Source organism: Eutrema salsugineum, unplaced genomic scaffold (genome assembly GCF_000478725.1).
Source record: "Eutrema salsugineum unplaced genomic scaffold, Eutsalg1_0 scaffold_8, whole genome shotgun sequence".
Lineage (NCBI taxonomy): Eukaryota > Viridiplantae > Streptophyta > Magnoliopsida > Brassicales > Brassicaceae > Eutrema > Eutrema salsugineum.
Window position 1 is genome coordinate 10515383 of NW_006256414.1, and position 72089 is coordinate 10587471.

General features: G+C 40.5%; 2 protein-coding genes and 3 non-coding genes across 5 annotated transcripts; 4 read left to right on the forward strand and 1 right to left on the reverse strand.

Annotated features, from left to right (window-relative positions):
* Positions 1–4847: 4847 nt before the first annotated feature.
* On the forward strand, positions 4848–9028 carry LOC112088827. The gene is made up of 3 exons (XM_024159088.1): positions 4848–6506; positions 6674–8486; positions 8754–9028. Exons 1-3 carry the CDS (start codon positions 4848–4850, stop codon positions 9026–9028), a joined length of 3747 nt encoding a protein of 1248 aa, XP_024014856.1.
* A 4517-nt stretch (positions 9029–13545) lies between these two features.
* On the forward strand, positions 13546–13652 carry LOC112082707. Its single transcript, XR_002897326.1, has one exon. It is a non-coding gene; the product is annotated as a small nucleolar RNA R71 (small nucleolar RNA).
* Positions 13653–23792: 10140 nt separating this feature from the next.
* LOC112082304 lies at positions 23793–23903 on the forward strand. Its single transcript, XR_002896964.1, has one exon. It is a non-coding gene; the product is annotated as a small nucleolar RNA R71 (small nucleolar RNA).
* A 2765-nt stretch (positions 23904–26668) lies between these two features.
* On the forward strand, positions 26669–27187 carry LOC112088828 (uncharacterized mitochondrial protein AtMg00310-like). The gene has a single exon (XM_024159091.1). The coding sequence runs from the start codon at positions 26669–26671 to the stop codon at positions 27185–27187; it is 519 nt and encodes a 172-aa protein (XP_024014859.1).
* A 36521-nt stretch (positions 27188–63708) lies between these two features.
* On the reverse strand, positions 63709–63813 carry LOC112082373. The gene has a single exon (XR_002897040.1). It is a non-coding gene; the product is annotated as a small nucleolar RNA R71 (small nucleolar RNA).
* Positions 63814–72089: the final 8276 nt, after the last annotated feature.

Sequence of the window (72089 nt, forward strand, 5' to 3'; positions counted from 1 at the left end):
TCTTGATGGCCTTCAAGACCGCATAGCTAGAAAAGTAGAGAGACAGCCGTATCATGACATCTCCGAGCTCTTACATCTCGCTATTCAAGCAGAACAGCACATAAAACGTAAGAAAACAGCCACAAACAGAGCAAAAGCCAGCCAAAACTGGAGTCAGCCCGCCCCTAGGGTCTTAGACAAAGGCAAAGCCGTCGAGAACAGTCCCAAATACCAAAAACCAGCGGCCGAGACTTTCAAAAGTAATCGCCAAGACACAGGTAAGAATCCAAGTACCTCTAGAACTCGAGATATCATTTGTTTTAAGTGTCAGGGTCGAGGACATATGGCGAGAGACTGTCCCAATCAGCACACCATGATTCTAACATCAGCCGGAGACTATGAGTCTCAAGACGAACAAGAAGATGAGGAGGACGCCGAGGGTGATACCGAGGTGGCCTATCCGGACACCGGTGAGCTGTTGGTAATTAGGAGAGCTCTGAGTGCTCTCGTGGACCCCGAGACAGTTCAGAGGGAAAATATCTTCCACACAAGGTGCACCGTGCACAACAAGGTATGTAGCTTAATAATTGATGGTGGATCATGCACTAACGTAGCCAGCAAGCTTATGGTTGACAAGCTTGGGCTCGAGACGACTCCACACCCAAAACCATACCGCTTGAGGTGGCTTAATGATGACACTGAGTTAAGGATAACTCAGCAAGTAACCGTACCGTTCAGTGTGGGCAAATATAGCGATCATGTGCTATGTGATGTGGTGCCCATGCAAGTTGGTCACTTGTTACTAGGGAGGCCGTGGCAATTCGACAAGGAGAAAATACACAATGGCCGAACAAACCACTCCTCGTTCATGCATGAAAAGAAAAAGTTCCAACTAGCGCCACTTACGCCCGTGGAAGTCCATGAAATGCAGCTAAAATTTGCAAAAGATTCTAAGGTAAGTAAGACTAATCTCTTTGTCACTTCCCCTACTGTCTATAAAGCTATACAGCATCATGCACCTGTGCTACTAATGGTCTTTCGAGAGAGTTTACTTTCAGGAGCCAGTGAACTAGAGCTGTGATCAGTGCCTTGTTAGACAGGTTTAAAGATGTATTCCCGGAGGAAATTCCAGCTGGCTTGCCACCTTTAAGAGGAATAGAGCATCAGATCGATCTTATTCCCGGTGCAGCCTTACCAAACCGACCAGCTTATCGGATGAACCCCACTGAGACTAAAGAACTAGAGAAACAGATCCAAGACTTGATGTCCAAAAGGATATATCCGAGAGAGTCTTAGCCCTTGTGCCGTACCAGTCCATTTGGGTGCCCAAGAAGGATGGAACATGGGCGTATGTTGCGTGGACTGTCGAGCTGTGAACAATATCACCATCAAATATCGCCACCCAATACCAAGGTTAGACGATATGTTAGATGAATTGTATGGTGCCACTGTGTTTTCTAAAGTAGATCTTCGAAGTGGATACCATCAAGTGAGAATGAAGGAAGGAGACGAATGGAAGACAGCTTTCAAGACCAAACAAGGTCTATATGAATGGCTAGTCATGCCATTTGGCCTCCCCAATGCCCCAAGTACCTTCATGCGACTCATGAACCATGTCTTGAGGGTATATATCAGTAAGTTCGTTGTTGTTTACTTTGATGATATACTGATTTATAGCAAGTGTTTTGCGGATCACTTAATGCACCTTGAGCAAGTATTAGAGACTCTTCGACAAGAGGGTCTTTACGCGAACCTCAAGAAGTGCACCTTTTGCACTGATCATGTTGTATTTCTAGGCTTTGTTGTGAGCTCACAGGGTCTACAGGTGGATCAAGACAAGATTAAGGCGATTCAAGAATGGCCAACACCCACCACCATTGGACATGTTAGAAGCTTCCACGGTCTAGCAAGCTTCTATCGGCGATTTGTAAAAGACTTTAGCACCATAGCCGCACCTCTTACTGCTGTGATCAAGAAAGATGTGGCGTTTAAAAGCTTAAGAACCGTTTAACTCATGCACCTGTTTTAGTCTTACCCGATTTTGATAAAACGTTCGAAGTTGAATGTGATGCCTCAGGTCTAGGTATTGGAGCTGTTCTAACTCAAGGAGGAAGGCCCGTCGCATTCTTTAGTGAGAAGTTACATGGAGCTGCACTCAACTATTCCACCTACGATAAGGAGCTCTACGCCCTAGTGAGATCTTTGGAGACATGGCAGCATTACTTGCTGGCCAAAGAATTCATTATACACACGGATCACGAGACCCTGAAGCACCTCCGAGGCCAGACCGCTCTCAAAAGGAGAAATGCGAGGTGGCTAGAGTTTGTGGAGACCTTTCCGTATATCATCAAGTACAAGAAGGGTCAAGAAAATATCGTTGCTGACGCTTTATCTAGGCGCTATACGCTTATAACCACTATGGAGGCCAAGATCATGGGATTTGAACACTTAAAGGAGAGATATGAGGACGATCCCGACTTTAGTTCCATTTACCAAGAATGTCAAAAGGGAGTTCATGGTCTGTTTTATTTGCATGATGGTTTCTTATTCCGAGAAAAACGACTGTGTATTCCGCAGGGTTCTATGAGAGAGCTTTTGATCAGGGAGTCTCATGGAGGAGGCTTGATGGGGCACTTTGGGATAGACAAAACTCTAAGTGTTCTAGTGGAGCATTTCTTCTGGCCTCATCTTAAACGAGACGTGGAGTGGTTCTGCTCAAAATGCATCGTCTGCCTTAAGGCAAAATCCAGGTCACATCCGTATGGACTTTATATGCCTTTACCTATACCTAATAGACCTTGGGTGGATATTTCTATGGACTTCGTGCTAGGGTTACCAAAGATCAGAAATAAAGATTCAATCTTTGTGGTGGTGGACCGATTCTCCAAGATGGCGCACTTCATCCCCTGTGCTAAAACCAATGATGCCACATAAACGGCTGACTTGTTCTTCAAGGAAGTGGTAAGGTTACATGGGTTACCATGCACCATTGTCAGCGATAGAGACACCAAATTCCTCAGTCATTTTTGGAAGACTCTATGGAGAAAGCTTGGCACCAAGCTCCTCTTCTCCACCACATGCCACCCACAAACCGATGGGCAGACAGAAGTTGTAAACCGCACTCTCTCCACCCTCTTAAGGGCCACAGTTGGTAAAAATTTGAGAAATTGGTTAGATTGTATTCCTTACATTGAGTTCGCTTATAATAATGCTAACCACTCGGCTACTAAGCTTTCACCGTTTGAGATTGTGTATGGATTTAAGCCAGAGACGCCGTTGGACCTCAAACCTTTACCACCACCCGAATATGCTAGTCAAGATGGAGTAGACAAAGCTGAAAAAATCCGCAAACTCCACCAGAAGACCATTGAGAACTTGGAGAAGAAGACCGCGCAATACAAGCTTCAGGCCGACAAGAACCGAAAGGAGATCATTCTTGAACCAGGATAGTGGGTTTGGGTGCACATGAGACCCGAGCGGTTCCCCAACCAAAGGAAATCCAAGCTTGCACCAAGAGGAGATGGTCCATTCAAAGTCGTGGAGCGCATTGGCGACAATGCTTACCGACTTGACCTACCAGGTGAGTTGCAAATTTCATCAAGTTTCAACATTTCTGACTTGTCCCCTTTTCATGCAGATGAACCAGTTCTGAGGACAGAACCTTTTCAAGGGGGAGGGAATGATGAGGACATGGGCCCGGAGCCACTTGAGATCGCCAAGATTCCCACCATGTATGAGCCGCCAAGGACAAGATCCGGTGCAAGAACTCTTAGAGAAAAGTTTGGTGAAGCTGTGGAAGGACTATTGGCACAACAAGAGCTTGAAGACCTCAACAAGAAGATAGACACACTCAGCCACACAAGTCAAGAAAGACAAGAAAGCCTCACAGATCAAGCACTCGAGGATCCAGTAGAGACTAAGGCCTGGCCCCTTTTGAAGATCACTCTCGGCCCAACCTTATTATCCATCAGTCAGCTTCCAAACGACATCACTTAGGCTCAAGACGCGGAGGAGCCTCAAACTTTCCATTTCCTGGTAAGTTTTCCATTTGAATTCAAATAACGAGTTTTACTTTTTGTTGTTTTGCAGGAATTAAACATTAGTCCTTTAAGTTATTTTTCCCTTTTGCATTTGTCTTTAAGTTTTTAGAGAAACTCTCGATTGTAATAGGTTTCCTTTTCTGTCTTTTATTTTTGGTTTGCCCTAGAAGGCTCCAGCCGACGAACCATTCTTATAAGGTTCCACATGCGGCTTTGTAGAACACACTTTTGCTTTTGATATCAATAAAACGAGAGGTTTTTTATACTTGTGAGTTCTTTGAATCTTGTGCGGCTTCCCCTTGATTCTGAGAGTTCTCGACTGTCACAACTTCTTCATCAGTTGTGTGTGTGTCACTTCAATCCACCGTTTGTCCTTCACGACGTCTCCCCTACTAGGTTAAGCAAAGAGAGCCGTTAGGCCAGTTGTTTAATCCCCACCGACCTATTCCCCCATCGATTCAGCTCTTGTCTAAGTAGAGAGAGCCGTTACGCCAGCTACAAGGACCCCCTCCATATCGGTTTATAAGTTCATACCCTTGATCTTATATCAACTGGTATCAGAGCTTAAACGCTCCTACGCCAGGTTTTATCTATTCTGAATCACTCTCCATTGTTTAGTTCTTATTACTTTGTTATTTGCATTCTCTTATTCAAAAAAAAAAAAAAGAATCCATATAGTTCTAGATTGCTAGCTAGTCTTCGTAATCACTTCAAAAAAAAAAAGGAACATATACTTTATTTTAGATCGGATTTTGTTATTTAATTTGAATTGTTTTTGCGAACACAAGTTGCTTTGATTTAGTGTTGTTTTTGTTGAGTCCTAGTATCATGGAAGATCAGACCATCCCGGCTCAAGACACTATCTTACAAGCCATAGCCGCCATGAGGCAAGACATGGCCGCACAACTAGGGCGCATGGAGGAAAGGGTTGGCCGGCTAGAAGTACCAAGAAGAGAAGCTGTCCGACCTATTCAAGTTCCACCCCAACAGCAACAACAAGCAGGAGACGAGAATATGGCCGAAGTGGAGGATAACTTGACTAACAATCAACCGAGGCAAGATCCACCCGACATACGGATACACCAAAGACTCCGAGACCCTGTCAACCGAGGCCGTATCAGAGACGATGAGGGTAATAGGCTAGGTAATATGGATGTTAAACTAACAGCTCCCACTTTTGCAGGGAAAGTAGATCCTGACGCTTACCTTGAATGGGAAAGAAGAATGGAGTACATCTTTGAGTATTACGGGTATAACGATCAAAGGAAGGTGGCATTGGTCGCGGCTCAACTCACCGATCACGCATTATCTTGGTGGGACAGAGATGTAGCTGAGCGAAGAAGGCACCGATATGAGCAAATCTGCACCTGGGCCGCAATGAGATACAACTTGAGGAAGAGGTATGTGCCTCCATATTTCCATAGGGATTTGCAAAAACGGTTTCGCAAATTGGTGCAGGGTAACAAGTCGGTAGAAGAATATTTTGAAGAGTTTGAGACACTCCGAAACAAGTTGGAACAAGAAGACACCGAGGAGAATCTCATGGCTCAGTTTCTTGATGGCCTTCAAGACCGCATAGCTAGAAAAGTAGAGAGACAGCCGTATCATGACATCTCCGAGCTCTTACATCTCGCTATTCAAGCAGAACAGCACATAAAACGTAAGAAAACAGCCACAAACAGAGCAAAAGCCAGCCAAAACTGGAGTCAGCCCGCCCCTAGGGTCTTAGACAAAGGCAAAGCCGTCGAGAACAGTCCCAAATACCAAAAACCAGCGGCCGAGACTTTCAAAAGTAATCGCCAAGACACAGGTAAGAATCCAAGTACCTCTAGAACTCGAGATATCATTTGTTTTAAGTGTCAGGGTCGAGGACATATGGCGAGAGACTGTCCCAATCAGCACACCATGATTCTAACATCAGCCGGAGACTATGAGTCTCAAGACGAACAAGAAGATGAGGAGGACGCCGAGGGTGATACCGAGGTGGCCTATCCGGACACCGGTGAGCTGTTGGTAATTAGGAGAGCTCTGAGTGCTCTCGTGGACCCCGAGACAGTTCAGAGGGAAAATATCTTCCACACAAGGTGCACCGTGCACAACAAGGTATGTAGCTTAATAATTGATGGTGGATCATGCACTAACGTAGCCAGCAAGCTTATGGTTGACAAGCTTGGGCTCGAGACGACTCCACACCCAAAACCATACCGCTTGAGGTGGCTTAATGATGACACTGAGTTAAGGATAACTCAGCAAGTAACCGTACCGTTCAGTGTGGGCAAATATAGCGATCATGTGCTATGTGATGTGGTGCCCATGCAAGTTGGTCACTTGTTACTAGGGAGGCCGTGGCAATTCGACAAGGAGAAAATACACAATGGCCGAACAAACCACTCCTCGTTCATGCATGAAAAGAAAAAGTTCCAACTAGCGCCACTTACGCCCGTGGAAGTCCATGAAATGCAGCTAAAATTTGCAAAAGATTCTAAGGTAAGTAAGACTAATCTCTTTGTCACTTCCCCTACTGTCTATAAAGCTATACAGCATCATGCACCTGTGCTACTAATGGTCTTTCGAGAGAGTTTACTTTCAGGAGCCAGTGAACTAGAGCTGTGATCAGTGCCTTGTTAGACAGGTTTAAAGATGTATTCCCGGAGGAAATTCCAGCTGGCTTGCCACCTTTAAGAGGAATAGAGCATCAGATCGATCTTATTCCCGGTGCAGCCTTACCAAACCGACCAGCTTATCGGATGAACCCCACTGAGACTAAAGAACTAGAGAAACAGATCCAAGACTTGATGTCCAAAGGATATATCCGAGAGAGTCTTAGCCCTTGTGCCGTACCAGTCCATTTGGTGCCCAAGAAGGATGGAACATGGCGTATGTGCGTGGACTGTCGAGCTGTGAACAATATCACCATCAAATATCGCCACCCAATACCAAGGTTAGACGATATGTTAGATGAATTGTATGGTGCCACTGTGTTTTCTAAAGTAGATCTTCGAAGTGGATACCATCAAGTGAGAATGAAGGAAGGAGATGAATGGAAGACAGCTTTCAAGACCAAACAAGGTCTATATGAATGGCTAGTCATGCCATTTGGCCTCCCCAATGCCCCAAGTACCTTCATGCGACTCATGAACCATGTCTTGAGGGTATATATCAGTAAGTTCGTTGTTGTTTACTTTGATGATATACTGATTTATAGCAAGTGTTTTGCGGATCACTTAATGCACCTTGAGCAAGTATTAGAGACTCTTCGACAAGAGGGTCTTTACGCGAACCTCAAGAAGTGCACCTTTTGCACTGATCATGTTGTATTTCTAGGCTTTGTTGTGAGCTCACAGGGTCTACAGGTGGATCAAGACAAGATTAAGGCGATTCAAGAATGGCCAACACCCACCACCATTGGACATGTTAGAAGCTTCCACGGTCTAGCAAGCTTCTATCGGCGATTTGTAAAAGACTTTAGCACCATAGCCGCACCTCTTACTGCTGTGATCAAGAAAGATGTGGCGTTTAAGTGGGGAAAGCTCCAAGAAGAAGCTTTCCAAAAGCTTAAGAACCGTTTAACTCATGCACCTGTTTTAGTCTTACCCGATTTTGATAAAACGTTCGAAGTTGAATGTGATGCCTCAGGTCTAGGTATTGGAGCTGTTCTAACTCAAGGAGGAAGGCCCGTCGCATTCTTTAGTGAGAAGTTACATGGAGCTGCACTCAACTATTCCACCTACGATAAGGAGCTCTACGCCCTAGTGAGATCTTTGGAGACATGGCAGCATTACTTGCTGGCCAAAGAATTCATTATACACACGGATCACGAGACCCTGAAGCACCTCCGAGGCCAGACCGCTCTCAAAAGGAGAAATGCGAGGTGGCTAGAGTTTGTGGAGACCTTTCCGTATATCATCAAGTACAAGAAGGGTCAAGAAAATATCGTTGCTGACGCTTTATCTAGGCGCTATACGCTTATAACCACTATGGAGGCCAAGATCATGGGATTTGAACACTTAAAGGAGAGATATGAGGACGATCCCGACTTTAGTTCCATTTACCAAGAATGTCAAAAGGGAGTTCATGGTCTGTTTTATTTGCATGATGGTTTCTTATTCCGAGAAAAACGACTGTGTATTCCGCAGGGTTCTATGAGAGAGCTTTTGATCAGGGAGTCTCATGGAGGAGGCTTGATGGGGCACTTTGGGATAGACAAAACTCTAAGTGTTCTAGTGGAGCATTTCTTCTGGCCTCATCTTAAACGAGACGTGGAGTGGTTCTGCTCAAAATGCATCGTCTGCCTTAAGGCAAAATCCAGGTCACATCCGTATGGACTTTATATGCCTTTACCTATACCTAATAGACCTTGGGTGGATATTTCTATGGACTTCGTGCTAGGGTTACCAAAGATCAGAAATAAAGATTCAATCTTTGTGGTGGTGGACCGATTCTCCAAGATGGCGCACTTCATCCCCTGTGCTAAAACCAATGATGCCACATAAACGGCTGACTTGTTCTTCAAGGAAGTGGTAAGGTTACATGGGTTACCATGCACCATTGTCAGCGATAGAGACACCAAATTCCTCAGTCATTTTTGGAAGACTCTATGGAGAAAGCTTGGCACCAAGCTCCTCTTCTCCACCACATGCCACCCACAAACCGATGGGCAGACAGAAGTTGTAAACCGCACTCTCTCCACCCTCTTAAGGGCCACAGTTGGTAAAAATTTGAGAAATTGGTTAGATTGTATTCCTTACATTGAGTTCGCTTATAATAATGCTAACCACTCGGCTACTAAGCTTTCACCGTTTGAGATTTTGTATGGATTTAAGCCAGAGACGCCGTTGGACCTCAAACCTTTACCACCACCCGAATATGCTAGTCAAGATGGAGTAGACAAAGCTGAAAAAATCCGCAAACTCCACCAGAAGACCATTGAGAACTTGGAGAAGAAGACCGCGCAATACAAGCTTCAGGCCGACAAGAACCGAAAGGAGATCATTCTTGAACCAGGATAGTGGGTTTGGGTGCACATGAGACCCGAGCGGTTCCCCAACCAAAGGAAATCCAAGCTTGCACCAAGAGGAGATGGTCCATTCAAAGTCGTGGAGCGCATTGGCGACAATGCTTACCGACTTGACCTACCAGGTGAGTTGCAAATTTCATCAAGTTTCAACATTTCTGACTTGTCCCCTTTTCATGCAGATGAACCAGTTCTGAGGACAGAACCTTTTCAAGGGGGAGGGAATGATGAGGACATGGGCCCGGAGCCACTTGAGATCGCCAAGATTCCCACCATGTATGAGCCGCCAAGGACAAGATCCGGTGCAAGAACTCTTAGAGAAAAGTTTGGTGAAGCTGTGGAAGGACTATTGGCACAACAAGAGCTTGAAGACCTCAACAAGAAGATGGACACACTCAGCCACACAAGTCAAGAAAGACAAGAAAGCCTCACAGATCAAGCACTCGAGGATCCAGTAGAGACTAAGGCCTGGCCCCTTTTGAAGATCACTCTCGGCCCAACCTTATTATCCATCAGTCAGCTTCCAAACGACATCACTTAGGCTCAAGACGCGGAGGAGCCTCAAACTTTCCATTTCCTGGTAAGTTTTCCATTTGAATTCAAATAACGAGTTTTACTTTTTGTTGTTTTGCAGGAATTAAACATTAGTCCTTTAAGTTATTTTTCCTTTTTGCATTTGTCTTTAAGTTTTTAGAGAAACTCTCAATTGTAATAGGTTTCCTTTTCTGTCTTTTATTTTTGGTTTGCCCTAGAAGGCTCCAGCCGACGAACCATTCTTATAAGGTTCCACATGCGGCTTTGTAGAACACACTTTTGCTTTTGATATCAATAAAACGAGAGGTTTTTCTTATACTTGTGAGTTCTTTGAATCTTGTGCGGCTTCCCCTTTATTCTGAGAGTTCTCGACTGTCACAACTTCTTCATCAGTTGTGTGTGTGTCACTTCGATCCACCGTTTGTCCTTCACGACGTCTCCCCTACTAGGTTAAGCAAAGAGAGCCGTTAGGACAGTTGTTTAATCCCCACCGACCTATTCCCCCATCGATTCAGCTCTTGTCTAAGTAGAGAGAGCCGTTAGGCCAGCTACAAGGACCCCCTCCATATCGGTTTATAAGTTCATACCCTTGATCTTATATCACCTAGTTCTCACCATTCTCCTTTTATTTCCACTCATATCTCCTTTTTCCACTCACCAACAAGTATTCCCCAACACTTTGTTCTCGCCAAATCTCTTAGCTCCATGATGATGGAACTTAACACTCAATGAGATTTGCCCTTGTCACCCTAAACCTAACACTTTCTGCTAAGTTTGGTCCAAGGTGGCCTTTCAATTACACACAAACAATTGGCTTGAAAGAAGGATGGGTTCAGGGTGAGGAAAACTGATCTATTATGCAAATTCAGCTATTTGAGCTAAGGAAGAGGATGGTAAAAACAGGATTCTAGCTCAAATATGTATATTGGTATCCACAAGCTTATTCAAACAATGCACCAAATGATAGTTTCAAGTCAAGTTTAAGGTTTTCACTTATTAGAGTTGAGTTCAATTCGAACTTGCTTCTCAGATTCAGATCATTTCAAGCCTTGCAAGCATAGAAGTCATTTCACAAGCATATTTAATCCAAATTCTCAAAGTGATTTACTCTCAAGGAAAACCTATCATTACTCCCAGCAAGATGCAACCTATATGATGCAAGCTAAACTCAATCCAAAAAATGTGAATGCAACTACATGAGCATTTTTTGTTGGAAAATTTTCAAATTTTTCAATTTTTTTTGGTTTTTATATGCACATACATGAATGCAAGATGAGACTCAAGAGTGAAAAAGAAAATAAGATCAAAGCAAACATGATTAGTAGCACTAAACCCCTCCCCCACACTTAAATAACAGAGTCCCATGTGTTATAAAAGTATAAGAAAGAGGATAAACAGAAAAGAAGATGCAGAAATCAAAAGAAAGATGCATAATGCTATGTACAAGGTTTGGAGTGATACCTATATAGATTAAGTGTTGGAGAGGGAGGTGGGTGGGTTTCTGATTTTGCCTGAACCATCCCATTGAGCATTGGAAACCAAGGAGCTGCTGCAATCATATCGACCTACTTAATGTCGATATTCTGGTCGATATTCCTTCGGTGTTATGGGTTCAAATTATCAACCAGAATATCGAGCATTAAGCACCTCGATATCTCAAGAAGTTCAGACACTTTATACCATATCGAGGTGACATAAGTCGATAGCTTGGTTGATATTATTTCGGCGCAAGAGACACATTTGTATCGACCAAGCTATCGAGAAGGAGCATGTCGATATGAATGCAAACTTGTCCGACCTTTACAGATTTTCTTTGCTCCATTTTCCTCTAGACTGCACTTAAGCCATACTTAACCCTGTCCACACTTAAACAAAACATCATTACGTCCTAAAAACAACAAAAGAAAGCATTAAAAAGAGTATTTAGAAAGGATAAGCTTGGGGTGTCTCCCAAGAGCACTTTGTTTAAAGTCACTGAATTTGACTTTTTAGAGCCTTTTCTTAATGAGGGAGAGGAGGAGCATTGATGCTCCTTGTCTTGTCCATGAACTCAAGTGTGATAGTCTTGTTCATCAGCTTTTGAACACCAGCTGACGCTTTGTCTATGAGCTCTTGTGTGAGGATTGCCCTGACCTTAGCAAAAGGTTTCGCTCTTCCATTGCCTTTAACCTTGTATTCAACAGCTCCACCATCAAACTTCCAAGGAGTGAGAGTTAAGACTTGAGAAGATGACTCAAGAGTGAATGGTCTGGTTCTTGGTGGGTTCTTGTCTTGAGACCCTGAGCCATTGCCTTTGTTGCTGCTGATCTCCTTCTCACTTGGTGTAGGAGATAGAGATTCCAAGCAAGCTTCATCATCACTAAAGAAATCCCCTTCAAACTCAAGATCAGGTCTTATTAGGGATTCTTTCTTTTTCTCAACAGATGCAAGGGGTTGAGCTTCTTCTATAGTTCCAATATTCCCCACATACATCATCCCATAGCGTTTCAACTCATCAGAATCATCAGATATAACTTCACAAACCCCAGCAAGAGGAGGCTTAAGAGGATAAGATACTTCATCATCTACCTTAGCAAGCACCACTCTTTGAGTATCAAAGTTCATCCTTGCTCCTCTAGTGTTCAGAAATGGAGTTCCAAGAAAAAGAGGTAGCTCTTTTGTCTTCTTCATCTTCATGACTACAAAATCTGTTGGAACTGTGCATTCACCAATTTTCAATGGGTAGTCTTCAAGGATTCCATATGGTTTCTTTGAGGATGAATCTCCAAAGGTGATTGACATGGGGTGAGGCTTAAGACTCTTGATCCCTAGTCTCTCCACCATGTCTATAGACATTACACTGATGCTTGATCCAGAATCACACAAAGCATTGTCCACTTTCAAACTTCCAAGAGAGCATGAGATGGAGAACTTTCCTGGATTACCTAGCTTGGGAATAGATTTGGGTTTCACCCTTGTTGAACTAGTGCTAGAGACTCCATTGGATGTCCTTCTTTGAACCATTCTATGATCCTTTCGTTCAGCAATCTCAGAATCATTCTTTTTCATATAAAAAAAAAAGCTGCCTCCCCACCTTCTTTCTTAATGTCCTCATTGATATCACAGAAAAGGAAGTCAAACTCCTCTATAATGGCGTCCTCATCATCTTGTGTCAGGCACTTTGCACTTGAGACATTGCCATGGAGAAGATCCTCAATTTCTTGAACAGCAGCATGATTCTCATCATTTGAGAGGATTGCATTGCAGTATTCTGTTTGATGTGCAACTGATGTCCCTGGTAAAGATCTTTGAGCTTGAGAACTGCAGTGGCCCTTGTTGTTCTCTAGAGTCTTGACTTTGGAAGCTAAGGTTGAAAGTTGAGTTAGATGATCAGAATAAGTGCAATCCACCTTGTTGTTAATCTCTTCCATTTTCTTGTTGAAGTCCATGGTACCACTTGCTTGACCTTGGAGGATTTTCTGGAGCAGGTTATGCACTTCTTGATCCTTATTCTCTGAGTTCTGTTGGAGACTTTGTTGTTGGGAAGGGAAAAAACCTTGTTGTTGAGTGTTTTGAGGATAGAAGTTCTGGTTTGGGGGATTCTTGTAATAGGTAAAGCCTTTTTGGTAACCTTGTTGGCCACCTACAAAGTTCACCTCAGCTGTGATGTCTTCCCTTTGAAATGTGTCTTGAAAAACATGATTCACATGTCTAACAAAGTTGGCTGACTGATGAGAAGCTAAGAGAAGTGTGTCTAGCTTCTCATTGAGAGACTTGATATCTTTCCTTGTCCTTTCCTATTCAGCACTCACAGCTCCTCTTGAATTCCTTTCAAAGTCTGATCCATAAAGCTCATCACTCTGAGCTACATTCTCCACTAGGGTCATGGCATCATTGACTTTCTTGGTCATGAAATTACCATTTAAAACTGTGTCCAAGAGGAGTCTGACCTTTGGTAAAGCACCTCTGTATAAGGTAGTGAGCAGTTGAGCATCTGAGAATCCATGGTGAGGGCATTGCATGGCATACCCTCTAAATCTTTCCCAAGCCTCACAAAATGATTCATGGTTCTTCTGAATGAAACTTGAGATTTCATTTCTTAACCTTGCTGTTCTTGATGAAGAGACGAACTTGGTTAGAAATGCTCTTTTGCATTGCTCCCATGTTGTGACTGATCCTTGAGGTAGAGACTTTTCCCATTAATGAGCTTTATCTCCTAGAGAAAAAGGAAATAGTCTCAACTTAAAACTGTTCTCACTCACTCCATTCATCTTAGTTAGATCACAAACTCTATCAAAGTTCTCAGTGTGATCTAATGGGTCTTCTAATGCCAAGCCATGGAACTTGTTTGATTGCACCATGTTGATCAAGCCAGATTTGATCTCAAAATCGTTTTCAGGTGTTGGAGCTTGAATCCCATTTCTCTGACCCTAACCATTGGCCTCATCACCAGCTCCCACAACTTGTATTGGACTTGGAGGTGGTGGCTCTTGCTGATTCTGGTGGTTTCCATTACCACCCTGAGCATGTTGCCCTTGATCCATACCCAATCTCTCAATGTGCACAGCTCTTTCTCTTTGTCTTCTTGCTTGACTTCTGGTGTTCATACACCTAAAAACAAAGACAGCACTTGAAAGGTAATCAGTAAAAAAAAAGAAAATGACTTGATCTCAAGAAGATCCAAAGTCCTAATGCTAGAATGAATCCCCAATTGGCAACAGCGCCAAATTGATAGTAGGAATTTTTCAATCCTTGATCAATTCCTCAACTACTCATGTCATTTTAGCACTTGAGGTATCAATCCAAATGGAGAGATTATAGACACTAGAACTATGAAGAGCTATCTTAATTCAAGTCTAATAAGCAGATGAGTTGGTAACAAGGTGATTTAAAAACATAAAGCAAACAAGAACAAGAACAAACAGTAATTAAGAACTAAACAAGCAGGACAACAAAGCAAGGATTCAAATTAAAAAAAAAATAAAGCTAAACCTCTAGATGTGATCATTGATCAGGGTGCTTTCAATGCTTAATTCATGATGCTAAGCAAACAATGCAACACTTTAAATTCTTTAGTCTAGACTTCCAACATAGATTAATTCATTCCCATGACAGAAATCCCTTTGCAAATTACTTAATCAAAACTAATTCCCATTAGTGAATAAGCAATCAACAAGCATAAGGTTCCAAGTCTAATATGACCAAACAGCCTCTTTGTGCATCACAATAAGAGCTAAGAAAGACTGAATCTTATATAGAAAGATAAAGCAAGCATCACATGATCTCAAATTCCAATCAACTTAGAACTCAAAGCAAGACCATTTCTTTTCCAAGACAATGATCACTATATCAATCAGCATTAAAACCTAACTCTCATTAGTGGTAATGATGATCAATATGCATTAATAAACAGTTCTAATATGTCATTTATGCTTCAAAAAAACATTCTCATGGCATTCAAAACATAAACCCTTAAGTTAGCTCATTCAGGCATTTCATCAAACACTTTTGGTGCATAAAATGCCTATGAACCCAGATTTCAATTTCTCAAGGAAAAAAGGCATTAAGAACAGCTAACTAAGGAAAGGAAATGAGAATCTAGAACCTAAACATCATAAATCAAACATCTAAGCACCCTAATCTACACACCTAGAAGCTTAAAAGAAGACTACTCACTAATCATGCTTAACACACCTAATCTTTTGCAAGAGGTGATGTTAAACATGATTAGAAGCAAAGATAAGAAGAGAAGATGATAAGAAACAACTTTAGATTGATTAAATCCTTGAGATATCTCTTAACAAAATATGGGTTTTCACAAAAGAGGCAAAGAGAAAAGAGAGAATAAAGCTTAACCTAATCACTAAAGTCTCAAAACTATTTATACCAAGGGTTTTCTTAATGAGCCAACCCTTAACAAGCAGGATATTGGACCAAAAAGTCCCAAAAACTCGGACTATCGACATGGCTCAAGTCGATATTCTGCTCGATAGTTCTCAAAGTTTTCCTTTACAAGAATATCGACCAAACACTTGGTCGATAGTTTGGTCGACATTATTTCAGCGATCCAGGCTCAAAGATATTGACCATGCTTCACCTCGACATTTTGGTAGATATTATTTCAGCGATCTTAGTTGAAACTATCGACCAAACTGTCGGGGTACCTTCTGGTCGATAGGAATGCAAGACGTCTGAACCAAAACCTTCATAACTCTCAGCTCAGTGGTCCGAACCTCGGTCTGTCAACTCCATGAGCTAGATGGCTCTTTCAGATACAAATTTTATGAAGGGTATGAGTCCAGCAGACGTTGGAAAGGGCTACGTTTCACCGGTTCTTTGAGGCGCGTTGTTTTTGTCTTTTAGCGGCTGCGAGAGATGTGTTCCTTCTAATTGGCGTAACTTTCAGCTCCGACCTCCAAATTGAGTGATCTCAAGTGTTCTGAAAACTAGACTCAACGCTCTTGAATCGTAAAGACAACACTAGAGGCTGAATAGCAATAAAAGTCCTCCTTATAAGGTGATGAAGTAGAGGGATTGTTGGCTTCTATCCACTTGTCCGGTTCTGATGCATTCAGGTTCTAACCCTAGTTTTCTGCAAGCGCACAGATGTACGTTGTAGTACTTAGGGGTCGATCTACTGAAGACCAAGTAACTGCAATACGAGTTTACTTGAGATGAGAACTGAGCTAAGATGAAAATATGGGTTTTTGTTTGGGGGTTGTGAACAGTGACGAAAATAGAAAATAATAAACTTAAAAACTAGTAAACGATAAGATCAAATCGATACGAGAAGGTGTTGGGCGTTAGGGAATTCGCCAGGAAATCATAGACTAGCTAACAAGAGAATTAAACATAGAGTTTTCTATAGATGTGTTCCTGAAATCAAACTCAGACTAACCTACTCACGTAGTATTAATCACAAATCATTTCACTCAGATTTACTAAACTTGATAACACCGTATTTTGACCACTTTTATGGATCGTTTTGAAATACTTTTTCTATGTTTTTAATTGCTTTTAAGTACTTTTATTACGTTTTTCTAGTATTTGTAGTTCCAAGACTCTTTTCAGGTAACTTAGGGAAAAGCTTAACAAAATGGATAGAAAACCAGATTTCAGCTCAGAGTCAAACCGTCAGAAGTTCACCCCCGATTGAAGGCCTTCTCACCGTTTGATCCAGCTAAAATTTGGAGATCTTAAAGATGGAAGTATCAGCTTTCCAGCACACTTTACAGCTTGGCAATCCAACGGTTCAATCAAAAGATACGCGAAGAGCAAGATGTCCCGTAAACCAGCCGACCATCTTTTCCACCTGCGGCCAACAGACCATTTCCCACGGTCACAATCGCCGCGACCACGGCCAGCCACCCATTTCCCGCGGTCACACTCATCCCGACCGCGGCCAGCTAACTCCGAACCCGAAGGCCCATTTCTGAAGCCCAAAATGATTCCTTCATTTGGAGAAATCCTAAGTGACGCCCAGAGATGTCTTGAGCACTATAAATACATATCTTAGGAACCCTAATTCGTATCATCTATCATCACCTCATATGTTTTTGTTGTTTTAGAATACTCTTTAAGTTTTAGGTTTTAGGGAGAGAGAAATTTGTCTCTTGAACCCTTGTTCTTTCTTTTTCAATCTCGGTTTCTATTCTACTTTTTAATACTATGTTTTTGATTTCATTCATTATCTGAGTAGTTTTATTGTTGGAATTAAGGGATTTTCGATAGGGATTTATATGTTCAATGAGGATTCCATGTGCTTTTGAGCCGAATCTTAGAACTTTTTCTTCATAATTCATTTTTACTGCATGAGAGTAGCGTCATGAACTACAATCTGATCCAGGTGCTTGGTGACACGAAGGTGTTCATCCGGTGTCAGATCTAGTTTGGGAGAGCAAAACAAACATAGGAGTGGAAACCTTTCTATGGGCGATTTGTGAATGCTGATGAGTCTTAAACATAATGCATCTCTTCTTTTCCAGGGCCAGAGTGGAAACCTACTGGTCAGGGTTGAGAGAGATAGTTGTCTATGATCACGACAGTGGCATATTCATACGTCCGTGACTCCAGTTCGAAAAGTTTAAGCTAAGATCTTATCAAACTCTCTAGCAATGTTTTGAATCGTTCGTACCCCTGAGAAAACTTCCCTGAACCCCAGCGCTTTTTTCTTATAGATTTAGACCGTTTTATTTCAAGCTTTAGTTCAATATTTTCATTCCCTTTCAATCGATTTTCATTCAAGCAATTAGGTTAGCCGTTTTTCCGTTTTTACCCGTTTTCGTTAAGTTTAGTTATTAGGTCATTTTAATTCCCGTATTTTCTCTTTAGGATTCGTTTTTACATTTTAAACACACCACCAAAACCCCCACAAAACCGTTTGGTTCTAGAGTTCCTTACTTTATATTTCCTTCGAAGGCTTTTGCAGGAAAGATCCTCCTTCCCTGTGGATTCGATCCCTAAGTACTACAATCGATCAGCTGTGCACTTGCGGCTATTGATTTCATTTAGGGTAAAACTTGACACCCTCGACAAACACGACCACCACATCAAAACTCCCATTCATTTCTCTAAGTTTCTAGACAAATTAGTTTGAGAATTTCACAAAACGCTTTAGATCGACTCATGCCGTCTAAGAGAATTTGTTCATCTAAATAGGGTTAATCGATTCAACAACACTTTCGGTGAGTAAATCAACCTAATCGCAGTAGCTAGATTATCGATCAAAGCCACATAAACGAAACACAAATTTAGACGAAGAACTCTAAAGATAAACCCTAATCTAACAAACCAGAAATCAATCCATGAATCCCTTTGAAAAATCCCTTAAAACCCAACGAGGGAATTACTCAATCATAGTGTATAAAAACATCACAGAAATATTGTAATTTGCTGGAAATTAAATAAGAGAAATGTAAAGAACAAAGAACGAGGATGAAGATGGAGATCGATGGTGGCTCCTTCGGCGACTCCTTCTTCTCCCGAAGACGGCAACTCCGAGGTATGCGGCTGTTCTCTGCTCTCTCTCCACGACTTGGTCATTAGAATGGCCTAAAATGAGTATATATAGCCTTCTAATTTGTTGGAAACGTCTAGGGTTTGAAGAATGAGTAGTGGGCTGCACTTGGGATTTAATTAGGTCACTTTCGGACGTCAACGTTGTCTGGCCGCGGTCGCGGTGGTCCTGACCGCGGGGAATCATGGTCTGGCCCCGGTCGCGACCTATGCTCTCCTTCGAGACTGCATTTTCTGTCTTTAGTGAATCGAGAATATCTGAAGATCTAACCGGTGTATTGTCTCCAAACCAATTGCATTAGAAAGCTGGTTGTCTCGTCTATGTTGTCTCAAATTTTCGGGATGATCAGACGGTGAAAAGGTCTCTATCGAGTACCATACTTCTAACGGTCCAAAATTGCTCATTTGTTCCAAATTGCACATCTTTAGTCCAAGTTTCCTGAAAAGTCTTTTAAAACTCTAAAACATAGAAATCAGTTAAAAACCATTGAAAATAGAGTTAAAACACCTGAATAAGATATTAAAACGATCCATAAAAATGGTCAAAATCCGGTGTTATCAACTCCCCCAGACTTAAACCTTTGTTTGTCCTCAAACAAAACATAGATCAAGCCAGGAAAGAATCTTAAAAAAAAAACCCCACAGGAACTAAACAAAATCTCAGTGACCGTCCCTCTAAACCATAACCTATCGTAAAACATCTATCTGGATCTAGTCTAGAATATTCTCACCAAAATACAAACATAACTAGTTCGTTGATCCGTCATTCGAAAATCTACACACTTAGATCAAACTTCCAGTAAACTAGCTCTTTACATTCATTAAGTTCATAGTGAATTCTCATTAAAGACATCATTCAGGGTAGACGGCGTTCGGTAATTAAGAGCTATTTAAGTGGTGGAGTTAAAGTGTTTCGGGTTACCTGAAGATCTGGAGGATGCAAGATATTATGCAAAACCGCAAGAGAGAGTGGACCTGTTGATGTCCGCAGTTTTCAGTCACTTCTCCTTGCCAAGTGTTGTTGCATAGTCTTTCCTCCTTGGTTGTAAACAGATGTTCCCCCAGACTAATATATTTTCCAGGAATAAGAAAAATGATCTCCAAAACTCCATATAATCGAACTCTAGCTTGCCTCAAAGATAAAATCGATCCTCCTAGACTCTCTTAAGGTTTTTATTTCCTTTTCCTTCATATTATTTTTTTCGTTTTTTTTTTTGAAGGGAAAACAACCTTTTATAGAGAGAGAGAGAGAGTCTAAGAGACGAAATTGTACCAAGATTTTGAAGTTTTTCAAAGGAAAACTGAGTTTTCTCCTTTTGTTGAATCAATCCAATGAATTCGCAGGTCTCTGTCTTTAGTGACTGAAAACCGCGTTGATCCTCTTTCTCTCCGACGTTTTTGCACATATCTGCATATAGGACAATGAAAAACAAGAGTGCATGTGGTTTGAAAGAGGCTGGGTTACGGTGGGGAACTAGCTAAAGGTGAACTAGCCATTCAGGATCAACAAAGAGTGGTAAAAAGGTAAAGGAGTCCTGAATGTATGATTCGTTTCCCTGATCTAATGCTTTAATGAGAAAGTTAAGCCAATATTAAGTCCAAATAAAATGAGCTAGTATATCCTGTTGGAAAGAATCTCCATGAATAGAAGTTCTCTGGTGGGAGTTCGTAGTGCAAGTATTCTAGCTACCGCCTAGTCTAGGCCTAAATCACAGAAATAGCAAAAAACGATGAAATAGCGTAGAAGCACACTGGTCTAAATCATCATAGTATTGTTTATTTATGTTCCTGGTTTGAAAACGTTTTGAAAAACCTTTTGAAAAATATTTTAAAATTTTTTTTTTTGAAAAACATTTTAAAAACTTTTTGAAAAATTTTATGTGTCCAAAACAAACTCAAAACAAATCAAATTTCGTTAGTAACGGATGAACATCCTCCCCAGACTTATTTCACACTATCCTCAGTGTGATAAAATCTAAAAAAAAATGAATAAGGAAATAGAAATTTGAAGTGTTTAGATGTACTTACCTTGCCAGAAGAATGAGTCGCGGTTGGGAGGATGGCATTGTCAGTCGAAGTTTCAAAAGGGCCGGAGTAATTGCCGATTTCCGGTTTATGATTTCTGCTCGTCTTCTATTCGTTCTTCTTTGTAAAAACCTGAAATTCAATGAAACAAAAACAAAGAAACAACATAGAAAAAAAGATCAAAGGGAAATAAGTAAAATACCGAGTGGGTTGCCTCCCACTAAGCGCTTGTTTTAAGTCGTTAGCTTGACTTGGTCGTCTTTTAGGTATTCGGCGCATCTGCTAAGGAGATCGGATCTTCCTTTTCTTTTTGAATGTCTTCAAGATATGGCTTAAGACGTTGTCCACTGACAGTGAAATCGCCTCCTTGACGGTTCCATAGAACCACAGCACCATATGGTAAAACTTCTTTGATTTTGAAAGGTCCAGACCATCGAGATTTAAGTTTTCCGGGAAACAATTTTAGATGTGAGGTATAAAGTAGATACTGGTCATTAGGTGAGAACTTCTTATGAATTATTTTCCTGTCATAAAACTCTTTCGTCTTCTCCTTATAGATCTTAGAATTCTCATAGGCGTTATGGCGAATCTCGTCTAACTCATTTGCTGTCTGGATATCGTAATTCAGCTTTCTTATTGCCCATTCTGCCCTGAGCTCTAACTCCCATGGAAGATGACAAGCCTTACCATAAACAAGTTGAAAAGGTGTAGTGCCCAATGGTCTTTTGAACGCAGTTCTATATGCCCAAAGAGCATCATCAAGCTTTGCTGACCAATCTTTTCTTGTTGGTCCTATTGTCTTTTCCAGAATTGTTTTGAGTTCTCTGTTTGATACCTCCACTTGGCCACTCTTCTGTGGGTAATAAGGTGTAGCTACCTTATGTTTCACTCCATTTTTATTCAAGAGATTCTCAAAGACTTTGTTGATGAAGTGAGAACCACCATCACTGATGACGAGTCGCGGAACACCAAATCTTGGAAATATGATCGACTTGAACATCTTCATTACTACTTTTGCGTCATTTGTGGGGCTGGCTATGGCTTCTACCCACTTAGACATGTAGTCAACAGCAACAAGAATGTACTTCTCTCCAAAAGACGAAGGAAAAGGATCCATAAAGTCAATTCCCCAAACATCAAAAACTTCGACTTCTTGAATGAAGTTTTGTGGCATCTCATTTCGTTTGCCAATGTTTCCTTGTCTTTGGCAAGCATCACACTTATATACGAATTTATGGGCGTCCTTGAACATGGTAGGCCACCAATAACCAGCTTGTAAAACCTTCGCTACAGTCTTATCAGTAGCAAAGTGTCCAGCATAGTTAGATCTGTGACAATGAAAAAAGATTTCTGGAACTTCTTCTTCAGAGATGCACCTGCGAAACAAGTTATCTGCACACTGCTTATAAAGATATGGTTCATCCCAAAAGTACCTTCTTATATCAGGCAAGAACTTCTTTTTGTTGTAGCCGAGGAATCGTGGCGGTTCGACCTCTGCTGCAAGGTAATTCGCGATATGCATAAACCAAGGAAGCTCAGAAGGTTTTGCTTTTGGAGATGGGGTTGGACGTGTCTCTGGGGTGACTACTTTAGCATTAGCATCTTTCTCCACGTCTCCAATAGGGGTTTGAGAAGTCAATGTCGAGCTTGCATCAAGTGAGATAGTTTTGCCCTTAGATTTCTTTGATTTGCGCTTAGATTTTCTCGCGTTGTGCTTCGATTTTCTCGATTCGACGACTCCCTTAGGTTCGACTGAAAGGGCTTGTATAGAAACGTGTTGGCACCTTTCCTTGTTATCTCCAGGGTCTGAAATCAACTTCTCTTCCTTGTAGATGGTTATAAAGTAAGAGCTTCCACCACTACAGACTGCAGGGTAGAAGATTCTCTTTTTGACTTTAGAAAAACAAACTCTTCGGTTGGGATAATCAACAACTGCCCCCACTGTTGCAAGGAATGAACTTCCAAATATCAATGTCCTGGGAGAGTCATTTCCAATCTCAAGAATGTGGAAATCAACAGGAACAAGACACCCTCCTATTTGCACCATCAAATCTGTTACGAAACCATATAGAATCGTGCTTGAATTGTCTCCAAATTTAACAGAACCGTGAGGAGATTTGATATCACACATCCCCAGCTCGTTTTCAATTGCTTTAGACATCACATTCACATTCGCTCCTGTCACATAGAGAGTCAGAAAATTTCATACCTTCAATTATGCAGGGGAAAAAAAACTTCACCGAATCATTTATCTTATGAAGCTTCCTTTGGTGTGGAACTTTGCCTATTGCATCATACTCTTCAGGACATGCTGGAGATTCAACTTCAGTGTCTTGATTGCTAGGAATACGTGTAACTTCTCTTTCACCATCAGTGTCTATGACATTCCAACGCCACATTGGATTGTCTACGGTTTTTCCCGGAAGATAACCATCTTATCTCTTCACACTTTCTCCAATTTGTTTCTCGAGCATCTTGATATGAGTTGAGAGGTTAGTGAACTTCTGAAATGACTCCTCATTGTTCTTGTTGAGTTGATCATTCATGATGTCTAACTTGTACCCAAGATCATTCATGTTGTCTATCTTAAGCTCGAGGTTGCGCGTGTCTGATTTTTTTCATGTACCTCAGCGATTCGTCTGTCGATAACTTCAGTGTTTTTTGAACTATCTATGGTTTGTGATAGCTGCATGTCCATGCTATCAACATGAGTGGAAAGAGTTTCAAATTTACCATTAAGGTCAGTGTATAAGCAGTCCACTCTTATATCCACATCGTCTGCTAATCTTTGCAGCTTCATAAGAAGTGGTTGCACCATAAGCTCGAGCTTGTCGTCTTGAGAGGTTGGGGGTGATTTTGGAGCAGATTGGAGATTCATATTGTTGTGATCTTGTGCTCCAAGTTGATGATTAATCTCAGCTGCATTAACTGCTTCGCAGACATTAACAGAACGCTGCTGATTTTGGAGAAACAATTTCACCATGGCTTTAAGTTCTTCAATCTCTTTATGATCATGGGAAGTAGAACGTGATGTTCTTCCTTGATCAGGACAATTGTTTCTGCTGCTTGCAGCAAGATTATTAATCAAGATGTAAGCTTCTTCCACAGTCCTTGTCATGAAGTTTCCATCGCTTGCTACATTTAGAGGCGCCTTAGAAGTCCATTCAAGACATTCGTAGAAGGTATTCAAGATGCATGTCTCTGTAAAACCGTGATGAGGACATTCCCTAATGTAGCCTTTATAGCGATCCCAAGCTTCATGAAAATATTCGCCTCCTTTTTGTTCAAATCTATATATCTTGTCTCTAAAGAAGTTTGATCTAGAGGTGGTGTAGAAATGGTTAAGGAAGGCAGCCTTGCATTCGTCCCATGATCCGAGTGAATCAGGAGACAAAGACTTAAACCAAGCACGCGCCATATCACAAAGAGAAAATGGAAACAACTTGCACTTTATGTAATCTGCAGGAACTCCGATGGATTGCTTGGTACTGCAGATTTCTTCAAAATCTTCGAGATGATCCATAGGATTCTCCGATGCATCGCCATGGAACCGGTTCTGCTTGACCAATTTTATGAGCTACGGGCTAATCTCATAGTCTACGTTGATGGGTTGTAGACTAATGGGAGAACGGTTCTCATAGAAAGCATACGGAGTGTTATAATATCTTAGAGTTAAGTGAGGAGCGTTTTGGAACCTAACGTGCTCATCAACGTTTTGCTGGATGTGGTTGTTATCTCTAAACCTATCTAAACCTTGCAAATGTCTATTGTTATTGTCCATCTCTGATTTTTGTGTGTGTGTGTGTGTGTTTTTTTTAAAATTATTATTAATTAATTAATTAATATATATATATTTTTTTTCGTTTTAAAAAAAAATAAATTAATTATTTAATTTATGTATATATATATTTATATTTTTTGTTCGTTGTTTTTTTTTGTTTTTTTTTATTTTGTTTTTTTAGTGTATATATATATATATATTTTTTTTTTTAAAAAGTTTTTTTTTAAATGTCAATATATAGATTTATATATATATATTTTATATAATAATAAATATTTTTTTAGTTATATATTTATAAATTTATATTTTTCCGTTTTTTTATATTAATTTCTATATATGTATATATATTTTATATATACAATAATAAATAGATTTTATTTTTTTTTCAAAAATGAACAAGAGAACGTATCTTAGACTCGATTCTGATCTGAAACTCGTAGGCAACGTTAGAAGTCCCCGACAACGGCGCCAAAAACTTGATGTGCTCAGGTTTTAACCCTAGTTTTCTGCAAGCGCACAGATGTACGTTGTAGTACTTAGGGATCGATCCACTGAAGACCAAGTAACTGCAGTACGAGTTTACTTGAGATGAGAACTAAGCTAAGATGAAAATATGGGTGTTTCTTTGGGGGTTGTGAACAGTGACGAAAATAGAAAATAATAAACTTAAAAACTAGTAAACGATAAGTTCAAATCGATACGAGAAGGTCTTGGGTGTTAGGGAATTCGCCGGGAAATCATAGACTAGCTAACAAGAAATTAAACATAGAGTTTTCTATAGATGTGTTCCTGAAATCAAACTCAGACTAACTTACTCACGTAGTATTAATCACAAATCAATTCACTCAGATTTACTAAACTTCCATTCAGTTCTCTAAGTTTCTAGACAAATTAGTTTGAGAATTTCACAAAACGCTTTAGATCGACTCACGCCGTCTAAGAGAATTTGTTCATCTAAATAGGGTTAATCGATTCAACAACACTTTCGGTGAGTAAATCAACCTAATCGCAGTAGCTAGATTATCGATCAAACCCACATAAACGAAACGCAGATTTAGACGAAGAACTCTAAAGATAAACCCTAATCTAACAAACCAGAAATCAATCCATGAATCCCTTTGAAAAATCCCTTAAAACCCAACAAGGGAATTACTCAATCATAGTGTATAAAAACATCACAGAAATATTGTAGTTTGCTGGAAATTAAATAAGAGAAAGGTAAAGAACGAAGAACGAGGATGAAGATGGAGATCGATGGTGGCTCCTTCGGCGACTCCTTCTTCTCCCGAATACGGCAACTCCGAGGTATGTGGCTCTTCTCTGCTCTCTCTCCACGACTTGGTCATTAGAATGACCTAAAACGAGTATATATAGCCTTATAATTCGTTGGAAACGTCTAGGGTTTGAAGAATGAGTAGTGGGCTGGACTTGGGCTTAAATTAGGTCACTTTCGAACGTCAACGTTGGCTGGCCGCGGTCGCGGTGGTCCTGACCGCGGGGAATCATGGTTGGCCGCGGTCGCGGCCTATGCTCTCCTTCGAGACTGCATTTTCTGTCTTTAGTTCATCGGGAATATCTGAAGATCTAACCGTTGGATTGTCTCTAAACCAATTGCATTCGAAAGCTGGTTGTCTCGTCTATGTTGTCTCAAATTTTCGGAATGATCTGACGGTGAAAAGATCTCCATCGAGTACCATACTTCTAACGGTCTGCATTTATCTAAAATTGCTTATTTGTTCCAAATTGCACATCTTTAGTCCAAGTTTCCTGAAAAGTCTTTTAAAACTCTAAAACATAGAAATCAGTTAAAAACTATTGAAAACAGAGTTAAAACACCTGAATAAGATATTAAAACGATCCATAAAAATGGTAGAAATCCTGTGTTATCAATGAAGTAGAGGGATTGTCGGCTTCTATCCACTTGTCCGGTTCTGATCCATTCACACGAGGGTCTCTTCACGGCTTCTGTCTTAAATGCTCCCTTTTTGCTCCAAATGACCTGTAAACACTCCAAAATGCAAGACTCTATAAGACTTAATGCATTTCCTATCCTAAACCAACTATAAGGACAAAAGCATTGAAAACTACCTAAATGTATGCATGAGACTCAATATTTGGACCAAAAATGCAATCCTAAGTATGCAAATGATGAATATATCAGGAGGCACCAGGAAATACCTTGGTCTACCAGAGAGTTTTGGACGGCGCCAAAATAACCTCTTCACTGAAATTGTAGACCGCATCAGAAAGAAATCTATTGGATAGTCAAACCGGTTTGTCTCAAGTGCAGGAAAACTGACAATGCTAAAAGCACTCCTATCGGTGATCCCCACTAATTCCATGACCTGCTTCAAGCTCCCAGCAAGTCTCTGCAAAAGCATCCAGTCTCAGTTAACCAGGTTTTGGTGGGATTCAAACACAGAAATCCGCAAAATATGCTGGGTTTCTTGGAAAAGAATAACAAAGTCAAAAAGAGAAGGTGGCTTGGGACTACGAGACATTCAGAGTTTCAACGATGCACTACTAGCAAAACTATCATGGAGAATTCTCAAAAACGCGAAGTGCCTCCTAGCTAAAATCCTGTTGGGGAAATACTGTCAAGACAAAAGCTTTTTAGAGGTACCTGTATCCTCTAACACTTCGCATGGATGGAGGGGAATTCTGATCGGGCGTGATTTCCTCCTCAAGCAACTTGGCAAGACCATTGGGAATGGAAAAGAAACATCTCTATGGAATGACCCATGGCTCTCGTTAACCTCTCCTAAGAAACCAATGGGACCACCTAATCAACACACCAAAGACTGGCTGGTATCTAGCTGATATCACCTAATGGAGAATGGATAAAGGAGAAGGTAGAGGAGATCTTACCAGCTTATACAACCGAGATTCTACTCATCAAACCTAGCTGTAAAGGAGCAGAAGATGCCTTCATCTGGCTACCAAACAAAACTGGAATCTATTAAGCAAAAACTAGTTATCACATAGCTATGGAGGAAGGGGAAAAAACTGAAACTAACATCAACCCACCTCTCAATTGGAACTCGGAGATATGGAATGGGAAATTCTCCCCAAAGATGAAAGTCTTCTTATGGAAAATACTCCAAAAGGCCCTTCCAACCGGTGAAAACCTCCTTCATAGAGGTGTAGATGCTGATCCTAGATGCATCCATTGCGGTGGCTTGGAATCAACTGAGCACCTTTTCTTTGGATGCGACTTCGCTCGTAAAGCTTGGGATTTATTGCCCCTGGCAACTTGAATAGATCCGTCCAGCTTTCAGGACTTCACGCCGGGTTTCTTAGCCTACAAACATGTGGTATGTTTGCCACCATCTGGAGTGGGTTTAGGACCCATTTTCCCGTGGCTCTGCTGGGCCATCTGGACAACCAGAAACCGATTAATGTTTGAAGATCGCAAGATCAGCCCTCAAGACACGATGATCAAAGCAATAACGGAAGCAAGAGAATGGCAACAAGCCCAAGTGAAAGAAGCAAAGCAGATCGTTACCTCACCAGCAAATTGATGCAATCAAACCCAATCGGAGGCAATAATCTGCCATACTGATGCGGCTTGGAGGGAGGAGTCTATATCGGGAGGATTGGGATAATTATTTTCAGATCAACAGGGAATCAAATTTGACCAGGGAAGTTCACATGAAACCCTTATTGCTTCCCCTCTCGTTGCAGAAGCCTTAGCAATCCGAGAAGCCCTAACCTCTGGCCTGAAAAAGGGGATCCTTCACCTCATCGTCAGATCTGATGCTCAAGTCTTAATCCGAGCAATAACCCAGCAGGAGCAAAGCAAGGAGATCTTCCGCCTCCTTTTTGATATTAAAACTTTTGTTAGTATGTCTTCTTCTGTATCTTTCAATTTCATCAGCAGATCTGAGAATGGAAGGGCAGACTCTCTTGCCAACTTGGCTCTGTGTGAGCCTTTCTGATAGACTTTATTGTTTTCTACCGATCTCACTTTAAATGAAATAGACGTTAAAAAAAGCGCATTAATCAACCAATAATATTGTATTACTTGTTTATAAAATTGAATGTGTCGACAAAAACAAAAATGTAATGTATGGATACACTTCTTAAAAAAAAATGTCTTAGTGGATAAGCAAAAAAAATCAAATGGTAACCACAACTGTATTCAAACATTTAATTTGGATAGGTATACAATGGGGAAGAAATGTGCTATTATTAAAAAGTAATAAGGAGTTTATTATCAATTCATCATGGTCCATATTAAGGAGTTTGCATGCATGTGACAATTTGAATATTTGGGCGCTTTCGTATACCCTTTGTATAGTAGCAATGGGGACTTCTCATTAACGAGAGAAACGTTTGCGATTGTTTCCATGCTCAAATTTGGTCTGTAGGACTAGTAATCCAAACCAAAACCTCTTTGATTTCTTCTGTTTTGTACAAGACCAATCCGGTCTGCATGCAAATTGAATACTACTTCGAGTCTTTGACTAATGTTTGATCCATAATGATTGTGTCACATCAACATTGTTCATCTTCTAAAACAATTCCTATTCGTTCTTTAAATTATTAATCCATTTTCTTTGTATGATCAACTTAACATTTTTGTGTTCTTACAAGTTGGTCTCATCAAAATAATATAAATAAAATCCAATAAATTTACTAAAAATTATTAATATTTCAAAAGTACACCTCTAGCAAACTATTTAGGTGCTTAATTTGAGTATACCTCTAGCTACTCAATCTCTAAGGTCGAATGTGATGTAACTCTTCACATTCCAAAAGTTTCAGTTAGCTCCATTTGTGCTCATAGAAACATTAAAACAAGTTGACATACAATGCTCGTCATCCAATCAGTGGGGCTACTGCTTTACTTGATAACATATATTATGTCTCCTATATGGCTATATCTGATTGGATTACACGTATTAATATTCGTATGAGCAGCTGGGGTGCATATGATATTGGAATAGTATGCTATCTCTTTTGACATGTATCTCTATATTATTATTTATAAATCTTTATTTGTAAAGGATTACAGAATATTTTACATAAATAAATATTTGTTTATAAAATATTATATAAATAAACTTTTACTTATAAGATATTACATAAATAAATTTATAAAAATATAAAACTTAATTAAATATTCTTCCGTAAAAGATATTTAAATCTAAATCTCACACATTTGTTTTAAATATATAGATATAAATCAAAAATATATTTATTTTTTTCACTTATTAAAATATTAAAATATATTTTATTATTTTAAATAATAACAAATCCATATATATGAAAAGATCTATTTAAACTTTTGCAATATTTTTCATATGTATTTTAATAATTAATTAGTATCATTTTCGAAAATCAATTCAATTATTTTTATTAAAAAAAAACTGAAAGATGTTTTCAAAATTTAAAATTGCATTTCTTTTACGGGCTGGTCGAAAAAAAATTTTAGTAAATTGTGAAATAGATTAAATAGAAGAGTTTCTCCACTTTGATAATCCTATATATAATCATTATTAACACGTATTATAGAATTTATTAGCTAAAAATAATAGTTTGATTTCTAATAAAATATTCACAATTAAAATTCTATTTTATGGATATATACATATTAGATTCTAATCCATGTTAGTATCTTTATAAGTATATATATATATATATATTAACATCATATCACTTTCACATTTAAAAACTACTAATAATTAAACCGCATAACAAAATTAGCTCAAAATCCTATTCTATAAATATATATACAAGTAAATATCGGCTGTGTGATATTTATATATGTATTTTTATCTAATCTTCACTAATTTTATTCATTTCTATTTTTTGTTAAAGGATTTTTGCCACCAATTTTAATTTAATCAAAATACAAAGGTAAAGATAATGTTGTTGCTGATGCATTATCTCGCAGGTATGTTCTTGAACTCTTTGGAGACTAAATTACTTGGTTTTGAGAACATTAAGAGTCTATACCCTACTGATGCTGATGTTAAGGATTTATATGCTTCGACTGAAAAGTTTGGCAGTGGAAAATACTATAAGGTTGATGACTTCCTGTTCTTTGAAAATCGTTTATGTATGCCTAACTCTTCTATTATAGAGATCTTTGTCAAGGAAGCTCATGCAGATGGTCTAATGTGTCATTTTGGTGTTGCCAAGACTTTGAGCACAGTCCAAGAACACCTTTATTGGCCACATATGAAGAAAGACATCGAGAGAGCATGTGAAAGATGTGTTACTTGCAAATAAGCCAAAGCTAAGAAACAATCCCACGGTTTGTATACCCTTTTTCCCAGTCTTTTGAATCCATGGCATGACGTTTCTATGGATTTTGTTGTCGGATTGCCTAGGACTAAGACTGGAAAATACTCTATTTTTGTAATTGTAGACATTTTCTCTAAAATGGCTCATTTCATCCCATGTAATAAAACTGATGATGCCATGAATGTTGCTAGGTTGTTCTTTAGAGATATTGTAAGATTTCATGGCATGCCTAGAACTATAGTTTCTGATAGAGACGCTAAGTTCCTTAGTTTCTTTTGAAAAACTATTTGGTGTAAGTTAGGAATCAAGTTGCTCTTCTCTTCTACATGTCATCCGCAAACAGATGGTCAAACTGAAGTGGTTAATAGAACCTTGTCTACCTTGTTTCGTGCATTAATTAAACCTAAAAACTTGGGAAGAATGTTTGCCACATGTTGAATTCGCTTACAATCATGCTAAGCATTCTGCATCTAAGTTTTCATCATTTGAGATCGTTTATGGGTTTAATCCCACCTCACTTTTGGATCTAATGCCATTACCTTTGAGTGAAAGAGTTAGTTTGGATGGAAAGAAAAAGGCAGAACTTGTGAAGCAGATCCATGAGAAGGCACATATCAACATTGAAAACAAGATAAAGTACTATGCCAAATATGCTAACAAGGGCAAAAAGAAATGATCTTTAATGAAGGAGACATAGTGTGGATTTACTTAAGAAAAGACAGATTCCCCAATGAAAGAAAGTCTAAGCTCATGCCACGAATTGATGGACCATTCAAGATCATCAAGAAGATCAATGACAATGCTTACCAACTGGATCTCCAAGGTAAGTATTCTGTGAGCTCACGCTTCAATGTTTCTGACTTAGTTCATTTTCTTGCGGAAGACACAAATTTGAGGTCAAATCCTTTTCAAGTGGGAGAGGATGATATGATCATGGCCGGCGTTGGAACTGAGGACAATAGTGGAGACGAAGGAAAGCTTAAACCAGAGTCTAATGAATATAAAGATGGAGAAAAGGAGAAACTGAAACCAGAGGAAGCAAATGGAGAAGAAGACAAAGACTTACATCTTCCTCTTGGACCAATGACAAGAGCCAAGGCGATGAAGTTCAACCAAGCTTTTCACAAATTACTATACTCTATCCAGGGAAATCTTAAGTGTGCAAATCCAACTACACTGGTTGTGATACAAGCCACTTAAGAGTTCATCAAGAGAGGTGTCGTGACTCGTGCTCTTTTCCCTTGGTTTGGTTTTATCCCACTAGGGTTTTCCAAACAAGGTTTTTAATAAGGCTTGTTCACAACACTATAATAAGAGGCCTCATATTCACCAAATTCGTCTAAGGAAAGGAGGAGCCTATTTTTCAGGATTAAAACTTTGTTTTAACATTAGTCTTTGTGTCTTTCAGTCATTAGCTGTCTTTGTTATTTCCTAAGTGTGCCAAACTCTATATGTATGACTCCTTTTCCTTTCTTTCAATTAATAAAACCTTTTCATTTCCAAATACTCTCAAAAATCGTTTGATCTCCATCTTGTTAAGTGAAATCGGATTTTATCCTTCCCTTACAAGCAAATTAATCTGTTGACAGTCTAAGAGATTATTCATCTCTCTTAGAAGTATCAAGGCACTTCCACCGAGTTTTATCATCAATCACTATCCCCAAAATACATCAGTTCATTCTGCAAACTCATCAAATTTCAAATCATCAACATCACAACTATTGGAGAGTACTCCAAGGCTTGATCCTCACACTTAGGATCATATTACTAGTTATCTGTTCTGTTACACCACCCATCTTTCCCTGCTAAACGGTCCGCACGCCTAAGCTGAATTCTTCCCGGAATCACCATCTTTACCTGTAAAAAACCATTATAAATATTTCCTTTTTTACTTAATTAAACTTATGCACGTGTATGTGAAATCATGCGGCTAATCCCCCACACTCGGGTATCTCTTTTGAATCTATTCCATCCGGATCAGGGTTTGCTTGGATTCGGTCGAGTCTTGGTGGGTTTGTTCCCATCCCTAAGCCGCTCGCCTGCCCGCGCTCACCTGGATCCGTCTAGTTCTACCGAACCACTTGGTGGGTTTGCCCTTTTGGAAGTTCGAGCCTCCCCTTGAAAGTGATCGCCTACCACAAACTCAAGATCTTTTTGATACTTGCCGCATAGCTCTTCTGTCTATCTTGAGCTTCCTTCATTTTTATCCTTAGGAACTTGATTCTTTCTGTGGTTTCTTCCACAATGGCTGGCCTAACTGCACTCAGCTCCCCCACTTGGATACAACAAAGCGGTGTTCGGCACAGCCACCCTTATAAGGCTTCATATGGCGACATTCCAATGTTGGCTTGGAAACTATTATTGTAGGAGAGTTCGGCTAAGGGTAAATACTTTTCCCATGAACCGCCCCAATCTAGAACACAAGCCCGTAGCATATCCTCAAGTGTTTGTATGGTCTGTTCCGATTATCCGTCTGTTTGTGGATGGTAAGCTGTGCTCATGTTCAGTCTCGTTATTAAGGCATTTTGGAAAGCCCTGCAGTAATAAGAAGTGAACCGCGAGTCCCTGTCTGAGACTATGCTTGCCGGAACACCATGCAAACAGACTGTCTCTGATAACACCGTATTTTGACAACTTTTATGGATCGTTTTGAAATACTTTTTCTATATTTTTAATTGCTTTTAAGTACTTTTATCACGTTTTTCTAGTATTTGTAGTTCCAAGACTCTTTTTCAGGTAACTTAGGGAAAAGCTTAACAAAATAGATAGAAAACCAGATTTCAGCTCAGAGTCAAACCGTCAGAAGTTCACCCCTGATTGAAGGCCTTCTAACCGTCTGATCCAGCTCAAATTTGGAGACCTTAAAGATGGAAGTATCAGCTTTCCAGTGCACTTTACAGCTTGGCAATCCAAAGGTTCAATCAAAAGATACGCGAAGAGCAAGATGTCCCGTAAACCAGCCGATAAGCACTTCACCCGCGGCCAAACACTCATTCCCCAAGGTCAGAAGCATCCCGACCGCGGCAAACCACTCATTCCCCATGGTCAGAGCACTCCCGACCGCGGCCATCAACCTCCGAGCCCAAAAAGCCCATTTCTGAAGCCCACATTTGGAGAAATCCTAAGTGACGTCCAGAGAGGTATTGAGCACTATAAATATATGTCTTAGGAACCCTAATCGATAATCAATCAGACCACCAAATTATTTACTTCATACTTTTATTGTTTTTGCTTTAGCTTTTAGGGAGAGAGAGATTTGTTCTCTTGAACCCTTGTTCTTTCTTTTTCAATTTCGGTTTCTATTCTACTTCTTAATACTATGTCTTTGATTTCGTTCATTATGTCTGAGTAGTTTTATTGTTGGGATTAGGGGATTTTTGATGGGGATTTATATGTTTGATGAGGATTACATGAGCTTTTGAGCCGAATCTTAGAACTTTTTCTTCTGAATTCGTTTTTACTGCATGAGAGTAGCGTCATGAACTACAATCTGATCCAGATGCTTGGTGACACGAAAGTGTTAATCAGGTATCAGATCTAGTTTGGGAGAGCAAAACAAACATAGGAGTAGAAACCTACCTATGGGCGATTTGTGAATTAGGACGAGTCTTAAACATAATGCATCTCTTCTCTTCCAGGGCCAGAGTGAAAACCTACTGGTCAGGGTTGAGAGAGATAGTTGTCTATGATCACGACGGTGGCGTATTCATACGTCCGTGACTCCAGTTCGAAAAGTTTAAGCTAAGATCTTATCAATTTTACTCTCTAGCAATGTTTTGAATCGTTCGTACCCCTGAGAAAACTTCCCTGAAGCCCAACGCCTTCTTTCCCATTGATTTACACCGATTTTCTTTCAAGCTTTAGTTCAATTTTGTCTTTCCTTTTTAGTTCATTTTCATTTAAGCATTTAGATATCCGTTTTCACATTTTTTAGTCATTTTCGTTAAATTTAGTTATTACGTCATTTAATTCCCGTATTCTCTTTTAATATTTTGTTTTTACATTTTAAACACACTACCAAACCCCCACAAAACCGTTTTTGTTCTAGACTTCCTTACTTTAATCTTATTTCAAAGGCTTTTTGCAGGAAAAGATCCTCCTTCCCTGTGGATTCGATCCCTAAGTACTACAATTGATCAGCTGTGCAATTGCGGCTATTGATTTCAATTAGGGTAAAACTTGACAACCCTCTCGACACATCAAGTCACACACACCATCAAGTTTTTGGCGCCGTTGCCGGGGAAGGCACGCGTTTTTTTTTCTGCGAAACCCCGAGAAAGGTTGGTAAATCGACTCTAGAACCCCCTTTTCTGCAACTTTCCATTTTTCGATTATTTTGTTTCTATTTCAGAAGATATGGATCATATGAAACGAAATTACTACTATGAGGGAGGTTTTTACAACACTTCTCGAGCCACTCAACGCCGAGAAGCACAATACATTTGTGATCTCTCCTCAATGGATCAGAATTCAATTCCGAACCACCACAAAAGAGGACATCGCAGCCACTACAAATCAATTCGCGAAGGTTTAGAGGAAAAAGGATTCTGCTGGGAGACCATAACAACTTACAATGCCCACGGAGATATCCATGATCCTCTCTTTGATGAAGATATGTCGTCTGTCTCCCAAACCGAGATTGATGATATGCTTCAGGAGCTCAATGAATCTATGGATGATGGGTATTGGGTATCTTGCGAAGTAGATGGAGAATTCCATCAAGTTTGTTAGAAAGAGGCCATCAAATGAAATTCCTTTGGATCATCACGTCATGGAAGCCAGCCATCAAGAAAAAGGAGAACCTCTTTCCATCCCTAGTGACGATCTCATCTCTACCGATTCGTTCAAGTGTTTTGGAGATGACATACAAGATCATAAGTCACTTCCTCTTGATGAACCAAAGCCTTTTTCTCCTTCAGCTCCTCACCACCTTGAATGTAAGACAGACCACGTGGAAGATAAGACAGTAATGGTGACATCAAAACCACCATTGGAGGCGCTTTCTAAGACGAAGGATTCGGAGAAGTTTGATGCCCCATTCTCAATCAAGGAAGTGAAATTTCGTGATTCTCTTTGTGAATCTGGACCTGATGTGAATCTCATACCAAAGACCATTGCAGAGAATATAGGTATTTCGATTTTTCATCCCTCCAAGATTTATATTCACTATGGAGATTTTTCTGGTGCAGCTCTACTTGGTTCCAAACCAGAATTGCCTTTTCAAGGGAAAGGTTGTCTTGTTTCTACTGGTTCCCATGCTATGGAGAAGAGAAACAATGCAACAAAACCCTTGATACGTGGTATTTCATTCCTAGCATCTGTTGGAACACTCATCAACTACCTGCATCAACATATGAGTTTCCTGAAGATCAACAAGAAAACCCCATACCCGATGATTACCACAAGGAACTCTCATTGTCTGACAGTAGCTAGGGGGCGTAGATGATCCAATATTTGACCCTGGAGGAACTACAAAGGATGTTGGATACGTTCTGGAAAGAAGAGCACCCGAAGAAAATGCTGGATTTACAAGTTTGACAAACAAAGGTATTTTCCTATGCACAACTTTAACCAATGCTCATATAAGAGCTGATGCAGACTTAATTGAAGCAAGAGTGGAGTTTAAATGGCTCTCAAGACTCTTTTCCGAAGACTCTCCACAAGGAAAAAGAATTGGAGACAAGAAGCAAGAGGATCTGAACATCTTTCCTAGGATATTCGGCACCGCGGTCGCGTGTGCGCTACCAGCGGCCAAACCACTATTCCCCGCGGTCGCGTGTGCGCTACCAGCGGCAAAACCACCTTTCACCGCGGTCGCGACACTTTCACCAGCGGCCAATGCTCTTTTTACCAATTCTCCAACAGTTCAAGCCATGGCGACACCTCTCCAACCAAACTATCCTCACCTTGGATGCTTAACCATCTCCACCACTTCAGATCATAAAGAATCATCTGTACTTGTATCTTGCAACATGGTTCAATTTCATGAAGTGAGAGAGACCTTATTCACCTCATCATGCAAGCATCTAAGACGTTCACCTATCACAAATGGTGTTGAAAACTCATACCTCAAAGAAATTCCAAGACTGGTTTTTGATCCTGGAGGAGGCTACCATCTCGAACCTGAAGACAAAATTTCCAATTGGGAATGGCGTTATAAGAGATATACAAAGGGAAGCAAGGAGATGTCGAAAAAGACTTGTCTTAGGACAAGGTCTTCTTCATTGGAATAAGTCACGTCCAACACCAAAAGTCGAGCTAAACGACTTAAAACAAAAGCGCTTAATGGGAGGCAACCCATTTAGGATTCTTCTTTAGGATTTTTCTTTCCTTTTCTTTTGATCTTTTTCTTTTTCTTAGTTTCAGGTGTTTCTTATAAAACAAAAAGCCCAAAAAATCAAAAAACCCGGAAAAACCAAAAAGAAGGATGGTACATGACTGCTCGGCCCAGCAGGAACCAAGGAGAAGCAGGAAGAGGCCGTGATATAAGCCCCCGCGGTCGCAGACGTTCTGACCGCGGGAAACCCATCATCGACCGCGGTCACGTGAATATGACCGCGGCCAAGCCCTTGGTCGCCGCGGTCGCGTGGCCCCTGACCGCGGCACTTGGTCGTTGAGATCCAAACCCGACCCAAACCACCCTTTTCACCTCATTTCACCTCACCAATCACCCTCCACCTCATTCATCACCCTCCACCACCTTCATCACCACCTAATAACCTTCCCAAACCTCTTCGAATGAATCCGGTTCATCTCCACCAGCATCCCGGATCCAGGTAAGTTCTCTTTGTTCTTACCGATTCGATTATCTATGCATTTTTCTCATCCAATCTCGACTTGTTTCACACTGAGGACAGTGTGATTTAAGTCTGGGGGAGGATTTCATCCCTTTCTAACCACATTTCTTTCATGAGTCTTGCATTATCTACACTTTTGGCATTTTCCTTAAAGTTTTTCAAAATCGGTTTTCAAAACAAAATACGTTTTAAAAGGAATGGTGAACATGAATCAATGATAGTTGACTGTGTGCTTTAGACTGTTCCTAGTGACTTGCTCATTCATGATTTAGGACTAGACTAGGCGGTAGCTAAGCACATTTGAAACGAAGTACCCCAGAGGAATTTGAATAATTTCGATTTAAATGAAGGGATACACTAGCTCTGTTTTATTTGGACTTAATTTGGACTTATATTTCTCATTGCAGCATTAGACCAGGGAAACGAATCATACATTCAGGAATCTTTTATCCTTTTACCACTCTCTGTTGATCCTGAATGGCTAGTTCATCTTTAGCTAGTTCCCACCTTAACCAATCCTCTTTCAAACCACATGCACTCTTGTTTTCTATTGTCTTATATGCAGATAAGTGCAAAAACGTTGGAGAGAAAGAGGAACGACGCAGTTTTCAGTCACCAAAGACAGAGACCTGCGATTTGCCGGAAGAGTTCCCGGAAGGATTCAACACAAGAGGGAGCTCAGTTTGCCTTAGAAAAATCTCAAATTTTGGTACAATCTCATCCTCTAGTCTCTCTCTTTTTAAAAGGCATTTCTTTTTCAAAAAAAAAAAAATCCGAAAATAAGAAAAGAAAGGAAATAAAAGCCTTAGAGAGTCTAGAGAGGTCGAATTTTAAGTCCCAAGGCAACTGGAGTTCGATTTTATGGAGTTTTGGAGATTGTTTTCTGATTCCCGGAAAGAATCTAAGTCTGGGGGAACAAGTGTTTACAACAAAGGAGGAAGGATTATGCAACAACATTTGGCAAGACTGAAAACTATGGTCATCAACAGGTCCTTATCTCTCTTGCGGTTTTGCATATTATCTTGCATCCTCCAGATCTTCAGGTAACCCGAAACACTTTAACTCCACCACTTAAAAAGCCCTTTAATGTCAAACGCCGTCTACCCTGGATGATGGATTTAATGAGAACTCACTATTGAACTTAATGAATGTAGAGAGCTAGTTGACTGGAATCAAGATTTAGATTGTTTAAGTTTTGCATGACGGAAAAAGTGGACTAGTATCTCTTGTGCATTGGTGAGATTTTCTAGACTAAGTTGTGGATTGATGCACTATCTTTGGTCCTAGATTAAAATTCATGTCTATGAGATTTGTGCATTCCCTATTTTTGTTTTCACTTAACCAGTTTAGGCTTTTGCTTTGTTTGAGGACAAACAAGGTTTAAGTCTGGGGGAGTTGATAACACCGTATTTTGACCACTTTTATGGATCGTTTTGAAATACTTTTCCTATGTTTTTAATTGCTTTGAAGTACTTTTATCACGTTTTTCTAGTATTTGTAGTTCCAAGACTCTTTTCAGGTAACTTAGGGAAAAGCTTAACAAAATGGATAGAAAACCAGATTTCAGCTCAGAGTCAAACCGTCAGAAGTTCACCCCTGATTGAAGGCCTTCTCACCGTCTGATCCAGCTCAAATTTGGAGACTTTAAAGATGGAAGTATCAGCTTTCCAGTGCACTTTACAGCTTGGCAATCAAACGGTTCAATCAAAAGATACGCGAAGAGCAAGATGTCCCGTAAACCAGCCAGCAAGCACTTCCACCCGCGGCCAAACACTCATTCCCCATGGTCAGAAGCATCCCGACCGTGGCAAACCACTCATTCCCCATGGTCAGAGCACTCCCGACCGCGGCCATCAACCTCCGAGCCCAAAAAGCCCATTTCTGAAGCCCACATTTGGAGAAATCCTAAGTGACGTCCAGAGAGGTCTTGAGCACTATAAATACATGTCTTAGGAACCCTAATCGATAATCAATCATCAGACCACCGAATTATTTACTTCATACTTTTATTGTTTTTGCTTTAGCTTTTAGGGAGAGAGAGATTTGTTCTTTTGAACCCTTGTTCTTTCTTTTTCAATTTCGGTTTCTATTCTACTTCTTAATACTATGTCTTTGATTTCGTTCATTATGTCTGAGTAGTTTTATTGTTGGGATTAAGGGATTTTCGATGGGGATTTATATGTTCGATGAGGATTCAATGAGCTTTTGAGCCGAATCTTAGAACTTTTTCTTCTGAATTCGTTTTTACTGCATGAGAGTAGCGTCATGAACTACAATCTGATCCAGATGCTTGGTGACACGAAAGTGTTCATCAGGTATCAGATCTAGTTTGGGAGAGCAAAAAAAACATAGGAGTGGAAACCTACCTATGGGCGATTTGTGAATTAGGACGAGTCTTAAACATAATGCATCTCTTCTCTTCCAGGGCCAGAGTGGAAACCTACTGGTCAGGGTTGAGAGAGATAGTTGTCTATGATCACGACAGTGGCGTATTCATACGTCCGTGACTCCAGTTCGAAAAGTTTAAGCTAAGATCTTATCAATTTTACTCTCTAGCAATGTTTTGAATCATTCGTACCCCTGAGAAAACTTCCCTGAAGCCCAACGCCTTCTTTCCCATTGATTTACACCGATTTTCTTTCAAGTTTTAGTTCAATATAGTCTTTCCTTTTTAGTTCATTTTCATTTAAGCAATTAGATATCCGTTTTTTACATTTTTTAGTCATTTTCGTTAAGTTTAGTTATTACGTCATTTAATTCCTGTATTCTCTTTTAATATTTCGTTTTTACATTTTAAACACACTACCAAACCCCCACAAAACCGTTTTTGTTCTAGACTTCCTTACTTTAGTCTTATTTCAAAGGCTTTTTGCAGAAAAAGATCCTCCTTCCCATTGGATTCAATCCCTAAGTACTACAATTGATCAGCTGTGCACTTGCGGCTATTGATTTCAATTAGGGTAAAACTTGACAACCCTCTCGACACATCAAGTCACACACACCATCAGTCTCGTCCAGATATCTGCCCAGAATTTGTTTAACACCATCCGTCTTTTTAATCGCGATAAAGTGAGCCGACTTAGTTAATCGATCCACCACAACCCAAACTGCATCTCGTCCCGTCCTTGTCCTGGGAAAATCGTCACAAAATCCATCGTAACATGATCACATTTCCACTCTGGAATGGGTAAACTATGTAACAACTTACTTGGGACTTGATGTTCCGCATTTACCAGTTGACAAGTAGGACATCTTGTCACCCACTCAGCCATGTCCCTTTTCATTGCGACCCAATGATAATACCGTTTAAGATCTTGGTACATCTTGTTAAGTCCGGGATGAATCGAGAACTTATAATGATGTGCTTCTCTAAGGATTTCTTCCTTTAACTCCTTCACCTCCGCGACACAGACCCGGTGATGTTTGCTATGGTGAGGGAAAAAGGTTTACCCTAATGAAAACAATAAGCCATAAGTGCACAGCTGATTGCTTGTAGTACTTAGGAATAGAATCCACAGGGAAGAAGGTTCTTTTCTACAAAAGCCTTCGAAAGAAATATAAAGTAAGGAAGTCTAGAACAAGGTGATATTTTAAAGAGTTTTGGTGGTGTTTTTAGAATGTAAAAAATAATGTAAACGAGAAAATTGATATATCATGGTTTTTCTAGTTTTTAACCATGGTATAGGTCTTATTTATAGAGTCTTTTTAGTGTTTTCGAGTCTTTTGGAGTCTTTACAGGTTTTAGGTACGTTTGTAGCTTAACTAGAGATTTTGGAGCACTTTGGAGCTAAATCAGGATCAAATTCGCGAAGGACAAATCATGTGCATTGGTGTCGCTCGACACCATTGAGAGTGACGCTCGACGCTTGCCAAAGAAATAAAGAAAACGCGGTTTTGTTTCCTGTTTGAAGAAGGAGTTGGGCCCAGAAGTTTCCAGAGAAGCCCAAGACGTGTTTTAGAGATATAATGATATGATCAAGACCAGCTTAGGAACTGAGGAGACTAATGGAGAATAAGGAGAGCCTGAACCAGAATCTAACAAAGACCAAGAGCAGCTGAAACCCGAGGAAGCAAGCATAGATGAAGATAAAGACTTGCATCTTGCGATTGGTCCAATGACAAGATCAAGGGCAATGAAGTTCAAGCAAGATTTTCACAAGCTATTATACACCATTCAGGGCAATCTTAAGTGTGCTAATCCAACTACTCTGGTTGTGATACAAGCCACTTAAGAGTTCATCAAGAGAGGTGTTGTGACTTGTGCTCTTTTTCCCTTCGTTTGGTTTTGTCCCAATTGGGTTTTCCAAACAAGGTTTTTAATGATGCTTGTTCACAACACTAATACAAAAGGCCTCTTGATGGAAACTTAGCCCATTTCTTTCACCAGACTCGATCAAGGAAAAGAGGAGCCTGTTTTCAAATTCAAACTAGTCTAAGTCTTAGTCGTTGAGTCTTTAAGTCGTCTTAGTTGTCTTTGTTATTTCCTATGTGTTTCAAGACTCTATATGTATGACTCCTGTCCTTCTTTTCAATCTATCAAACCTTTTATTCTAAAACACTCTCTAAAATCATTTGATCACCAGCTTGATTAGTAAATTTGGATTATATCCTTTCATTACAAGCCCCCCCTAAAATCTGTTGATAGTCTATGAGACCTTCCATCTCTCTTAGAAGTATCAAGGCGTTTTCACCAAGTTAGATCATATTTCTCAACTTCATACTCAGTCACTTCATTCCGCAATATCTCAAGTCATCGAATATTGAGATCACAACCGTTAGAGAGTAGTCCAGGGCTTGATCCTCATCTAGTATCATATCAAGTGGTATCAGAGCAAATATCCAAACCCAGGTTGTGTCTTTCGTGTTTAACAATTCATGACTTTTCATATTCTGATTTGATCGTGTTCTTTGGCACCCGATCTATCTAGTTTATGTTACAAGTCACCCGAAATTTGAAAGAGTTTTTCGAAAACGTAGAGAGGAAGAATTAGGGTTTCTGGAAGTCTGATCGTTGTATCATGTTCTGTATCAAATTTGATCAGTTTTAAAACTAGCTTGTGTATCCTTCGAGCTCTTTTACTGGTCTTTTGCTTGTCATCTGAACAGGCACAATGGAGGAATCGGCTCATGAGAAAGAAGATCCTGCAAACCCAAGTGGATCAGCAAACAAACTTATGATGGACGCTATGATGACTCAAATGATGTCTCCTATGCGGCGGGAGTTTGAAAACATGAGATCTGACATGGAGAAGATGGTTTCAGACAAACCAAGAAAGAGCAGTGACCATTCGGCTTCGGAGCAATACTACATCAACTCCTCTAGGGCTCGTTCATCAAAGAGAAGAGGAAGCGATAGAGAGGAAAGGAAGCCACGGTCTAGTGATCCTATGGGCAGCCTCAAGCTCACAATCCCTGAGTTCAGAGGCACAGCTGATCGTGAAGAGTACTTGGAGTGGGAAAAGAAGATTGAATTTGTGTTTAACTGCAGAGACTACACCACCGAGCACAAGCTGAAGCTGGCCCCTACAGAGTTTAAAGATTATGCTTTAAGTTGGTGGGATAACCTAGTCACAACGAGGAGAAGAATTGGAGAAGATCCCATCAAATCATGGAACCAATTGAAGTCGATCATGAGAAGAAGATTTGTACCAAGTCATTACCACAGAGAGCTACACTTCAAACTCAGAAGTTTAACCCAAGGAAGCCGATCTGTCGAAGAGTACTACAAGGAGATGGAAACTCTCATAATGAGAGCTAATATTCGTGAAGACAGGGAAGCAACAATGGCTAGGTTCATGGGAGGGTTAAACAGAGAAATCATCGATCGATTAGAGGTGCATCATTATGTGGAGCTGGAGGAACTGTTGCACAAGGCTATGTTCGAGAAACAGCTCAAGAGAAGAAACTATAAAACAAGCTAATAGATCCAACAAGCCGAGTTATCAGAAGGATGAGAAAACAGGTTTTCAAAAGGAGTTTAAGCCATTCTCTAAATCTAAAGGTGAAGAACAGAGCGTCGAGGGAAAAGAAGTAGTGACTACCTCTAAGAATAGGGATATTCAGTGTTATAAGTGCTAGGGTTATGGTCACTATGCGAGTACCTGCTCCAACAAAAAGATAATGATCATAAAGGACAATGGAGAAGTGGAGACTGAAGAAGAACCATCCGATGATGAGGAACAAATAGAGATGCCTGCTCGAGGAGAACTGTTAGTAACCAGAAGAACTCTGAATGTTCAAACCAAGACCGAAGGAGATGAGCAAAGAGAAAATTTGTTTCACAGCCGATGTATGGTACAAGGAAAAGTATGCAGCTTAGTAATAGATGGTGGAAGCTGTACTAACATAGCTAGTGTGGCTATGGTGGAAAAACTAGGCTTGAAACTGATGAAAAGGCCAAAACCTTACAAGCTACAATGGCAGAATGAGGCAGGGGAAATGGAGGTCAAAAACCAAGTTATGGTGCCGATATCGATAAGCAAATACAAAGATGAGATTCTGTGTGATGTCTTTCCTATGGATGCGGAGCATATCTTGCTTGGAAGGTCATGGCAATCAGATAGAAGGGTTATGCACGATGGCTTTACCAACCAATATTCATTTGACTATCACGGCAAGAAAACTACTTTGGTACCTTTAACTCCTCAAGAAGTTCAGCAAGACCAGATCACTATGAAAAGGAACAAAGTGAAAACTAACTCTACAATCTCTCCATCTACGAGCCTCATGATCACTAAACCAAAGGGAAGTCAACTTCCAAACTTTTTACTAGTTTTTAAAGAATGTTTTAACTTAAACGTGCCTACGCAGGATATTCCTAGCAAGATAAGATTACTTTTGCAGTAATTTAAAGATGTGTTTCCAGAGGAGAATCCACAAGGTTTTCCACCAATACGCGGTATTGAGCATCAGATTGATTTCATACCCGGAGCCTCCCTTCCGAACAAACCAGCCTATAGGACTAACCCTTTGGAGACCAAAGAGCTTCAAAAGCAAGTCACAGAGCTCATGGACAAGGGACACATTCGTGAGAGCATGAGTCCATGTGCAGTACCGGTTTTACTTGTTCCAAAGAAAGATGGCAGCTGGAGAATGTGTGTAGATTGCCGAGCCATCAATAATATCACGGTGAAGTATCGACACCCTATACCTAGATTAGATGACATGCTTGATGAATTACATGGTTCTAGCATCTTTTCTAAGGTAGATCTTAAGAGTGGATATCACCAGATTAGAATGAAAGAGGGTGATGAATGGAAAACTGCTTTTAAGACTAAGCAGGGTTTATACGAATGGTTAGTCATGTCCTTTGGATTAACCAATGCACCTAGCACTTATATGAGACTAATGAATCATGTTCTTAGAGCTTATATAGGTCATTTTGTAGTGGTATACTTTGATGACATTTTAATTTACAGCAAAAGCTTAGATGAACATGTGGAGCATCTTAGAAAAGGTTTAGAAGTGCTTAGAAAGGAAACCTTGTATGCGAATTTGAAGAAATGCACTTTTGGAACAGATAACCTTGTCTTTTTACGATTTGTTGTGAGTGCAGATGGAATCAAGGTTGATGAGGAAAAGATAAAGGCGATTAAAGACCGGCCAAGTCCAAAGTCTGCTAGTGAAGTAAGAAGCTTTCATGGACTTGCGGGTTTCTATAGAAGATTTGTCAAAGACTTCAGCACTCTAGCAGCTCCCCTCACTGAGGTTATTAAGAAAAACGTGGGGTTCAAATGGGAACAAGACCAAGAAGAAGCATTTCAAACTTTGAAGGATAAGCTTACTCATTCCCCGGTGCTTTCTCTCCCTAACTTTAATAAAACTTTTGAGATAGAATGTGATGCCTCATGTATTGTTATTGGTGCTGTTCTTATGCAGGAAAAGAGGCCCATTGCATTCTTTAGTGAGAAACTTGGAGGAGCTACACTGAATTATCCTACATATGACAAGGAGCTGTATGCGCTTGTGAGAGCTCTCCAAACATGGCAACACTATCTCTAGCCTAAAGAATTCGTCATTCACACTGACCATGAGTCCCTCAAGTATCTAAAAGGCCAACAGAAGCTGAACAAAAGACATGCTAAGTGGGTCGAGTTCATCGAGACTTTCCCATATGTCGTCATCAAGTACAAGAAAGGTAAAGATAATGTGGTGGCTGATGCATTGTCTCGCAGGTATGTTCTCTTGAACTCTTTAGAGACTAAACTACTCGGTTTTGAACACATTAAGATTCTATATCCTACGGATGCTGATTTTAAAGACATATATGCCTCGTGTGAGAAGTTTGGTAGTGGGAAATACTATAGAGCTGATGATTTCCTGTTCTTTGAAAATCGTCTATGTGTGGCTAACTCTTCTATTCAAGATCTTTTCGTCAAAGAAGCTCACGCAGGTGGACTAATGGGTCACTTTGGCGTTGCCAAAACTTTAAGTACAGTCCAAGAACACTTTTACTGGCCACATATGAAGAAAGATATCGAGAGAGCATGTGAAAGATGTGTTACTTGCAAGCAAGCTAAGGCTAAGAAACAACTCTACGGTTTGTATACTCCTTTGCCTATTCCTTTGCATCCTTGGCATGATATTTCTATGGACTTTGTAGTTGGATTGCCTAGGACCAAGACAGGTAAGGATTCTATCTTTGTGGTTATAGATAGGTTCTCTAAAATGGCTCATTTTATTCCATGTAATAAAACCGACGATGCCATGAATGTTGCTCATCTGTTCTTTAGAGATATTGTGAGATTGCATGGCATGCCTAGATCTATTGTTTCTGATAGAGATACTAAGTTCCTTAGTTTCTTTTGGAAAACTCTCTGGTCTAAGTTAGGAACTAAACTGCTTTTCTCTGCCACATGTCATCCGCAATCATATGGTCAAACTGAAGTAGTTAATAGAATTGTCTACCTTGTTGCGTGCATTGATTAAAAAGAACCTTAAAACTTGGGAAGAATGTTTACCACATGTAGAATTCGCTTATAATCATGCTAAGTATTCTGCATCTCAGTTTTCCCCATTTGAAATCGTTTATGGGTTCAATCCCACTTCACCTTTGGATCTAATGTCTTTACCTTTGAGTGAGAGGGTTAGCTTGGATGGAAAGAAAAAGGCATAACTAGTGAAAAAGATCCATGAGAAGGCGCGTATCAACATTGAGAACAAAACTAAGTACTATGCCAAACATGCTAACAAGAACCGAAAGGAAATGGTCATTGAAGAAGGAGACATGGGGTGGATTTACTTAAAGAAAGACAGATTTCCCAATGAAAGAAAGTCTAAGCTTATGCCGCAAATCGATGGACCCTTCAAGATCATCAAGAAGATCAATGATAATGCTTACCATCTGGATCTTCAAGGTAAGTATTCTGTGAGTTCGAGCTTCAATGTTTCTGATTTAGTTCCTTTTCTTGCAGAAGATACAGATTTGAGGACAATCCTTCTCAAGTGGGAGAGGATGATATGATCAAGACCAGCTTAGGAACTGAGGAGACAAATGGAGAACAAGGAGAGCCTGAACCAGAACCTAACGAAGACCAAGAGCAGCTGAAACCCGAGGAAGCAAGCATAGATGAAAATAAAGACTTGCATCTTCCGATTGGTCCAATGACAAGATCAAGGGCAATGAATTTCAAGCAAGCTTTTCACAAGCTATTATACATCATTCAGGGCAATCTTAAGTGTGTTAATCCAACTACTCTGGTTGTGATACAAGCCACTTAAGAGTTCATCAAGAGAGGTGTTGTGACTTGTGCTCTTTTTCCCTTCGTTTGGTTTTGTCCCAATTGGGTTTTCCAAACAAGGTTTTTAATGAGGCTTGTTCACAACACTAATAAAACAGGCCTCTTGATGGAAACTTAGCCCATTTCGTTCACCAGACTCGATCAAGGAAAAGAGGAGCCTGTTTTCAAATTCAAACTAGTCTAAGTCTCAAGTCATCGAATATTGAGATCACAACCGTTGGAGAGTAGTCCAGGGCTTGATCCTCATCTAAGATCATATCATATAAATAGGATTTTTAGTCTCTTTTGAACCTTACCTTAGATTTTTGAGCAAGAAATCTTTGTGTTTTTCGGCTTTTGCGATTTTGAGAGCTTGGGGAGACAAGTCTGAACTCTGTTCGTTTAGAGAGAAGATTTCGAACCCCTTTGTTTATTTTATTCATCTTCTTATTGCAATCTATTTAATCTTGTGTGTTGTTTCAATATCCATGTCTGAGTAGTTAGCTTGTTAGGTTTAGGGTTCGCATTAAGGTTTTCTCTGGATGCTTGATTAATTGATTTAGTTAGGGTTCATTGATGCGGTGCTGAGTGTGTCAACTACGTGAGGGAACAAGTTTTACCCTTAACAAAACAAAAGAAAGCCGCAAGTGCACAGCTAATCAGTTGCAGTATTTAGGGATCGAATCCACAGAGATTTGTGTGCCTGGTATTCTTCTACGGTTTTTAACTTTATGTCCAGACTAAATTGGTTTTAAAGGTTGGTTGTTTTTCTTGCAAATTAAACTAAGACAAAAGAAAGTAAATAAATCTATCCTAAAAAGCAAGTAAAGAAATCGAATGAGAGGCAATAGAACAAGTAAAATATCGAATGAAAGACTAATAAGGCAAGTAAATATCGAATGAAAGGTAAATAAAGCAAGTAAATAATGAACTAAGGAAATTGAAATGCAGGTCTAAGAAAGCAAGTAAAAATCGATGGAATTGTAAACTATGGCTAAAAACGCTGAGCTTTTGGGAACTCTAAGGGATCATAATCGGTTTTAACATTAAGGTAGATAGATTGGGATTGACGGATAACAATATATATGTTCTAGAGCTAGAGTACGGCGGTTTGACTACGTCACTGTCGTGATCATAACCAACTGTTTCTCGCAACCCTGACCAGTAGGTTTCCACTCTGGCCCTGGAAGGGAGAGAACGCAAGAGCTGCATAAGACTCGTCAGTACTCACGATCTCGCCGCAGGTAGGTTTCCACTCCTACGGAAAAATCGCCTGTTTCATTCTAGGGCTGATACTTAATGAAAACTTTCGCAACACTAACTATCTAGATCAGATACTAGGTGATCAATCAAGCATACATGCAATAAGAACAAGAATAAACAGAGAACAGGTCGAAATTCCAGATCTATAAACCTAGATGTCTTAATCGATTATGAGAGTCCCTTTCGGGAACCCTAAGCCCAACTCGGGATCTACTCAGACATGGCTGAGTTCGACATCATCATTGGTTTTAATGAAAGTAATGAAAAACAGTAAAGAAAAGAGATAAAGAAAGCTTCTCTATTGAAGAACTCGGACTTGAACAATCTTCTACAAAAAATCTCATAAAAACGGCTAAAGGAAAAGGGTTTCTGTAAAGTATGAAGGGTCCTCTCTAAAAACGACCTAAATGACATGTATTTATAGTCTCCAATACTCCATGGTCTCTAGGGTTCCGGAATTGAGGCTGAGAATGACTTTGAGCTTCAGATAAGTGGGCTTTAAGTCGGAGCTTGAATGCCGCGGTCAGGAGTGCTGTGACTGCAGCAATTTGCTTGTTTCCCGCGGTCGGGAAGCTTCTGACCGCGGCAAATAGCTTGTTGGCCGCGGGGCTAATGGAATATCTTGAGATCCAACCGTTGGAATGTCTCCAAACCAAGTGCATTTGAAAGCTGGTTGATTCTTCTATAAGTTGTCTAATTTTGAGGGTGATCAGACGGTGAGAAGGTCTTCGTCTCTCCATGAGAGTTCTGACGGTCTGCATTTATCCAAAAGAGTCTTTTTGTTCCATTTTGTGCCTCTTTATCCCAAATTACCTGAAAAGTCTTTTAAAATCCGGAAACATAGAAATCCTTTGAAAACCTTTGAAAATGGAGTAAAAACACATGTAAAAGATATTAAAATGATCCATAAAAATGGTCAAAATCCGGTGTTATCAACTCCCCCAGACTTAGTCTTTTGTTTGTCCTCAAACTAAACAAAGGCTAATCTCGGCGAGAAGTTTGAAACCGCAGGAACTAAAAAAAATCTCAGAGACCAAACTTCTAGACCAATATCAATCAGTATGCATCAATCGGGAATAGCCTAGAAAATTCTCACTAGCAATACAGGCATAACTAGTCCGTTAATCCGGCATGCAGAAATCTATGCACTAAGATCTAACTTCCAGTCAACTAGCTCTTAACATTCATTAAAAATCTCGGTGGTTCTCATCATAGAAAATTCTAGGCAAGACAATCTAGGCTAGGTGTAAGGAAGGATTATTTCGGGGGTGTGGCTTAAAGTGTTTAAGGGTTACCTGAAGATCTGGAGGGTGCATGACATTATGCAAAACCGCAAGAGAGAGTGAAGCTGTTGGTATCCACATTTTCAGTCACTTTTTCTTGACATAGGTTCATGGTCTTCTTCCTCAGGTTCTCTCCAAACTCCCCCAGACTTAGATTTTTGTAAATCTTTCAAAACAATGACTCCTTAAATGAATAGTGGTTGCTTATTTCCCCACAAATTTTGACAATCTAAGACTCATTAGGCTTTTTGTTCCTTTTTCTCTTTTCACATTGTTCTTTTTTTTTTTTTTTTTTTTTTTTAAGAGATGGGAACACCTTTAGATATAGAGTCTTAGAGAGCACGAATTTACCAGTTAATATCTGTCTTGTAAAGCTTTATTATGTTTCTGATGCTCTTCCTTCCCAATTCCATTCAGCCTCCTTTGTGAGTGACTGAAAACTGCGTCGCTCCTCTTCTCTCCGATGTTTTTGCACATATCTGCTGATATAAACTAAAGAGAGAATGCATGAGGATTGAAAACAAGGGTTTTGGGTTTAGGGTATGGTACCAGATAAAGATAAACTGGTCATCTAGGACGACAAAGAGTGGTAAAAGTGATGGTAAAAGACGTCCTAGATGTGTATGTCGATGCCTGCCTAAAATCAATGATGAGAAAATTAGATATCAATATTAAGTTCAAATAAAATGAGCTAGTATATCCTGTCAGAAAGAATCTCCATGAATAGAAGTCCTCTGGTGGGAGTTCGTGGTGCAAGTACTCTAGCTACCGCCTAGTCTAGTGCTAACCACAAATTAGCTATCATGCATAGTGTAGAAGTGTGCAGGTCTAAATCATCATAGTTTTGCGTCAAACATTCCTGAAAAATACTTAATGTCGAATAGGTTACATACTTAAATTTAAAAAGTATGTGAAAATTAAAAACAAAGCAGGAAAATGATTAGTACGGATAGACATCCTCCCCCAGACTTAAATCATACTGTCCCCAGTGTGAAAAAATTGGTGAGAAGATGGTGAATAAAAGCGAAATAAAATAAAATAAAAGAAAAGAAAATGATGATAGAACCGTGATGGTAGTGAAGTGCTGATCAATCACTCATCCTCCGAAGTGTCGTCTGCGAACTGGTGTTGCTCCTGTAAGAAGGTGACAACGCGCTCAAAGCGTCGTCCCTGTCTCTCAACTCTGCGCTCCATATCAGAATGAGTGTGAGATGATGTAGATGATGAAGTGTAGCCGGTCGGAATGGATGGCTGAAAATGAGCACGGGCCGCAGCTGCATCACGCCTCGCCTTGGCCAATATGTACTGGCCAATGGTGAATGGTAGACGAGGTACGGATGGCAGAAAATCATCGGATTCCGGAGTCCATCGAGGGCGTCCTCCGTTGCTCAATCTCGGGATAGATGATGAAGGTAAGCGGACTTGGTGCTCCTCAGTGCCAGTGCTATACTTGTAACCAAACCTGTCTGGATCGAAAGCGGCACGAGAGATAGTGTGATCACGAGAGAGATAAAGTAGATAATACCAGACATCGGGAAGTGGATCATCAGATGAGAAATTGAATCCTACAGCCTGTAGTATCGCTGTAATAGCACTCCCGAAAGCTGGAGTAGCGTCATCGCAACCATGTAAATCATGCTTCACCTTTACCATATTCTGTGCTATGATCCAGGCAAAGCAAGCAAGTCGTGGATCATCCATAAATGGGATATGAAGTGTAATGAGTTCAGTTTTCAAAATACCTCCCATGTTAGCTCTAGAGAAAATCGTGTGTGCTAAGAGTTTGTGCACAACTCTCACTGCTGGGTGGCTAAGAAGGGCTGACTTAGATCTCCCACTATCATAGGTTCCATGACCCATCTCTCTCCACAGGTTAAGATCAGGTTCATCTTCAAGGTAAATGCCATCAGTGTATGGAAGCTTAAGAGCTTCACAAACCTCGGAAATGGTGAGAGAATAAGGCTGTCCGCGGATAGAGAATGACAAGATGCCATCTGATGCTCTGGGGTTCCTCCTCTTTGTGTGGTGGAGTGTAACGGTCGCTAAAAGTTCACGGACTAGCTCAGGATAAGTCGGAAGGTTAAGGTCCAAGTAGGGTCTCAGCTTAAGTGCATCGATGTACCAGATCACATCCTCTCTGATTCCAAGCATCTCGAGTGTATGATAATCAATGCAAGGCGTGGGTTTGATGTTCAGCTTCTTGAAACGCCTTGCATAGTCCACTCTCGGGTTTGTCTCTCTCCCAATGTATCGAATCTGTGGTGGTTTGGGAGGTGCTCGTGTTTCTCTTGAGTGCTGGAGCAATCTCATCACATAGCTTCTTCTTCTCGGTCTGGCTTGGTTCAGCATGTACTCTCCTAGAGTAGCATTGTCGGGAATGTCATCGGAGCTGCCACCAGTTCGACGGCTCCTTCGGGATCTGGTTTCATCCATTTTCTGCAAAATGAAATGATTCTTGGAAAAAAGACTGAATTTTGGAAACACATTAAGATATGTTACACTAATACTAGTATAAAGAGATTAATTAAAACTATTAGCAAATAAAATTGATATTAAATCAGAGAAATCAAGTAGTTCATGACTAAATTCGGATTTTTGATGTCCTCAACATAGAAATCTTCTAAAAATCGGTTTTTATGAGCAATTTCCATGTGAATTCTAAAGATTACCCAATATTAATCACTAATCACACAAGACTAAATCAAATTCATCAATTTTACTGTTCCAAATTCGATTTTTATGAAGCATGAAGAATCCAAATTTCAAAAATCTCAATTCCTCTTAAGCTAGGTGCTGAAATCGATTTTTAGATAACCTAAATGGATAATATATCATCCTTAAGCTATTTCCACCATCAATAGACCAAGATTTTGGGTTTTTAAAGAAAACCCTAAGTTCAAAATCGAGTAAGAATGGTGAGTTTGAGGTCCATACCTTGCTGGGAAGAGAGAATTGATGGCAGAATTGGAATCAGCTTTGAAAAAGAGTGAGGTTTGAGCCAAAATCTCTTAAAAAGCTTAAGAATTGAAAATGTGTTCTTTCTCCTAAATCTCTAAGTCTTTTGGAAGAGAAGAGAAGAAAGAGTTTTGATCCAAAAAGTTTGTTTCTTTTCTTTAAAAAGCGTTTTTGAAGCAAAAACGGAAAATTTCTGGAAATTTTTAAGTTTACGGGAACTTACCTTTTCTTGTTTGCACATTAGGAAAGTTTAAAACTTACGGAGGATCTTTTCGGGTTTTAATGGGAACATTTCGGGAAACACCGGGAATCACCAGGCAAAACCGGGAATCGGCAGAAATCCGCGGAATCATCTCAACGACCGACGGCCGCGGTCAGGAGACGCACGACCGCGGTGGATGAGGGCTCGGCCGCGGTCACATTCACGGTGCTGCGGTCGATGCACCGTTTGCCGCGGTCCCGTCAGTTGCGACCACGGGTCTTCCTTCTGCGGCCCATTTTTCAATCTTCTCGTCTTTGCCGGGCCGAGCAGCTAAAGACCTACCTTTTTCTCCTTGGTTTTTCTAATTTTCTGATTTTTTGTGTTTTTGTTTTATAAAATACCTAAAACTTAAAAAGAAAAAGAAAGCATAAACTCAAAAAAGGAAAAGAAAACTAAAAAAAAGAGTACCTAAATGGGTTGCCTCCCATTAAGCGCTTTTGTTTTAAGTCGTTTAGCTCGACGTAAGCATAAGGAATCAGGCTGATTTGAATGGCACTCCACTTGATGTGCCTTTATCACTTCCGGTTGGTGGAGGTTTTACTTCTCCTCCTTGGAAAGAAGTCTTCTTACCTTTAATCTTCTTTCGCACTTTAATGTTGTTCAGAACCCTTTTTGTGTTTTCGATCAGCTCCTGGATTTGGTCCTCACTAGTTTCCGTTGCATCTGGTGGAATGATGATCTTAATCTTTGCAAAAGCTTTCGGCTTCTCCTTTTATTTCTCTTTTGGCCTGTTTCCTTTGCTTGGAAATTCATCTAAGATAGTAGGATAGTACTTTTTTCAGTCCACATTGAGGAAAACAGCATGCCGGTTTGCGTGATCGATTATTGCTCCTACTGTAGCTAGGAATGGCCTCCCGAAAATGAGTGGCCTCTCCTTGTCTTTATCCATCTCTAGGACTTGGAAATCTGCTGGAACAATCTTATCTCCCACTAGAACTTGTAGATCATGAATCGCCCCTTCAGTATCTTTTTGAGATGAATCTCCAAAGATAACCTTAACCGTCGATGTCCTTAAGGTTTTTATGCCCAATTTTTCGGCAAATGTCTTAGACATGATGTTGACATTGGCTCCGGAATCGCACAAGCAGTCTGTAAATTTGATTCCTGAAATGAACCACTGGAAAACAAAACATCCCGGATCATCGGTTTTGGTAAGCCTTTGAAACGGTGATCGTTCGGGTACCTTAAACGATGGCTGCTTGGGATCGATATCCTTGTACAGAGGTACAAAGATTGGGGTTTCTTCTTTCTTTCCATCGGTTCTGGACTCTTCTTCGGGCAGTGTGGTTATGGCGTTGCAAAACTTCTTAGGATTATCTTCAACTCTTCCTGGAAGAACTCCACTTTGCCTCTTCATAGAGTCGGCTGTTTGGGCGACTTGCACATCTAACTTTTTTACGTGCGAAGATAAAGATTCAAACTTACCATTCAGATCATTGTACATGCAGTCCACTTTCACGTTCACGTCATTAGATGCCTTTTCGTTCGTCATAACGAGTTGTTGGATTGACTGTTCAAGTATACCGATTTGTGAAGCTAGCTGGTTCGTCGTGACTCCCTGCTGTTGTACAAATTGATTGTTAAAATTCGTACCTTGGTAGTTATATGGCTGTCGCGGTTGATATGGTACTATTCCTCCAAAGTTTCCACCTTGAAACTTGTTTTGGAATGATTTTTGCTGAGGTGGATAGTACTGATCTTGAGGGTTCTCCACATTTGGATTGCGGTAAGAGAGATTGTTGTAATTTGCATTCCGGAAGTTGTTGTTGGAGCGATTTTGGTATGGTACCAGTGCTCTTGCGTAGTTCACATCCTCTTCTTGAAATGCTTGATTAATGTGATCGATATCACTAGGTCCTTCGTCTTCTGCGCCATTGTTGGTCTCACAAGCATGGATCGGACGATTGTTGCTCTTCAGAAGCTGGCTCACCATGTTCTTCAACTCGGTTATCTCCTTGTTTTCTGTTCCGGCTTGCTTCATTGATCGATCATATTCAGGACAGTCATTGCTATTGTCTTGAGCCAAATTTTTGATAAGAGCTCTTCCTTGGGTTATCGTCTTTTGCCCAAAATATCCATTGCTAGCTGTATCAAGTGAAAGTTTGTATTTTGGTTGCAAACCTCGGTAAAAGATTCAGTTGGCCCTTCTTGAAAGGTTGAGATCTTCGTTCTCAAATTGTTAGACCTTGACTTAGTGTAGAAGTGGTTCAGGAAAGCAGTTCTACATTCTTCCCAATCAGTAATCGATCCTACAGGCAAAGACTTCAACCAACGGTGAGCTTTATCTGCTAATGAAAAAGGGAACAACTTACACTTTAAATAGTCAGGTGGAATTTGGTTTGTTCTCATCATGCTGCAAATTTTTTCAAAGAGCTCGATATGGTCCATTGGATGCTCAGAAGGAACTCCAAGGAACTGGTTTTGCTTCACCAATGAGATGATTTGAGGCTTGACTTCAAACTCATTCCGGTTTGGAAATGGTACTTGAATCGCAGATCGATTCTGAAAATTTTGAGTAGGTGCATCAAAATCAGCTATGCGATGGTTCCTGGCTTGTCTTCGGTGTTGATTTGCTGGCGGAATGGGGCGGTGAACGCGTTCATTCGGCTGCATTGCTGGGTGGTCACCATCGGCTACATTGATGGGTGGATCAAGGTCTTCACGTCCTTCTCTCTCTCGGTTCTGGTGGTTTCTTGGAAGAACCTCATCCTCCTCTCCATCTTGTCGAACTTGATCACCTTCTATGTGATCATTCTCTTCGTTTTCTCCATGTTCGGACCCGTCTTGGTCCATATTTAAATTTCGATTAATTGGATCTCCAAGCTGGTCGTCGTTGGCCATTCCTTGCGTTCGTCTAAGTCTTCGAAGTTCTCTTTCGTGTCTCTCTATCTCGTCTAGAATTGGAATGTCTCCTGGAGGTCTACGCCTGGTATTCATGCAATTCAGAGAAAGACAAAAGAAGGGAAAGATAGTTCAGAAAAACTTTAAGAAAGAACTAGAGATCAGGTGTCTAGAACAGAAGTTAAAACAAGAAAAATAGCAAAAGGCAGCTAAACAAATCCCCGGCAACGACGCCAAAAACTTGATGCGGTGCTGAGTGTGTCAACTACGTGAGGGAACAAGTTTTACCCTTAACAAAACAAAAGAAAGCCGCAAGTGCACAGCTAATCAGTTGCAGTATTTAGGGATCGAATCCACAGAGATTTGTGTGCCTGGTATTCTTCTACGGTTTTTAACTTTATGTCCAGACTAAATTGGTTTTAAAGGTTGGTTCCTTTTCTTGCAAATTAAACTAAGACAAAAGAAAGTAAATAAATCTATCCTAAAAAGCAAGTAAAGAAATCGAATGAGAGGCAATAGAACAAGTAAAATATCGAATGAAAGACTAATAAGGCAAGTAAATATCGAATGAAAGGTAAATAAAGCAAGTAAATAATGAACTAAGGAAATTAAAATGCAGGTCTAAGAAAGCAAGTAAAAATCGATGGAATTGTAAACTATGGCTAAAAACGCTGAGCTTTTGGGAACTCTAAGGGATCATAATCGGTTTTAACATTAAGGTAGATAGATTGGGATTGACGGATAACAATATATATGTTCTAGAGCTAGAGTACGGCGGTATGACTACGTCACTGTCGTGATCATAACCAACTGTTTCTCGCAACCCTGACCAGTAGATTTCCACTCTGGCCCTGGAAGGGAGAGAACGCAAGAGCTGCATAAGACTCGTCAGTACTCACGATCTCGCCGCAGGTAGGTTTCCACTCCTACGGAAAAATCGCCTGTTTCATTCTAGGGCTGATACTTAATGAAAACTTTCGCAACACTAACTATCTAGATCAGATACTAGGTGATCAATCAAGCATACATGCAATAAGAACAAGAATAAACAGAGAACAGGTCGAAATCCCAGATCTATAAACCTAGATGTCTTAATCGATTATGAGAGCCCCTTTCGGGAACCCTAAGCCCAACTCGGGATCTACTCAGACATGGCTGAGTTCGACATCATCATTGGTTTTAATAAAAGTAATGAAAAACAGTAAAGAAAAGAGATAAAGAAAGCTTCTCTATTGAAGAAATCGGACTTGAACAATCTTCTACAAAAATCTCATAAAAACGGCTAAAGGAAAAGGGTTTCTGTAAAGTATGAAGGGTCCTCTCTAAAAACGACCTAAATGACATGTATTTATAGTCTCCAATACTCCATGGTCTCTAGGGTTCCGGAATTGAGGCTGAGAATGACTTTGGGCTTCAGATAAGTGGGCTTTAAGTCGGAGCTTGAATGCCGCGGTCGGGAGTGCTGTGACCGCGGCAATTGACTTGTTTCCCGCGGTCGGGAAGCTTCTGACTGCGGCAAATAGCTTGTTGGCCGCGGTCGCGTGAGTTGCTGGCTGACTTAGCGTGGCTTCGGGGCTAATGGAATATCTTGAGATCCAACCGTTGGAATGTCTCCAAACCAAGTGCATTTGAAAGCTGGTTGATTCTTCTATAAGTTGTCCAATTTTTAGGGTGATCAGACGGTGAGAAGGTCTTCGTCTCTCCATGAGAGTTCTGACAGTCTGCATTTATCCAAAAGAGTCTTTTTGTTCCATTTTGTGCCTCTTTATCCCAAATTACCTGAAAAGTCTTTTAAAATCCGGAAACATAGAAATCCTTTGAAAACCTTTGAAAATGGAGTAAAAACACCTGTAAAAGATATTAAAATGATCCATAAAAATGGTCAAAATCCGGTGTTATCATTCATAATCTGATTAGTTCTTCACCATAGGTTGTTCTTAAAGCTAATTCTAGACTGATCATCTAGAACTTAGATCTTAGGTTGCTTAATTGACACGGAATGGTAATTGAATAACTGGAAAGAACCTAGGGTGAGCAAAGTAGCTATTCGCAAAGGAATTTGGTTTAGATGCTTTGTGAACATATCGAACTTGTGCATTAAAGCTGGTTTAAATCTGTAGGATTTACAAAGGAATTTGGAATTCTAGGATTTTAACTTAGATAATTCTCACAACGGAAGTTGGTTAATTATAATTCTGTGTTTCGAGTTCAAGAACCGTGCTTAAACCTGAACCCTGGCTAATCGATTGATCTGCATTCATTGATTTCCTGAGAAACGCCCTAAGCCTAATCTTCATCCATCTGAACTTTACAAATGTTTTTACTGCATTCTTTTATCTTTATTTGCATCACTATTTGCTTTTCATTATTCTGCTTAGCGTAATTCGAATTCTATCAGGTTTATTGAGTGATTTCTTGTCTCTGTGGTTCGACCCCTACATACTACAACTGCACATCTGTGCTCTTGCAGAGTAGCTTAGGGATTAAACTTTGAGCAGATCAAAAATATGGAAAAAATGACCTAATAGTAAAACCTAATAAAATCGACTAAAAGGAGGAAAACAAGTAGACCTAAATTGCTTGAATAAAAGCGGCTGGAATGCAGAAATCGATATTGAAGAAGAAATAAAAGGGTTCAAGAGATAGATCTCTATCTCCCTTAATCTAAAAACTAGAAAATGAAAGACAAAAACTTAAAAGCTACAAAAAGAATAAATTGTATGTGTGTGTCGTCTAGGGCTCCTAAAAACACGTATTTATAGTGTCCTAGTCGTCACTTAGGGTTTCTCCAAATGAGGAAATCATTTTGGGCTTGAAAATGACGCTACTCCCATGCATTATAAATAAGTTTAGAAGAAAAAGTTATAGGATTCGGCTTCAATAGCTAATGGAATCCTCATCGAACATGTATAGCCCCCATCAAAAACCCCTTAAACCCAATAATAAAACTATTCAGACATGACTAAGGAAAGCAAAAACATTGTATTATAAAGCTGTATTGAAATCGATATGGTAAAGGAAAAAAAATGGTTCAAGAGACAGATCTCTATCTTTGTAGATCTAAAACTAAGAAAATGAAAGACAAAAACTTAAAAGCTGCTAAAAGAGAAATTTTGTATTGTTTAGGGCTCCTAAAACATGTATTTATAGTGTTCAATTCATTTTCTGGGCGTCACTTAGGATTTCTACAAATGAGGGAATCGTCTTGGGCTTGAAAATGGGCTTCTAGGCAGGACAGACCAATCTCCGCGGTCGGGAAGGGTGGGACTGGTTGAAATTGGGTGTTGGCTGCGGGTGGGAATGCTTTCCGGATGGTTTACAGGACATCTTGCTCTTCGCGTAACTTTTGACTGAACCGTTGGATTGCCATACTGTAAAGTGTGCTGGAAAGCTGGTAGTTCCATCTTTAATGTCTCCAAATTTGAGCTGGATCAGATAGTGATAAGATATTCATTTTAGGGTGAACTTCTCACGGTTTGAGTCTGAGCTTAAAATCAGGTCTTCTATCCATTTTGTTAAGCTTTTACCTAAGTTTCTTGAAAAGATTATTGAAACTACAAATACTAGAAAAATATAATAAAAACATTTGAAAGCAATAGAAAACATAGAAAAAGTATTTCAAAGTGATCCATAAAAGTTGTCAAAATACGGTGTTATCACCCGACCATTAACCAGAACCATGCCGTTGTTTTAGGTTTGGTACTCTGTGTTCCAGTTCCCCACAGCCTTGCACAAGACATCATCTTTTCCTTGTGCCATCCGAATCCGGGTCAGTAAGTCAGCTTGATCTTCCTCTCCTAACCCCAATGGTTCCAGTTCGGTGGACAAAGCATTAAAATGCAATGTCCCAATCATGTTCACTAATCTTTCGCTTCTTTCCCGCAGCTACTTTGGAGCGTCTTCTGCTCAAGGCGTCCGGGATGGTAGGCTATGTCCAAGTCGTAGTCCGCCACAAGTTCCATCCACCATCTTTGCTTCAAGTTTAATTCTGGCTGCGTGAAGATGTACTTCCGACTCTTATGGTCGGTGTAAATTTTCACCTTAGCCCCATAGAGATATGATCACCATATCTTAAGTGCAAAAACTACCGCCACCATTTCTAAGTCGTGGGTTGGATAATTCCCTTCGTGCTTTCATAGTTGCCTTGATGCATAGGCGATCTCCTTTCCCTTTTGCATCGAAACAAATCCAATCCCGTTTATAGACGCATCCGTGTACACCACATATTGCTCATATGTTTCCAGTAAGGCTATAACTGGTGCTCTTGTTAACATTTCCTTCAGCCTAGAGAAACTCTTTTCACACTCCTCCGTCCACGTGAACTTCACATCCTTCTCAGTCAGCCGCGTCAATGACTTGGTTATACTTTAGAATCCGTTCACAAACTTTCTGTAGTATCCCGCCAAGCCAAGAAAACTCTTTATTTCCGAAGCATTCTTTGGTCTTAGCCATTCCTCAATGGCTTTGATCTTTTCCAGATCAACTGATACACATTGGTTCGAGAAAATGTGTACTAAGAAACCAATACTCCTTTGCCAGAAGCTACACTTGCTCAGTTTTGCGTATAGCTTTTGGTCCCTTAGCAGCTGCAACACCTCCCTCAAATGACTTTGATACGTTTCCCGGTCTTTTGAATAAACAAGTATATCATCAATGAATATGATGACAAACTCGTCCGACAATCACGGAAGATCTTGTTCATCATTTTCATGAAGTCCGCCGGTGCGTTTGTCAAGCCAAAAGGTATGACTATGAATTTGAAGTGGCCATACCTGGTCCGGAAAACCGTCTTGCGCACATTCAAAGGCTCTAAGGGAATCTGATGATAACCCGAAGCCAAGTCCACCTTTGAAAACACGGTCGCCCCTTTTAACTGGTCCAGCAGTTCATCTATCCGACGCAACGGTACTTATTTTTAACAGTTACTCGGGTTAACCCTCGGTAACCAATACAACATCAACCTTCCATCATTCTTCTTAACGAACAGAACAGGTGCTCCCCATGGTGAACTACTTGGCCTGCTGAATCCTTTTTCCAACAGCTCCTCCAACTGTTTCTTTAGCTCGGCTATTTCTGCTGGAGCCATTCGATAAAGTGCCTTCGAGAGTGGAGTCGTTCCAGGTTCAAGTTCTATCATAACTGGATCCAACCGGTCAGGTGGTAAACTTGTTAAGGCATGGAACAGATCTGCGAATTCGTTGACTACTGGAATGTCCTTTATCTTGGCACCTTTGCCCATTTCGGCTGTGGTAATGGTGGCCAAGTAAGCTTCACAACTCTTCTACAGCATCATTTCCACTTGTATTGCTGAGACTACTAAGCTCCCTGATCTCAGTCGAATTTTCTGAAACCCCAACATCTTCGTGTCCCACTCAAACCGCACCCGTCCATGGTGATAGTCTAGCGTCGCTTTGTATTTTCTGGCCAGTCCATTCCCAATATCAAGTCGGACTATGACTAGATCCGCCAGCAGGTTTACCGCACCGATCATCAACGAGATGTCTGATAACACTGGATTTTGACCATTTTTATGGATCAATTTAATGTATTTTACAGGTGTTTTTACTCCATTTTCAAAGGTTTTCAAAGGATTTCTATGTTTTCGGATTTTAAAGACCTTTTAGGTAATTTGGGATAAAGATGCACAAATTGGAACAAAAAGACTCTTTAGGATAAATGCAGACCGTCAGAACTCTCATGGAGAGACGAAGACCTTCTCACCATCTGATCACCCTCAAAATTGGACAACTTATAGAAGAATCAACCGGCTTTCAAATACACTTGGTTTGGAAACATTCCAACGGTTGGATCTCAAGATATTCCATTTGCCCCGGAGACACTCGAAGAAGGCCAGCAAGTCACGTTACTGCAGCCATCAACCTATCCACCGCGGTCACAAGCTTCACGACCGCAGCCAGACCTCTATTTCCCACGGCCACGCTACTCCCGACCGCGGCCCGGCCAGCTCTGATTAAAAGCCCATATTTCTGAAGCCCAAAGTCATTTCTCTGCCTCAATTCCGGAACCCTAGAGACCATGGAGTATTAAAGACTATAAATACTTGTCACTAGGTCGTTTTTAGACATCACCCTCATACTTTTACAAAAACCCTTTTTCTTTTAGCCGTTTTATGCGATTTTTAGAGAAGATTGTTCGACTCTAAGTTCTTCAATAGAGAAGCTTTCTTTCATCTCTTTTCTTTACTGTTTTTGATTGCTTTTATTAAAACCAATGATTATTTCGACCTCAGCCATGTCTGAGTAGATCCTGTGTTGGGCTTAGGGTTCCCGAAAAGGGCTCTCATAATCGATTAAGACATCTAGGTCTATAGATCTGAGATTTTAACTTTGTTCTCTGTGTATGCTCGCTCTTATTGCATGTATGCTTGATTGATCACCTCATATCTGATCTAGATAGTTAGTGTTGCGAAAGTTTTCATTAAGTATCCAACCTAGAATGAAACAGGCGATTTGTAGGAGTGGAAACCTACCTGCGGCGAAACCGTGAGTACTGACGAGTCCTGTGCAGCTCTTGCGTTCTCTCCCTTCCAGGGTCAGAGTGGAAACCTACTGGTCAGGGTTGCGAGAAACAGTTGGTTATGATCACGACAGTGACATAGTCATACCGCCGTACTCTAGCTCTAGAACCCTATATTTTGATATCCTTCAATCCCAATCTATAATCCCTAGTGTTAAAACCGATTATGATCCCTGTAGAGTTCCCAAAATCTCAGCGTTTTTAACCATAGTTTACAAACCAATCGATTTTTACTTGCTTCTTTTAGATCTGCATTTTATTTGCTTTAGTTCGATATTCTGCTTGCTTCATTTTCCTTTCATTCGATTTTCTACTTGTTCTTTAGGATAGATTTATTTGCTTTCTTTAGTTTTAGTTTAATCTGTGACAACAACCAACCCCTAAAACCGATCTAGTCTAGACATAAAGTTAGAAACCGTAGAAGAATACCAGGCACATAAATCTTTGTGGATTCGATTCTTAAATACTACAATTGATTAGCTGTGCACTTGTGGCTTTCATTTGTTTTTATTAAGGGTAAAACTTGTTCCCTCACGCAGTAGATACATAAAGTTTTCGGCGCCGTTGTCGGGGTTTTGTTTCGCTGCCTTTGTTATTTTTCTTGTTCTAACTTCTGTCCTAGATATCTGATCTCTAGTTCTTTCTTAAAGTTCCTGAATTATCTTTCCCTTCTTTTGTTTTTCTCTGAATAGCATGAATACCATGCGCAGACCTGTAAAAAAGATTCCAATTCTAGACGAGATATACAGACACGAAAGAGAACTTCGAAGACTTAGACGAACGCAAGGAATGGCCGATGACGACCAGCCTGGAGATCCTGTTAACTGAACTTTAAACATGGACCAAGATGGGTCCGAACATGGTGAAAATGAAGAAAACAATCACAGAGAAGGTGATCATGCTCGACAAGATGGAGAGGAGAATGGGGTTCCTCCAAGAAACCCTCAAAACCAAGAGAGAGAAGAACGTGAAGACCTTGATGCACCTATCAATGCAGCCGATGGTAACAACCAGAAGATGCAGCCAAATGGGCGCGTTAACCGCCCTGTTCAGCAAGCAAATCAACACCGAAGACAAGACAGGAACCATCGCATAGCTGATTTCGATGCACCTACTCAGAATTTTCAGAACCGATCCACAATCCAAGTACCATTTCCAAATCGGACTGAGTTTGAAGTCAAGCCTCAAATCATCTCTTTGGTGAAACAAAGCCAATTCCATGGAGTTCCTTCAGAACATCCAATGGACCAAATCGAACTCTTTGAAGAAATCTGCAGCATGGTGAGGACAAACCAAGTTCCAGCAGACTATTTAAAGTGTAAGTTGTTCCCTTTTTCATTAGCAGATAAAGCTCACCGTTTGTTGAAATCTTTGCCTGCATAATTGATTACTAATTGGGAAGAATGTAAAACTGCTTTTCTGAACCACTTGTATACTAAGTCAACATCTCAAGCTTTCAGCAAGGACCGACTGAACCTTTCTATGAAGCCTGTGAACGTTTTAAGGAGTACGAACGTGACTGCCCCCACCATGGATTTCCCGGATCAACCAAAATACAAACTTTTGCTTGATACAGCTAGCAATGGAGATTTTGGACAAAAGACGAGATAGCACAATGAAGAGCTCTCATCAAAAATTTGGCTCAAGCCAATAGCAATGATTGTCCTGAATACGACCGCTCGACAAAGCATACCGGAACAGACAACAAGGAGATAATCGAGTTGAAGAACATGATGAGCCAGCTTTTGAAAAGCAACAATCGCCCAATCCATGCTTGTGAGACCAACAATGGCGCAGAAGACGAAAGACCTAGTGATATCGATCACATTAATCCAGCCTTTCAAGAAGAAGAAGTGAACTATGTAGGAACACAAGAACCATATACAAATCGTTTCAAAAATGGCGTCAACAACAACTTCCAGAATGCAAACTACAACAATCTCTCTTACCGCAATCCAAATGTGGAGAATCCTCAAGATCAGCACTACCCACCGCAGCAGAGATCCTTCCAAAACAAGTTCCAAGGTGGAAATTATGGAGGGACACGAGCTTATCAGCCGCGACAGCCATATAACTATCAAGGTACGGGTTTTAACAATCAATTTATACAACAGCAAGGAGTCACAACGAACCAACTAGCTTCGAAAATCAGAAGACTTGAACAGTCCATCCAACAGCTTGTCATGACAAACGAGAAAGCATCTAAAGACATGAACGTGAAGGTTGACTGCATGTACAATGACCTGAATGGGAAGTTTGAAGCTTTATCTTCGCACGTCAAAAAGCTAGATGTACAAGTTGCCCAAACAGCCGACTCTATGAAGAGACAAAGTGGAGCTCTTCCCGGAAGAGTTGAAGATAACCCCAAGAGATTTTGCAATGGCATAACCACGCTGCCCGAAGAAGAAGCCAAAACCGACGGATACCTCAACGTTCCACTCAGATGTCGATGCCAAGCAGCCACCATTCAAGGTACCTCAACGTTCACCATTTCAAAGACTTACAAAATCTGACGACCCGAGACGTTTTGTTTTCCAATGTTTCATTTCAAGAATCAAGTTCACAGACTGTCTATGCGATTCCAAAGCCAGTGTCAACATCATGTCAAAAACATTTTCCGAAAAATTGGGCATAAAAACTATAAGGACATCGACAGTCAAGGTTATCTTTGGAGATTCATCTAAAAAGGATACTGAAGGGGCGATTCATGATCTACAAGTTATAGTAGGAGACAAGATTGTTCCAGCAGATTTACAAGTTCTGGAAATAGATCAAGACAAGGAGAGACCACTCATATTCGGGAGACCATTTCTAGCTACTGTAGGAGCAGTAATCGATCATGCAAACTGGCTTGCTGTTTTCCTCAATGTTGATCGCAGGAAGTTTTATCCGACTGTCCTAGACGATTTTCAAAGTAAAGGAAATTGGCCAAATAAAAAAGAAAGAAAAGGAGAAGCCGAGAGCTTTTGCAAAGATCAAGATCATCATTCCACCAGATGCAAAAGAGACTAGTGAGGACCAAATCCAGGAGCTGATCGAGAACACAAAAAGGGTTTTAAACAACGTCAAAGTCCGAAAAAAGAGTAAAGGAAAGAAAATGGCGCCTCAAGGAGAAGAAGTTAAACCTCCAGCGACCGGAAATGATAAAGGCACATCAATTGGAGTGCCAGTTAAATCAGCCTGATTTTTCATGCCTACATCGAGCTAAACGACTTAAAACAAAAGCGCTTAATGGGAGGCAACCCATTTAGGTACACTTTCTTTTAGTTTTCTTTTCTTTTTTACAATTTATGTTTCCTTTCTCTTCTAAGTTTCAGGTATTTTTATAAAACAAAAACACAAAACAAATCAGAAAATTTGAAAAACCGAGAAAGAAGGTGAGGTTTTTAGCTGCTCGCCAGGCAGAAACCTGAAAGTTAGACGAAGGCCCCAGGAAAATGGGCTGTGGTCGCGACCAACCGACCCGCAGCCAAAGCACCTTCGACTGCGGCACCGTGAATGTGACTGCGGCCGACGCTATCTTCGCCGCGGTCGCGCGTCTCCTGACCGCGGCCGTTGGTCATTGAGACGGGACCTCGGAGCTGCTTTCCAAAGGTTCCTGGTGATTCCCGATGATTCCTGGAACATTTCCAAAAAAGCCGTTAAGATTTTCTGTAAGTTTTAAATTCTCTGTTGCATACAAGACAAGAAAGGTAAGTTCCCGTAAGCTTTTGAATTCCCGAAAATTTCCCTGTTTTTAAAGAAAGGAAACGTACGTTTTGGATCAAAACTCCTTTTTCTCTTCTCTTCCAAAAGACTTGGAGATTAGGAGATAGAACATCTTTTTCAATTCTTAAACTTTTTAAGAAATTTTTGGCCCAAACCGCACTCTTTTTCAAAGCTGATTTCAAATCTATCATCAAATCTCTCTTTCCAGCAAGGTATGAAGCTCAAACTTGCCATTTTTAATTGATTTTGGAATTTAGGGTTTTATCAAAAAGCCCAAATCCTGGTTTATTAGTGGTGGAAATAGCTTAAGAACAATAGATTATCCTTCAAGGTTATCTGAAAATCGATTTTAACACTTAGCTATAGAGGAATTGAGAATTTTGAAATTTGGATTCTACATGCTTTATAAAAAACGAATTTGGAACAGCAAAATTGATGAATTTGATCAAGTTTTGTGTGATTAGTAATTAGTTATAGGTAACCTATAGATTTGACATGGAAATAGCTAAATAAAACCAATTCTTAGAGGATCTCTATGTTGAGAACATCAAAAATCCGAATCTGGTCATGAACTGCTGGATTTCTTCGATTTATTATCAATTATGCTTGCTTGTCATTTTAACTGATCTCTTGATACTATGATTGGTATAACTGATCGTTAATGTGTTAAAATCAGCATCCATATTCACTCTTTTCCCAAGAATCATCTTGTCTTGTAGGAAAAATGGAATGAACCAAATCCCGAAGAAGCCGTCGCATTGGTGACAGCTCTGAGGAAACTCCCGATGATAGTACTCTTGGAGAGTACATGCTGAACCAAGCCAGACCGAGAAGAAGGAACAATGTGATGAGGCTGCTCCAGCACTCAAGAGAAACACGAGCGATTCCTGAGCCACCACAGATTCGATATATTGGGAAAGAAATCAAACCGAGAGTGGACTATGCAAGGCGTTTCAAGAAGCTGAACATCAAACCAATGCCCTGCATTAATTATCATACACTCGAGATGCTTGGGATTAGAGAAGATGTAATCTGGTACATCGATGTACTTAAGCTGAGACCCTATATGGAGCTGAACCTTCCAACTTATGCCGAGCTTGTCCGCGAGTTCTTAGCAACTGCCATCCTCCACCACACAAAGAGGAGGAACCCCAGAACATCTGACTGCATTTTGTCGTTCTCTATCCGCGGACAGACCTACTCACTCACCATTTTTGCACTTTGTAAAGCTCCTAAGCTTCCATACACTGATGGCATTCACCTCAAAGAAGAACCTGATTTTGACTTATGGAGAGAGATGGTTCATGGCGTCTATGATAGCGGGAGATCCAAGTCAGCCCTTCGTACTCATCCTGCCGTGAGAGTTCTGCACAAATTCTTAGCACACACGATTTTTGAAGACCGAGCTCATTACACTTCAGATGCCATTTATGGACGACCCACGACTTGCCTGGATCATAGCACAGAACATGGTGATGGTGACTCATGACTTACATGGTTGCAAGGACGCTACTCCAGCTTATGGGAGTGATATTACAGCAATACTACAGGCTATAGGATTCGACTTCTCATCTGATGGCCCACTTCCCGACGTCTGGTATGACCTACTCTATCTCTCTTGCGATCACACTATCTCTCGTGTCACTTTCGATCCAGACAGGTTTGGTTACAAGTATTGCACTGGCACCGAAGAGCACCGAGTCTGTTTACCTTCAGCATCAGTCCCAATATTGTGTAACGGAGGACGTCTGCGATGGACTCCGGAACCTGATGAGTTTTTACCCATTGTGCCTCGTCTACCATTCACCATCGGGCAATACATAGTGGCCAAGGCAAAGCACGATGCAGCTGCAGCACGTGCTCACTTTCAGCCATCTGTTTCGACCGGCCACACTTCATCATCGACATTGTCACACACCAATTCTGATCTGGAGCGCAGAGTTGAGAGACAAGGACGACGCTTTGAGCGCGTTGTCACCTTCCTACAGGAGCAGCACCATTTTAAAGCAGACACATTGGAGGATGAGTGATTGATCAGCACTTCATTGTCATTTGACCGTCATCACGGTTCTATCATCATTTTCCTTTCTTTTATCTTATTTTATTTCCGCTTTTATTCACCATCTTCTCACCAACTTTTTCACACTGGGGACAATGTGATTTAAGTCTGGGGGAAGATGTCTATCCGTACTAATAATTATCTTGCTTTGCTTTCAAAATTTCAAGTACTTTTTAACTTTTAATATGTAACCTATTCGACCTTAAGTATTTTTCAGGATACCTCATTTGTGGTTAGCACTAGACTAGGCGGTAGCTAGAGTACTTGCACTACGAACTCCCACCAGAGGACTTCTATTCATGGAGATTCTTTCTGACAGGATATACTAGCTCATTTTATTTGACCTTAATACTGATATCTAATTTTCTCATCATTGATTTTAGGCAGGCATCGAGATATACATCTAGGACGTCTTTTACCCTCATTTTTACCGCTCTTTGTCGTCCTAGATGGCCAGTTCATCTTTATCTGGTACCATACCCTAAACCCAAAACCCTTGTTTTAAATCCTTATGCATTTTCTCTTTAGTTTATATCAGCAGATATGAGCAAAAACGTCGGAGCGAAGAGGAGCGACGCAGTTTCAGTCACTCACGAGGAAAACTGAATGGAATTGGGAAGGAATAGTATCAGAAACCTTATTAAGCTTTACAAGACTGATTTTTAGTGGTAATTTCGTGTTCTCTATGACTCTATATCTAAAGGTGTTCCCTCTTTCAAAAAAAAAAAATGATGAATGGAAAGAGAGGGAAACAAAAAGCCTAATGAGTCTTAGATTGTAAAAATTTTTGGAGCAAAAAGCAACCACTATTTGTTTAAAGAGCTATGGTTTAGAAAGATTTTAAAAAAATCTAAGTCTGGGGGAGTTAGGAGAGAACCTGGGGAAGAAGACCAGAAATCTATGGCAAGAAGAAAGTGACTGAAAACTGTGGATATCAACAGCTTCACTCTCTATTGCGGTTTTGCATAATATCTTTCCTCCTCCAGATCTTTAGGTAACCATAAACACTTTAAGCCTTACCCCTAGAATAACCCTTTTGACACCTAGCCTAGATTGCCTTGCTTATACTTTCTTTGATGAGAACCACCAAAATTTTTAATAAGTGTTAAGAACTAGTTGACTGGAAGTTAGATCTTAGTGCAATAGATTTCCGCATGACGGATTAACGGACTAGTTATGCCCGTATTACTAGTGAGAATTTTCTAGGCTATTCCCGATTAATGCATAATGACTTATATTGGTCTAGAAGCTTGGTCTCTGAGATCTTGTTTAGTTCTTTCGTTTTCAAACCTCTCACCGAGATTTGGCCTTCGTATTGTTTGAGGACAAAAAAAGACTAAGTCTGGGGGAGTTGATAACACTGGATTTTGACCATTTCTATGGATCACTTTAATGTCTTTTAAAGGTGTTTTTACTCCATTTTCAAATGTTTTCAAAGGATTTTTATGTTTTCGGATTTTAAAAGACTTTTCAGGTAATTTGGGATAAAGAGCCACTAATTGGAACAAAAAGACTCTTTTGGATAAATGCAGACCGTCAGAACTCTCATGGAGAGACGAAGACCTTCTCACCGTCTGATCACCCTCAAAATTGGATAACTTATAGAAGAATCAGCCAGCTTTCAAATGCACTTAGTTTGGAGACATTCCAACGGTTGGATCTCAAGATATTCCATTTGCCCCGGAGCAAAGATGGCCAGCAAGTCACGCGACCGCGGCCACCAACCTATCCACCGCGGTCACAAGCTTCACGACCGCGGCCAGACCTCTATTTCCCCCGGCCACGCTACTCCTAACCGCGGCCCGCCAACTCCGATTAAAAGACGAGTCTTACCGCCGCAGACCTCTATTTTTCCGTCTCACGACCAGTTGGTTATGACCAGTTGGTTATGATCACGACAATGACGTAGTCATACCGCCGTACTCTAGCTCTAGAACCCTATATTTCGATATCCTTCAATCCCTATCTATAATCCCTAGTGTTAAAACCGATTATGATCCCTATAGAGTTCCCAAAATCTCAGCGTTTTTAGCCATAGTTTACAAACCAATCGATTTTTACTTGCTTCTTTTAGATCTGCATTTTATTTGCTTTAGTTCGATATTCTGCTTGCTTCATTTTCCTTTCATTCGATTTTCTACTTGTTCTTTAGGATAGATTTATTTGCTTTCTTTAGTTTTAGTTTAATCCGTGACAACAACCAACCCCTAAAACCGATCTAGTCTAGACATAAAGTTAGAAACTGTAGAAGAATACCAGACACACAAATCTCTGTGGGTTCGATCCCTACATACTACAATTGATTAGCTGTGCACTTGCGGCTTTCATTTGTTTTTATTAAGTGTAAATCTTGTTCTCTCACGCAGTAGACACATCAATGTCATGGATAGTTTCGTGCGAGAACATGACCTAGCCACCAGTGGCATTAACTATCCCAATAGTCTTTCCCAGGTTCTGTATGGAATAAGACGTGTGTTGACGCATCGCCTATTTCTAATGTCCCAGTGATCTTACTGTAACTTCCGGCCTCATCAATTCTCTTGGACCATTGCTAAACCCAGGGTGCCACAGCCTATCTCTTAGCTTGCTGTGTGTCCCCGCTACAGTTTCCCCTTTGTTCCATCCGTATTTCTACTTGCAGCTTAGGACATTCCTTCTTGAAATGTCCAGTCTTTCCAAAATAGAAGCAAGATCTTTTCTCATTTTTAACCCTGAGCTGTCCTTGCTAATCCACGGACAGCTCTGAACCGTGTGGTTCTTGCTACCGCACTTGGCACATGCTCCAGATATTTTCCAGCATGTGCCCCCGTGCTTCTTTCCACAAGTCTCACATTCCTCTTGTTTAGCCGAGGCTTGACCGACTTCACGGATCTGATCCCACTTCTGTTTTCTGTTATCCACGATCTTACTCGTCATGATTGGACGTACCGGGCCTTTTCCTCGATTTTCATCCTCTATGCTGGATTCAATGGCCGCAGCCCGTTCTCCGAAACCGAGTTGAAGGTGTGTGAGAAGCAATGGGTTCAGAAATCTTCTCTTAAGCCACAGAGGAATTGCCAGTTGTGTGTCGTTTTTGACCAACTCTACTCCAACACACCGTCGAAGACGGTTGAACTCCACCTCGTATTCCCGGACAGTCCGGTTTCCTTGGATCAAATCCAAGAATTCTTGCTCAAGTCTATCCCAAGCTTCCGAGGGAAAGTACTTCTGGTTGAACTCGGCCTCAAACTCGGCAAAGGTGTCAATACCTCCTGATCGCTTTTCCACCGAGATCCACCAGTTATGCGCATCTCCTTCCAGGAAATGAACCGCAATGTCCTTCTTGTAATCTTCAGGGCACCTCGTGGACTGGAAGTTTCTTATAAGATGGTTCCTCCATTTGTCCGCCTATATCAGGTCGGAGCCACCTTTGAATTGCATAGTTCCCAACCTGTACAAAAGATCTAAAACGATTAAGTAATCCACTTTCCTTGCGGGCTTAACCGGTGATGAATCTTGTTCCACCACTTCTGGAGTCATGCTTTCTTTCTTTCCTACTATCGGAACTGCCGTACGAATCCCTTTGGATTGTCCATCAAACGGATTTTTCATCGGTGCTGCAGTTTGGCTCAAGACCTCCAACTGTGTCATAATGGTTTGGAGTGTTTGCCACATCTCCGCAGGAATAGAGACCACGGTCTGGTTTCCTGTTCCAGCCAACGCACCTTCCTTATCTCCAACACCCTTAGCCGATGTCTCGGCTACATCCTCACGGTTCACCGCATTACGACCATCCTGGTCACCTATCGGCCTCTTTGTGGTCCACGACCTGGGTCTGACCATGCACAACGAGACTTCTAGTGCCCTTCTCCTTTTCCCCAGCCTCAGGTACGGTGGGGTCAAGAATAAGCAGATCTGCCGCATTGGACCGACTTGTTTAGGCCGTCTTTTTGTTCTTCTTACTCTTATCCGTTTTGTTGCTTTTACCCATTTGCAGAAATTGTTAGTTAGTTCACCCTAACCATTACCAGGATTCCTAGACGAGTCTAAGCAACAACGTAGTGCGA

Bases quoted from the DNA above. Each gene is read 5' to 3' on its own strand.
- LOC112088827 (XM_024159088.1), top strand. From the start codon at position 4,848: ATGGAAGATCAGACCATCCCGGCTCAAGACACTATCTTACAAGCCATA. The intron at 6,507-6,673 runs GTAAGTAAGACT...GTATTCCCGGAG, and splicing joins AATTTGCAAAAGATTCTAAG to GAAATTCCAGCTGGCTTGCC. The intron at 8,487-8,753 runs GTGCTAAAACCA...GAAATTGGTTAG, and splicing joins GATGGCGCACTTCATCCCCT to ATTGTATTCCTTACATTGAG.
- LOC112088828 (XM_024159091.1), top strand. From the start codon at position 26,669: ATGCTAAAAGCACTCCTATCGGTGATCCCCACTAATTCCATGACCTGC.